At 33.9% G+C, this 72,089-nt stretch overlaps 2 protein-coding genes across 3 annotated transcripts; one reads left to right on the top strand and one right to left on the bottom strand.

Annotated features, from left to right (window-relative positions):
- Positions 1-32,025: 32,025 nt before the first annotated feature.
- On the top strand, positions 32,026-54,416 carry LOC114189158 (carnosine N-methyltransferase-like). Of its 2 annotated transcripts, XM_028077863.1 has the most exons (17): positions 32,026-32,191; positions 32,925-32,997; positions 34,036-34,079; positions 45,805-45,847; positions 45,925-46,143; positions 47,008-47,085; positions 51,577-51,621; positions 51,715-51,794; positions 51,887-51,951; positions 52,032-52,098; positions 52,238-52,351; positions 52,721-52,794; positions 53,270-53,367; positions 53,474-53,533; positions 53,628-53,696; positions 53,789-53,842; positions 54,152-54,416. In XM_028077863.1, exons 1-17 carry the CDS (start codon positions 32,100-32,102, stop codon positions 54,215-54,217), a joined length of 1,341 nt encoding a protein of 446 aa, XP_027933664.1. In that variant the 5' UTR covers positions 32,026-32,099; the 3' UTR covers positions 54,218-54,416. The 2 variants fall into 2 exon arrangements, with proteins under 2 accessions (XP_027933664.1, XP_027933665.1); XM_028077864.1 differs by lacking the exons at positions 53,628-53,696; positions 53,789-53,842; positions 54,152-54,416 and adding an exon at positions 46,269-46,388 and having other exon boundaries at positions 53,474-53,554.
- Positions 35,322-36,220, bottom strand: LOC114189159 (ADP,ATP carrier protein 3, mitochondrial-like). The gene has a single exon (XM_028077865.1). The coding sequence runs from the start codon at positions 35,987-35,989 to the stop codon at positions 35,537-35,539; it is 453 nt and encodes a 150-aa protein (XP_027933666.1). The 5' UTR covers positions 35,990-36,220; the 3' UTR covers positions 35,322-35,536.
- Positions 54,417-72,089: the final 17,673 nt, after the last annotated feature.

Raw genomic sequence — 72,089 nt, 5'->3', positions numbered from 1 at the left:
TGAGAACGCCAACAAATTAGTTGAGAATTTACATTGATTAATTTGTAAATCTACAACAATAATTAATTGAGCAATAATCTTTAGATAACTGATGATGAATCTATTTGAAAAAGTAGTGAAATCAATCTATTTTTCTTTATCATTGTTTTTTTTATCTTTTTATCTTTTCAAAATTTTATTTCTTTATTCCTTATTTTATTTGATTAACCATTGTATATAGTTTTCATAACTAATTTTTTAAAAATCAATTCCGTGTTCGTTGGGAGACGACTTAGGGTTACTTTATCCTTTCTATTTTCTTAACTACTATCTTAGCAATACTGAAGTTGTTATAGTTTAGTAGTATTAATTTGATCACTTCACGGCATCGTTATGACCGTGATCCACTTCTATTCCCTTGGATGAAATCTTGTGGTCTAAAACAATACTTTCACGAACCATAAAATGACATTTCTCCCAATTCAACACAAAGTTCATGTCAATGAATCTCTTTAAGACAATGTCCATGTTCGTCAAACACAAATCAAAGGATGTTCGCAAAACCGAAAAGTCGTCCATAAACACTTTAATACACTTATGTACCAAATCATAAAAAATTGATAACATGCCTCGTTGGAAGGTAGTAGGTGCATTACAAAGACCAAAGGGCATCCTTCGATATGCAAACATGCCGAAGGGGCAAGTAAAGGCGATATTCTCTTAATCCTCAAGATTAACTACTATTTGATTGTAACCTAAATAACCATCCAAGAAACAATAGTAGGGTTGCCCTGCTTACCGTTCCAACATCTGATCCATGAAGGAAAGCGGATAGTGATCCTTCCAAGTGGCTTTATTAGGCTTCCTATAATCAATACACATCTGTCATCCCGTGATTGTCCTAGTTGGTAGTAACTCATTCTTCTTAATCTGAACAATAGTCATTCCTCCCTTCTTAGGCACTACATGTATAGGACTTACCCAAGCACTATTAGATATAGGATATATTATCCCTGCTTCCAACAATTTTAGCACCTCTTTTCTCACCACTACTTTCATAGTTGGATTTTATCTCCTCTATGATTATGTTATGGGCTTAAATTATAAATTTGCCAACCTATAGCGCCTTGATTTGCTGTGAGAACCTCAACAAGCTTTTTCTCTTGAACTTTTGATAGAGAATTTCTCATAATGATTGGCTTCTTTGAATCATCCTCCAAAAACACATACGTGATATGACCAGGCAACAATTTCAATTCCATTTTGCCTTGATCATCTAACTTTCCTTTTTCCAACTTCTCCACTTGAACCTTAGTGGAGGAGGTTACTTCTTTCAACTTGTCTAAATGATGTGTAGCCTCTTCAACTTTAGATTCCTCATTTAAAGTCAAATCATCACAAGCATCTATCAATACTCTCGCAAAAGGAGACTTCACAAATATTTGGCTCTTTGTAGTGTCAATTATGTCATCTAAAACTTCCACATGAAAGATGTAACATCCCGTCAGGATATTACGGATTTTAATAAAATAAGGAAAGAATAAATAACACATCGCATTTAATAATACCTCATTTCCCCAAACGCGGGAAATTTAAATTTTATTAAATAAATAAAAAGTACTCAAATCCACAATTCTCAAAACTAGAATGTTATAAAACAAACACCCGTATGGGTTTACAACTCATTTCCAAACCACTAAAAATTAAAATAAAAGATTCCCGAGCTATCCCCTCTTCGTGGCTAAGCTCCACCAGAACCACCTGCATCAACATCATATGCTCACGTGTACCGCGTACACAATCATCGTCAATCACAAGCAGATAGGGTGAGCTTAACAAATAAAGCATATAAAATAGCATACACATATATAACACACACACACACACACACACACACACACACACACACATATATATATATATATATATATATATATATATAGACAACACATTCATCCGAAATGAATTCCAACCCATCTAATTCATTCCACCTGGCCACAACCAGGTTATTCGTGTCCTACCTCTTCTAGTGATTACTTCAAGGTGACTTGCTGTCATACCTATCGGCCACAACTAATAGAGCACATGCAAGAAACCATGTTACGGAGCATACACCGTAACGCGAGGTGGAGTTCCCAAATACGAATATAGTTCGTAACGTCCCAAGACTACCAAACTCGTCAGCTAATTATTGAGGAGGACAATCCATCTGGACCTATCCGTACTGGCTACAACCAGCACACTCACACCGACAACACTAGCCAACCCGAGCTACAACTCAAGGGTTCCTCGTGTTCATTCGCCATCCCGAGCCACAACTCAAGAAATGCTATTCCGAGCCACAACTCAAGGAATACCACGTGCTTTAACCCCTATCCCGAGCCACAACTCAAGGGATACGTTTCGAGCCACAACTAAAGGAACACCAGCAATCCCACCTTTGAAGCATCACCAAAAGCCTTGTAGATCATGCCTACAGAATCAACAACCTAGAGCTGTAGCAGCAAAATCGCCTGGCGGGGGACACGTGCCGTCAGGCGTTGCTAGCTTCCAGACTGCCTGGCAGGGGACGCGTACCGCCAAGCACCAAGCGCCCTATTGCTCGTTGTTTCACCGTCACCGCTTGGCGCATCATCCATTGTCGCCAGGTGCCACACCCTCTAATGCTCACTAGAACTACAACTATCGCTTAGCGGTCTAAACCCACTGTTAGGCGTTGTATCAGTACCTACATAGTTCTGGTATCTAAGTATTTCTGCACATATTTAATTCTTCACTCGAAGCATCAATCCTCAGTTTGCCTTTCATCAATCCAGTTGAATCGCTCTCCCAGTGGCTAACTTACTATCCAGTTTCCTACTTCTATCTAAGGCCAACTATCCAGGTGCATAAAATTGGTTTTCTTAAGAAAACCTCATTCATCACTCCATAACACAATGTGCCCACAATACTTATTACTTACTGTCACAATTGCCTCAATGCTAGATTCACTCTCGTAATTATTCAAAATCCTGATTCTCAATGCACCACATATTAGCCTGGCTAAGTCTTAAATCTCTAATATCAAACAGTTTACTTAGCAATCATTTTCATCCCATTTAAAAATACATTCTTTGTTCCCTCGAACTATTTTCCCACCTGGTTATACCCTTCATTACTTTAGTCATCTAATTTCCAATATATCATGGTTAGGCTTTCGTATTAGTTACACTAGATACTCTCACTTACACACATCTTCTCATCCATCCCTCATTCTCAAGACTATACACTACCAACCCCGATCAATTTCCCAATATCCACTACACATCAAAACATCCAAAATAGAACTACACCTCACAGCCACGCAGAGGTGCTATCCCTCCGTTGGCGCCTGGCGGCAAGCCTCGTGCCGCCAGGCGATGCATGCCTTTCTAGGCAGTTCCCAGGATTTCATCACCCTGCGCGAACTCTACAAAAATTTCAAAATTCCCAGTTCATCAATTTTCCCACTCAATTCCCCTCTATTATATATTTAAGATTAATAATTCTATGTTAAACCTAAAATACACAAAATTTCCTTGTTTTGACTTACATAATTCATACCAATATGAAAAACCCCAATTCTCGAACCCAAAAGTCATATTCTCAAATTGTTCGTTCAATTAATTCCCAAACGAAATGGCTCCAGGTTTATATGATACCCAAACATTCATGAATCCTTAGAACATGATTTCTCCCCGATCAGAATCCTTCCAGAACACGAAAAACATAAAAATCGAGTCAATTCAACTCGCGTCGTCGGGAAGGTGTTCATCACCGCCAGGCAGCTCATCCAAAAACTCAAAATTTTGGTATAGCGTCATGCGTCGCCTGGTGGTCGAGAATGTGCCGCCAGGTATGAATTTTGGTATAACGTCATGCGTCGCCTGGTAGAAATTTTCCAGAATTACGAAAAATGCAATCAGAGCAAGAACATGCATACAGTTCATACCATCATTCATACGATTCATACTCAAACATAAAAATAGCGTGTAAAACTCCCCTAACCTGGACCCTTTTACTTAAAAGTGGATTACTTGAGAGCTTCCAATGATCACCAATGACCACCCTTTTGGCTTTCTCTCAATTCAGTCCCAAAACCTTACTCAACCTCACCAATCTCTATAAGTCGTGCTCTCTTTTCTGAGTAAAATTCCAGCCTTGCCAAACCTTCTCTCTTACCTCAAAATGGCCTTTTAAATGGGTCTTAATGTGGGTTTAATTATCAAAAACGAAAATTAGTTTTAATGTTAATGATAATTGTCATTCAAGGCCGTTATAGAGTTGCTTTTCAGCCCGCCTTAACGTGGCTGCTAGGGTTTCTACCCCTTCTCTTCTTTGCCAAAATCAAGTTTAGGAAAAAGAAAGCTTAATTTAGGTTTCACCAAGGTTTGAACCCATAACCACCTAATCACAAAGCAAGTGCACAACCAATTCAACCAATCATGTTTCATGCAAACTAACATGATCACATATATAATCAAAACAAAATAAATAAATAAATAACACATAAATGACATATATAAGCTATAAAATTCATGTCTTACCGCACACCTATATTTGTAAATCCCTATGGTAAAAATGAAGCCTTATGTCTCTATAACATCTCGACCAAATTTAAGCTCAATCCAATGGTTAATAAAATTGAAATAAAATTTTTACTTAAATAACTCAAAATAGGACGTAAGTGACGCCAGTTCAAACTACAAAAATTATTTCTCAAACCACAAACCTCTAAATCGCAATCCAAACGCTCAAAGTTAAGTACTATGTCTTATGCACTTTGCATAAAAATTTCATCTCGATTCAACAGTTAACGAAGCGAGAATAAAATATTTACCTAGGCAACTCAGACTAGACACCATGTGGAGACCTAACTTTTACACTAAAGTGCGGGAATTACTGCTCCTTCCATACACTTCCAATTCAAAATCACACTGGTCACAGTGAAGAACTATGTCTTAAGAATGCACTATAAAATTTTCAGCCTAATCCAACAATTATAAGGGTTTGATCACAATGTTACTTAGACAACTCAAAATTAGGAAGTAGTTAGCACCCAAAAAAAATCATCATTTACAATGTACAAAGCCCTTTATCAATTTACTTATGAAATCATAAAATTATTTCATATTGTATATTTAAGCAAGAAAGGTAGATATATGTAAAATAGAGGGTGTTACAGGAATAACACAAGAATGATCCAGACATACTGTTCTGATCACTGATCAGTAGAGACTCATATTGATGATTAAAAAGACGCATGCAAGTGGAAGAAAGCTCACATGCAACAGAAAACAAAAATAGACCAAGAAAAAGGGCTAAAACTTAACTTATGTGAATAGAGAAATTGATCAGTTCAAATTCAAGAGCTCATCGGGAAGATCAATCCTACGGTCTTTATTCTTCAATTAGACAAGCAATGAGGAAGAACTCATAACCTCAATTCTAAAGCTTGAATTATCCTATACACTTGACAACAATTTTTATCTACTATAATGAACTCATCTTCCATATGCTCTCTACTACCTCTTGTAGGTTTTACCAAAATCTAAAGATAGCCTTAGGTCTCAATCTAAAACATGTTAGTTATCACTTCACACCACCTTATTCACTCCCTGAAGTATTACTCAATTGACTTGATCACACATGAATTTTGGCCTACTGTCAATAAGGGAACACTCTTGGTCACCCTATTCACAACCACCCTCATAACATCATGCTTCCTTTACTAGCTTTGGCTAGTGAGTAGTCCATAACAATGTTATCCCACTTCCAAACTATAACTTTCAACTATTGCAATGACAAAACTCATTTTGGCATTCCATCTTCATTTTCTAATCTACTAACCTTTAACCATCCCTCAATAACATCTTGGTTTAACTTGAAATCACTAGCTTTATCAGTACCTAACATCTCTATAATATTTCTCAACCTAATATTTTTCGATTTGCCCCTTTCCCAAACATTTTGAAACACTCACTAGCTATAATCAGTTGACTACACGAGTGAAGTCTCACTCCCCAAGCTTCAATCCCTGAACTTCTTCACCAACGCTAACACCTTCCTCATCAAAACAACGACTTGAACCACTTTTCTATTTAAGCATCTACTGGTACTTTCTCACTTCAAGGTTGACACCACAATTTGAAACCAAAGCTCAATTCATCTCATTTGTGTCCTGTCCAACTTCCCCTGTGAAACTCCACACTCTAGCTCTTGATGATCATTGAACACCGTTAACTAATCCTCATAAAGACAACAACTTTGTTATGCCACTCTAATCAACATACATTCCTACATCAGGTGTGTTGAGTCACAGTAGACCTCAAAGGCTTTCGTGTGCCAAAAATGATTAGCATTGAAGTATTGATCAATCTCTTTTTCAACATCCATAAAACTCCCTTCACACTTCTTTGCCTACTTCAAAACGATGATCCTTTCATCTCAGTTATTACAAGGAAACAACCACACTTGATAAACTTACCACAAAACCTCTATAACAACAATAAATCACTTGAAATTCCTCATTTCAAAGACACTCTTAGAACTTCCCTTCCTTTATCATGTTCCCACTAATCATAACTATCCATCCCAAGAGATCCAACTCCTTTAAACAAAACCTATGCTTGAATATCTTGACATATAACTACGTCTCCTTCCAGATTCGTTAAATTGTATTTGGTCACGGTGACACACTGAGACTAAACCATTGCTTTTCTAATAGCTCCTCCATTTTCTTCTTCTACTCCACACTCTCATTAAAAACCATCCACTAAGGAACTATTGACATTGGTTTTGCTTCAGACATTAATTCAATAGTGAACCTCACCGCTCCTAGGTGGTATTCCTAGTATATGCTTCAAAACACATCTAAAAACTCTTCCACAATTATGATCCCTCACACCTATTCTTCACTTGCCTTTGCCATACAACCCTTATCCACATAAGACTTTGCCCCCACATAAGACTTTGCCCCCCACTTTTCAACTTGATCCACCTCGATCCGCAACAATTGACTCACATTTTGAAAAAAAGGAAAAACACTTCTTTGGTACCACAATATTCCAGAATGAGATCGGAAGACAACCAATTCGCCCTTGAGATTGTGTCCTAACCTTGCAAAGGAAACAAATCAAATTGACTTTGAATTTGGATCCTTTTACCACCATCAAGCATAATGAAAGCTTGACCCCTTCTAAGGATAGTGGCCTAATACATATGCCTAGGAAAACCCACATGGGAGTTACCTAATCTCTTCCATTATTTTAGCTTTCATTATGTTTGAATTTTCCTAGGTTGACTTATTGACCTTTGACTAGGGTTGACTTGTTGACTAGAGTTTACTTAACCTAACTTGACATACTAAATCCTTGTTGATTTGTTTTGTAGGTTTGCTTATGGTAATTAGGAGAGGATGAACATCAATTGAAGTAGATTAAGGCATGTGTACATGGAAAGCATAAAGCATAAAACAAGTATGATGTGGAAGAGAGAGGAAAGCATAAAGCAAAAAGCAAAAAGCACATGTACCATGTGGTCCTCCATGGGCTTGGACGAAATTCACATATGGAGACCACCTTGTCTACCACATGTACCATATGGTTTCACCTAGTTTTTAGAAACTAGGGTTTTCTAATTATTTAGATACTCTTTTACACTTTTTTTCCTAGAGAGCCCTAGAACTCTCTATATAAAGGGTGCTCATAATCTTGTAGAAGGGTTGAACATTTCGAAGTAAAACACTTATATTGTCTCAAAAAAATCGTGAGCTGTCCTCCAAGGAGTAGAGTCTTTACCTTGCCTTATCTTGTATAGCAAGTGGTAGCCTACATCACTCATCTCCAGGGTTGGTTAGCCTTATGGCCCCCCTATGAGTGGCATGCTCCATCTTCAACCATAACCATCTTCATTGCTTCCATTTTCTATTTGTTTTCCCTTTGTTTCAAATTGACACTTTCAATTCCTTTGCTATCTTATATTGTTTTCTTGTATAATTGGTTTCTTTCCTTCTCTTTGATCCTTTTGAAATGCAACTTCACATCTAGATAGTTTGCCACCTTAATGTTCAGTGGGAATCTTTACTAGGTTTTCTTAAACAACTCATCGCCATATTCAAAAATCTAAAATAAACCAACTTAATCCTTCATCAAGGCATGCCACACACTAAAGTAGTCTTCCATCAATCAAAGTTGTCACAAAAACCACCATCTCAAGCTCCAACTGCCTTGTAGGCAATCCAACTTGTTTACCTATGCATGTGACACAAAGGAGTGTGTTGCCCCAGCTAAACCAAAATGCTTAACACAACTGCAATTTATGTAACATACATGTTGAATGTGACCATTTGTACTAACGACTTCAATATTAGATATTGCAAACACCCTTCCAATTACTCAAGACCTTTCCTTTCCTTTCTCCCTTGACTATATTATGGCATTACTTGATGCCCTTCCCTACAAGAATAATATTATTGATGTGCTTCTCCCTTTATCACTTGAAACCCTTCACCTCAACCCAGGTCAAACCTTCTTCCTGTGTGAACCACTTTATTTGGAACGTCCCTTCGAATTTCTACTTTGATGTTGTTATTGTTGAGAAGATCCAACTACCTCTTGCTGATGTTGAGTTGGGTATAAAACCCCTAATATACTTCACTCTCATCAAAAAATTATTTTCCGTTTTCTTAGAAAACACCCTTATGCTTGAATGATCCTTAAAGCTCTACCTCATAGCCTCCCATTAGAGATTTTCCTTCCTTATACACTTCATGGTCTCTACCTGTTTTATCTTTAACCTCAAATCTTCCACCTTCAGGACTCAAACATGATCGGGATGTAAAACCAAGTTGATTTCTCAAACCTTACTACACAAGTGTGCACTGATATCTCCCTTTATTCTAACCTCCTGACTCAACTCCTCTTGCAAAACTTGTGGCATCCAGTCCGAAGAAATTATTCTTGAAGCTCCGTTAGTCCAAAACATTGCTTCTAAACTCCAACATCATTTCTCAACCTACTAAACCCAAACTTAGTATTAGTCTTACACCGATATACAACCTATTACAACTTCACATCTTCAAGGCAAGAGATTGTCTCAGAGCCTTACCTAACTCTTATAAAGGTAAGCAAGTCAAGTTGACCTTAAATCTTCATTCTTCTACCACTATAGATACTGAACACAAACCACGGAGGTGTAAATGTAACAAGAATTGGTATAGAAGAAGAAACTCAAACTATAACTTTAACAAACCCAACTATTTCTTACCTATATTCTTAATATCTACTGGCTCAAAGCCTACTTTTTACCAACAACTTACTTTTTATGACTTTTCTTTCCCCAAACTTTCATAATTAAAAAAAGGAAATCTTTGATATAGTCATGAGTGTGCACCCTTATCACTCTATCAAGACATTTTTTATTCTTAATACTTTAAGTTTGATAACCAACTACAATCTAAACTTAAACTCTTAAACTTTGCTAGACATGGCAAACCCACAACCCTCAAGTCATCCTAAGGATGAACTGATCTGACACAAAAAATGTAACATCCCCTTGAGTAGCATAAAATTATTAAATAAGACAATATAAGATCGATAAAACAAAATCAGATAGCCAAAATATATAGAATTAATAAAATTATCCCAAAATAATAACCATAATAATATAATATATACAAAGAAACTTAAAAGAGCACGAGTCTTTCAAAATCTAACTCCTATACAAGGAAACCACTACAAGCTATGAGACTACTATGCAGTATAACCACCTCCCTCCCGAGACACATCACCACCAAACTCTTCTTGTTGCTCACACTATTAAGTGATCATTACAAAAGAGTGAACAAAACACAAGAAACACAAAACACATAACAAGGTAAGCTAGTGTACAAAAGAGTTATCCCTAAACAATTACAACATATCAAATATAAACTAAGCATGGATAAAATATAATGAATATTCATATGCACACAAGCAGTTGACACTAAATTTAATTATTCAGATACATGCCTTTTGTTGTTTGAATTCACTAGAGGCATCCACTTGTAGTAGTCTCTATGCTCTATAGAGCTATAGACAAAAGAGTTATCACCTTGTCACTCACAAGGTTAATCCTCTTCGCATTTAGGACCTAACAAGTCTAGTGACTAAGATCTCCTACAACTCTCCCCATATAATCCATTCTTCAAAATTCTCAATATATAAGCCCATCACCCCAAACATAATATTCCATTGTTCCTCAACCATTCATCATTCACAACACAAACAACGTACATCCTTAACATTTCACATCACACAAGTACTCTAGATATACATATACATATACATATACATATACATATATATATATATATATATATATATATATATATATATATATGTTTTAATGAATTACACATTAATCTGCACATCCTCCACAAGTATTGAAAGATAAAAGAAAGAAAACTTGAAAAAATAGGTACAAAATATTTGGGATTTTAGAAATAAAATCGCAGCATGTGCAAAACTCCAAAATTTTGGTATACATATATTTATTTCTAAAATCCCAAATAGTTTGTACCTATGTTTTCAAGTTCTCTTTCTTTTATCTTTAAATACTTGTGTAAGGATGTGCAGATTAATGTGTAATTCATTAAAAAGCATTTATATACATATATATATATATATATATGTATATATACACACACACACACATATATATATATATATATATATATGTATATAAATGCTTTTTAATGAATTACACATTAATTTGCACATCCTCACATAAGTATTTAAAGATAAAAGAAAGAAAACTTGAAAACATGGTACAAACTATTTTGGGATTTTAGAAATAAAATTGCAGCATGTGCAGAACTCCAAAATTTTGGTTTTTACATTCAAATGGAAGATAATTGAATCAAGAACCCAATACAAAAAGAATCAACCTAATTGGATAACTGTATAAAATTTTATACACAGAACAAGCAATAAAGGTCAAAGTTGTCAACAATCTAATCTATGGGAACCTTACAAGAAAAATTGTTTTCTCTAAAGCCTTCTAATTCAAGATTTGGCATGTTAGAGTGGCGCTAAGCACTAAAAATACTATTTAGCTCTTTGTGACGAGAATGCTCTCTGACTTTGGAATTTTTAATTGTTTCTCAACGGTACAAAGTCATTGCTTAACACTCTATCAGTGGTTTTAGTGAAATCGGATTTTCAATTCTTGCACAATTGCTCAATTTTGCACCCTCTAATTGTTTCCTTCTCAAATCAATTTTAAAACCTCTTCTTAATTGTACCAATTTGGCCAATTATCTAAGTAGAAACCTCTAATCTCATCAATACCCCTAAAACACAACCCAAACATCTACAACAAAAAATTTCCAATAGCAAATCATAACCCCAACATTACATGCAACAACATAATCAATAGTCCTCAAGTGTTGATTTAGTCCTCTAATTTGTTGCTTTGGTTCATTTTGGTCCACTTATTATTTTTTGGTTCAATTTAGACCTCAAATGTTTTTAAAATGTTCAATTTAGTCCCCTTATTATTTGTGAGTATTTAGGTGGGGTGTAAAAAATTAAATAATCTGAGTATTTAGGTAGAGTGACTTGATGTATAAATTATAAAAAAAAATTCTAACATGTATATATAAGTCGTAATTAAGTTTAATTACTAATTTGGTCTCAAATTGGAGAGGACAAATGATAACATTGTCGTTGATGCGATCAAATTGATACTACTAAACTATAGAAACGTTAGTATTGCTAATACAGTAACCAACAAAATAGAAAGAGTAAAGTCAACCCTAAGTCGTCTACCAACAAACATGGTTGATTCTTAACAAATTAGAATTTATAAAAACTATACAAAAGAGTTAGTCAAATAAAATAATAAAAATATAAGAGAATTAACATTAACAAAGAAAGAAATAGAATTGAAAAGATAAAAAGAGATAAAAATAATAATAAAGAAAACAGGTCGATTCCACTACTTTTTCAAAATAGAATTCATCATTGGTTTCTAAAAATTATTGTTATTGATTTCTTGTCTAAGATTTCAAAATAATCAATATAACTTCTCAATTAATTTGTTTGTGTCCTCACGTTTAACCACAGTAATTTCTCAATCAAAAGTAAGAACTTTATAGTTAAATCATAGTAAATTTAACTAAAAGAACTTCTCAATTAAATATTACTATGTCTAGTCATGTTTATTCTTTTACCTCTTGTATCTAGTAAACAACTAATTAATCAAAATAACTTCTTGATTAATTCTAATTAGAGTTTTCAACTTTAATCAAAGTAACCTCTCAATTATTAGCAAAAACTCATTCAATCAAATGAAAGTTTCTAAAGTTAACCAAATTAACTTCTCAATTAAAATTTAAAAACCCTTGGACTCATATGATTGTTATGGTATGCAGATTTAACATTGTGCTAACTTGCTATAATCTAAAAAATCATTACTTTTACTAGATTAAGAACCAAAAGACCTAGATGAAAATAAATCACAACAAGAATCAAAAGAACAAACAAATTTATTTATCTAACCTTAGAATCCAATTAAGAAATTACAGCGGAACTAACCTTTAAAGCTTAGCCCTCCCTAGAATGGAAAATAAAAAATAAAAAATAAAACAAAAGGTGGAGAGAGAGAGAGAATGAAATTAAGCCCCTCTAAGGGTTCTTAAACTCCGAAGTTCCGAGTTTTTCTTTTTTATTTCCCCTTGGTCTCTTTATATAGGACTTGGACTAGGTTTTTCTATCACTAAAATCTCTCAAATATCTTTAAAATAATCATAAATATCATTTTTTTTTAGTTTTATGAATATCTAAAAATATTTGGAGATATAGTCAATTTTAAAACTATTTGACAAATATAGTTGGTTGATAATATCAATATCTGATAAATTAATTATTTAAAGATATTTGATATTTTATGACATAATTAAATAAGATAATTATTTAAAAATATCAAATAAAATATCTAAAGATATATTTTTCCAAATTAACTTTTATCATAAAGATAGAGAAAACGACAAGGGCCAATTTTTGTTATCTGTTTCCTCTTCTTGGCTTAGCCAAACTTCTTCACTTTTTGAAGCTTTTCACGCCTTCTTCATGCAATGTTTGCTTGGAGGTGCCATGAAGCTTTAATCAATTTATTTCCACACTTTCAAGAGCTCAACTTAGCTGCAGTTGCACTAACACACTCAAAATATCCAAAGAACATTTATGCAACTAAAAAGCTATTTTAACATGTTTTTGTATCACATGCTCAATAAACTCAATTATAAGAAATCTCAATTAAATGAATATTTTAAGAACAAAAATTCAATTAAATCCCCAAAATTAAACATTAAATGAGGGCAAAAATATGAATTCATCAACAAAATTGGATCATTTAAAAAAAGGACTAAATTGAATGAAAAATAATAAGGGGACAAAATTGAACATTTTTAAAAAATTGAAGGACTAAATTGATCCAAAAAATAATAAGAGAACCAAAATGAACTAAAGTAACAAATTAGAGGACTAAATCACTAATTAAGCCTAACTTTAAAATCCACATCACAAATTTAACATAAGCAACCAATTGACAAAAACAAGAAGAAAACCAACATACAATTTTGTGTGAACTTTAGCTTCCCTTACTTGTTAAAACTGTTCAACAAGCTATAAGACACCGAAAACATATTTAGCTCCACCAAATGCTCTATTTATACCTAGGAACAACAAAGGAACGACCAGAAGATACTGTTATGATCATTGATTAGCAGAGACTCATACTGATGATTAAAAGATGCATGCCACTAAAAAAAGACAAAGACCAAGAAAAATGACTGAAACTAAACTCAAGCTAATAAAGAAACTGATAAGTTCAAATTGAAGAGCTCGTTGCGAGGATCCATCCTATAGTATTTTGTTCCTGCAGAGAACAAATAAGATGAGTCAAGCACAAGCGTCACCTTACCACGTAGTTCGTTATCTCCTCAGTTGGGTAGAGGGAATGGGTGTTTGTTGAGTGGTGGTGAAGGTGTGAGGAGTGAGGTTGTATTCTCTTTCCTCCTCCGTGGGCTGGAAGGCCGGAGACCTTGCAGCTTCAGAGGTTTCCTTGGCTTTCCCCTTCAGGTTGGGATCAGCTTTGATCTTTCGCCTCAGGCGAGAGTTCTCTTGTCGTAGCGCCTCCATCTCGTTGGCGTTGCGTTTCTTCAGATTTGCAAGTTCTTGCTGCACCTTCGCTTGGCCGTCTAGGATGGCGGCCAGATCAGGGGTGATGCCAGCAGGTCTTGAGGGACCAGCATCCGCCTGCTTGTTCACTCCAGCTTTGCTACGGGTGGAAACCATCTTCAAAGAAAAATGGGTACTAAAGGTGTTCGTCTCGTGCCCCACGGTGGGCGCCAATTGTTCCTGTAGAGAACAAATAAGATGAGTCAAGCACAAGCGTCACCTTACCATGTAGTTCGTTATCTACTCAGTTGGTTTCTTCCCAGTTGGTACATGTTAGCTTGAACCCAAGAGGGGTTACCTGCAGAAGAGTCTCTGAAGCTCAAGTAAGTCAAAGTTCTCAGAAGGTCAAATCAGTGATTAATGAATGTGTACCTTTAATTACTAGGATCCACGCGTATTTATAGAGCATTAATGATGTCTGATTACCTCATGGGCCGGGCCTTGACTTGGGCTCTAGCTTGGGCTGTAAGTGGGCCTGGGCCCTAACCCAGGCCCTTAATACCTATTGAACGCGGGGGCTTCTATTTTCACTAAGTTTATTGGAGTGCTCGGCCTGGGCCTTAATCTTACCAGGTCTGCTGGAGTAGTCGGCCTAGGCCGGCTACCTACCTTGACGACTTATGTTGCTTATATGAGGTGCAGGTTATTCCTCTAGATGTTTAGGTTAGAACTGGTACAAGTTAGGCTGACTCGTCCTAGGCTGAATACTTGGCTGCCTTGGTATATGCATTGTTTACTTATTTGGTCGAGTTTGGCTAGGTGTGGTACATATTTGTTCTTAGAGAGATGTCAAAGAACTCTAGAAAAGTGGTTTCTAGAGAGATAATGCGTTTTAAAAAAATGAAGTTCGTTTATAACAAAATTATTTACACTAAAAACTTTTAATGTTAAAATAATTGAATCTAACTATTTTTAAACCGGTGTCACTTCTAAAATACAATTTTCTAGGTCTTCATATAAACTAAACATGACAAATTTTAGAAACACAAAATCATTTTATCGTTATTATACTATTTAATGTTAATTTAATTTTAGAAACAATTTATTTTAAATGATTAAATATAAAATACACAAAATTTATATACATATAGATATAGTAAATAATAATAATAATACAAAATAATAATAAAATCATTTTTAAATAGTATTCAAAAGTGTTACACATATTATCCAACTATAAATGGTAAATTTATATGATGTATACTTTAATTAATGTAATATATTATTATAATATCGTGGTAAAGATTAAAAGTATGCACTAATTGGGTTTATATATATTTAAAATTTTCGGTACAATTATTTTTTTAGTTATTAAAAAATCTACATAAATTAGTCCTAATAAAATAAGTTCTTTTACAGGTATTTATTTGAAAATAAAATGAAAATTAGGTTTCTACATAATTTAAATATTGACTCATTAAAGAAATAAAATCCAAAACATGTTGGAAAATTTTCAAATATATGATATGTGGGATAATATGAAATATTCACCTAGTCAATTATTTCCATATATGTGGTCCATTTGTCAATCAATTTTATAACTTTTTCATAAATTTTGATATTGTAATCCATATCATTGGCAATAATTTATTATGTCAACTATTTTGCAATGGGTAGAGAACCCTATAAATTTCACAGGTACTTTGTGTTTTAGGGTCACCAAATCTGCTCTCTCTTCTACAGTATACTATACCATCAAAGTTGAGAGAGTGAAGGGTTTGAAATGAAAAATTCTCGTGACAATGACATTTATTAGAGCAATGTTAAATAGCTTTGTCTTGTTCTTTGAATCTGTTGTGATTATCCTTTTGGATTCTTTATTTGTGTTTTTCTAGTGTTTGATGTTGAACCTAACATTATCGGTGTTGAAGGTGTCACTATTGATGAGGTGGCGCTAGGGTGTTATTATTATGAGTACAGAAGATCTCAAAGCATTAGCCTTGGGGCTCTTTGAGGCTTTCCCGAAGTTGCTCTAAGGAATCTGAAATTTGTTTTTGTGTACTCATGTAGTATGGAACGCTATTACTTACTTATGGCAATTGACACAAGTTTTTTTTCTTTTGGACAGTGGATGTGCCAATTATTTTGAGGTTAAAGATGAATTAAAAATGTACCTTTTATTTTGTTAAAATAATGAGGAATATATAATTTTGTTTTATATCAATAGTTTAACGTGAAATATTTGATGGTGTAATGGTCAAGTAATTCTATTTATTTGAATTACTGTATGGGTTTATTATGGATTAACATATGAGTTTATTTGAATTGTTGTACTATTAAGTTTTTGTATGTAATAAATGTTGATATAAATTATATGTTGTATATTTTATTTATATAATAAATATTATTATTTATTTTGATTGCATTATAAATAATATTGATGCAAATATTTATTTCAAAAGTTTGAATGGCTTGGAAGGTTCATTAATAAATTAGAGAGTAGTCATAGTATCTCTAATCGATTGATATTTATAATCACATAATATTAATTATAATTAATTATATGTGATGTTGTGAGTTCTTACCTAGAGGAATTACATTAATTAGTATGATGAAATATTGGATTATATTTCTCAAATTGTCAGGAGTCGAGAAAAGGAATATAGTCTAATAGTTTTATCATGTAGTTAGGTTAGTCTAATTGAGTAAGACTTTAGTTCATAGACAAGTTTTATATCACTAGATTCATTCATTAAGACGTTGTTTTTTTATCGGTGAAACATAATAGTATAATAGTTTTATCATTTGGTGATATGAGTTTAATTGAGTAAGACTTTAGTTCACAAGCAAGTTTTATGTCACTAGATTCATTCATTCATATGTATGTTTGCATCAGTAAAACATACACTACAAAAAATGTGGTAATTACCGAAGAAAATAAATTTGTCGGTAACTATCATTTACCGACAAATTTAAATATTTTAATTACCGATGGATAGATCCGTCGACAAAACAAATTTTAATTACCGATTGATAAATCTTTCAAAAAATTCATCAATGATCACATACCCTAATATATGTCTGTAAATCCGTCGGTAATTGATCAATCAAATCAAAAATAATTAAAAAGTTAACAATAAGGAAAAAGATTTTCAAAAAGAATATAACATTCATAAAAATACTTTATTATTGAAAATTATTTATTCCAAATTTTAACCATAAAAATATATTTATTTATAATTTATATATAGAAAAACATTTATTTCAAAATTTATTTCTTTTATAATATTTTTGTTACTAGGAAAATATTATTTTTTAAACCTTTATGTTAATTCATCCATTATTACTATAAAAAATCATTTTAATCAGAAAAAAAATACATATTTCAAATTTTCTTTTAAGATTTTTGTAGTTATTAATTATTTAAAATTTATTATTTTTTTAAATTTTTTGCTAATTAATTCATTCATTCATTTAAATTTTAATGTGAAACATAACTTTAATTATATATGAATTGATTAAAACCTATATGTAATTGATGTGATCAAATTAAAAAATAACTAAAAAATTAAAAATAAAGAAAGATAGCTTCAATAAGAATATATCATTTTAAAAACTGCTATATATAAGAAAATTATTATTTCGAATTACTTTTATAAGGAAACGTTTATTTATAAAAAGTATAGTATTTAATTATAGAAAAATATTTATTTTATTTTTCTTTAAAAATATTAGTTTTTACACAATTAATTGATGAAATTTTATTATTATTTTAATTTTTGTGTTAATTAATGTATTAATTCATTTGAATTTTATTGTTAAACATAATTTTAATTATATAAAATTTTTATATTTAAATTAATATAAAAATTTAAATTTTAAATTAATATAAAATTTTAAATTTTAAATTAATATAAAATTTTAAATTTTAAATTAATATAAAATTTTAAATTTTAAATTAATATAAAATTTTTATCACTATTAATTATTAATATTTTATTATTTTTTAATTTTTATGTTAACTAATTAATATCTATCTATAATTGATCCAATCAAATTAAAAAAATCACTAAATGATAAATAAGAAAGAAAAAGGATCTTTAAAAAGAGGATATCATTTATAAAATCTTCCGTAATTGACTCAATCAAACTAAATAAATGAAATAAAAGATTTTATTATAATATTATATTTTTATAATTTTATTATTCTTTTATAATATTTGTATTTTATTACTATTAATTATTCATATTTTCTTATTCTTTTAATTCTTTTTTAATTAATTAATTCATTCATTTAATGTTATACATAATAATAATAATAATATATAACAATTATCCCAATTTTTTATAGTATAATAATTTTACCACTCTTAATTATTAATTCGTTTATTTTTTTATTTAATGTTTTGTTAATTAATTTTTCATTTAAATATTTTAAACAAATGTAATTTGTAAGGCCTGTTTATTTTCTACCTTATTCTTAAGTGTTGATCCTAAGCAGATGGGCTTAAGGGTTGGCCCATAGGGTGCCAAGGCCCCTAAAGTAGCTAGGGTTCACCATTCTGCACTCATTTGTAAACGCTCCAGTCTCTCAAACTCTTCTCTTCATTGTAGAGCTCTGCTAGGGTTTTGACTTCTCTCTTTTTCAAGCTAGTTAATCGATCATTTATGTTCTTCTACTCCACGTAAGTTGCTCCTGAACCGTGCTCTTCTCGTTCTAATTTGGTTCTCATGGTTCTGTTGGGCTTACTGTAGCAACCTCGTCATTTCTTATGTCTTTATTCTCAACTCTTGGGTCCGCTTTTGAAGTTGTTGGGTTCGTTGAGTCAGGGTCGAAGTCTTTTGATAAACCCTTTCCAAGTAAGGGAAGCTAGGGTTTAAGGTTATCTATGTTTTTTGTATGTTTTTTGAGTTTAAGTCGTATGCTTGAGGTATGCTAATGGTTTGACTACTTGGTATTGGTTAAAATGTGATTTGGTGATGTTCTTGCATTTCTGCACGAGTGAACAGTGGTGGGCACTGTTTTTCTCGCCCAAGCGAGCTTGTCTCGCCTAGGCGAAATTAACAGAGGCTCGCCCAGGATCTGCTGCTCGACGATCACTTAGGCGACGAGTTTTCTTTTTGAGCGAGGAGTGGCCTCGCCTGGACGAGAAGGGGCTCGCCTGAGCGAGAAATCGCAGAATCCATTGTTCCCCTATTTGAGCCCTCGCCTAGGCGAGAAGGGGCTCGCCTAAGCGAGACCTATTAGCTTGAGCGAGACTGGGGCGAGTTTTGGTACTATTGTTGAATGGTTCACTGATGTGTTGCTTGCTTGTCTGATCTAAATGCTTTACTAGAAGGGTTTGAGGGATGATGCCATGATTAATATATGAGGTTTAGATGGAAATGGTATGTTGCTTTATTGTGTATGAATTGGAAAGCATGAGTTGTATGATTGGTTGTTTATACATGACATTAGTATTATGGGAACTTTCTGATTGGTTAGTGAAACATGTACAAAGCGTGAGTAGGGCGTAATTCCATGACTCTTGTAGTGAGAGCTCATGGTGGTGCCTCATCTGTAGGACGTAATCCCATGGACCTTCCTAGTGAGAGTCATTGGTGGTGCTTCATCTATTGGACTTAATTCCATGAACCTTGTGGTGAGAGTTCATGGTGGTGCCTCAACATAAAGACGTAATTCCACGCGAGTATCATGGTGGTGCCTCAAGGCCAGGACGTAATTCCACGAAGGTCACGTAGTAGTGCTTCATGTAAGGGTGTAATTACGCCAAGGCCTCGTGGTGATGCCTCACTGCTAGGACATAATTCCACTGTCTCGTGGTGGTGCCTCATTTTACGTATCCGGATAATCAAGTCTTGGGGTCTTAAATGATTTGGTAATCTATGTGTGAATGTTTGTTAGTTATGTCTGACTTTGAAACTGCATGTTGACTATTATGATATAAGATTCCTTTACACTAGCTTACCCTTTTTGCTTGCGTGTATGTTGTGTGTGGCTTTCTCTATTGCGATGATCATCAATTTTATTGATGTGAGCATATGTGAGAATCCCTAGCAGTGGTAATGATAGTAGAGACACCGCAGCTTGATGGTTGGACGGGTTTTGGGCTCACTATGGAGCCTACAAATGAAGGAGACCTGATAGGTTATGATTCTCTTGTCTTGGACAGGACCTTGTACTACCTTTAGAACTTTTAAACTTTGTTTTAGGCAGTGTGGTGCCCTTTTCTTTTGTTATGGACATGTTTGGTGCACTGTGTACCTTCATATCCCAAACTCCGTACTCTTTGAATATTCATGTATGCGACGTTTTGTTAAATTGGTTTTATGTATTTAATTGGGACGTTACATAATTTTAGTTATAAAAAATATTTATTTAAGTTCTTTTTTCTTTTATAATATAAGATTTTATTACTATTAATTATTGATATTTTATAATTGTTTTAACTTTTAGTTAATTAATCAATTCATTCATTTAAATTAATTATTACCGACAATGCTTTTACCGACGGATTTTTATTCTTCGGTAATCTGTCGAAAAAATGTTGTTATTGACGAATTTCTTTAATTATCGATTAATATTGGCTGTTGGAAAATCCAATTTTTTTGTAGTGATAATAGTATAATATTTTTATCATTTGATATTGTGAGTCTAATTGAGTAAGACTTTAGCCCACATGCAAGATTTATGTCACTAGATTCATTCATTGAGACATATGTTTACATTAGTAACATAATAGTATAATAGTTTTATCATTTGGTTATGTGAGTCTAATTGATTAAGATTTTAGCACACAAGCAACTTTTATATCACTAGTTTCATTCATTAAGACATGTTTGCATTGGTAAAACAAAATAATTTTATCATTTGCTTATGTGAGTCTAATTGAGTGTGACTTTGGCCCATAAACAAGTTTTATGTCACTTGATTCATTGATTAAAACATGTTTCTATTGACAAAACATTCTTTATTATAGTCTCAAATTATGATAATGAGCATATATTTTAAAAATTTTGCAATTTCTCAATCTGTAAATTTTTCTTATATCCATTATGGTATTCCCAAACTAGAAAATGGGATAATTATAAGTTCTGGAAGGAGAAAGTTATTCTTTATTTGGGTTGGATGGATATTGATTATGCTACTACAAAACTAGAATCATTGTTATTATTGAGACTAACACTCCAAATGTTGTTTATTTCTATGAAAAGTGGGAGAGGTTAATGTCTCTTTGTGACATTAATAAAGACCAACTTTTCTACTAGTATTTAGGGTTTTCTAAACCAACATGACAATGTGAGATATTTGCTAAAGGGTATTGATGAATAGTTGATCACCTTTGATAAATCTCTTATCAACACTATTATCATGTATTTTTCATCCTTAAAGCTTACCATGACTAAAGAAGTGCATGATCATCATGTGCATAAGAGACATTGTGGCTCAACTAAAGGCCTTAGAGGTTATCATGTCTAATTCCCTTCTAGTACATTATATTTTGTATATTTTACCTCATCAATATGCTCATTTTAAAATTGCTTACAACACACATAAGAATAAGTGGTCTATTAATGAATTAGTGACCATGTGTGTTCAAGAAGAGGAAAGGTTGCTAATGGAAGAAGGTCAAATGGTAAACTTGACTACTTCTCTCAAGAATAAGAAGAATTAAGTTAATCAGAAGGGAAAGATATTTGTTAAGCTAGTTACAAAGGAGACCAAGTGTTCCTTTTGTAAAAGGAAGAGACACATGAAGAAGGATTGCACAAAGTTTAAGAATTGGCTAAAGAAGAAAGGTAATTATTTTGCTTTTGTTTGTTATGAATCTAATATGAATAATATTAATCATAACACAAGGTGGATTGATTATGGAACTACAATCCATTTTTATAATACCATATAGGGTATGCAAAACCTAAGGAGATCAATTGAAAGTGAACATTGCATCCATTCATAAATAAATATGAGTTCACATGTGAAGGTCATTGGGACATGCAATTTGATTTTAAGTAGTGGTTTTATTTTGTATTTAGAAAATATCTTTTTGTGTTCCTATTTTTGATAAAAAAGAATTAATTTCCATTTTTCAATTAGCATCTTTGGGTATTTCCATTACGTTGTTGGTTTTGTGAACTGTCTGATGGTTTTTACTCCATTAAATTACAAATTACACTGCTTAAAGTTCAATGCATCTTTCTACTGGGTTAAAACAATGTGTTGTGAATGAGAATTCCTCTATGTTATGGCGCTGGAGATTGGAACATATCTCTATTAAGAGAATCAAGCAATTAAGAAATGATCAAGTACTTAGTAAGTTATATTTTGCTAATTTTGGGACTTCTATGGTTTGCATTAAGGGTAAGCAAACTAACAAGTCCGAAAAAAATAAATAAAAGGGGTACTAAAAGGAGTTCAAACCTACTAGAAATAATTCATACATATATTTATAGATTCTGAGATATTTCATCACCTTTATAAATGATTACTCACAATATGTGTATCTTTACTTGCTTTGTTCTAAGGATGAAGCTTTAAATGCCTTTAAAGTTTTTAAGGTTAAAGTAGAGTTACAATGCGGAAAACAACTTAAGATTGTGAGATTGGATAGAAGTGGAAAATATTATGGTAGATACACTATGAGTGGACAAGCACCTTACCCATTTAGCAAATTTTCTTCAAGAACATGGGATTATTGCAAAATACACTATGCCTAGTTCTTTGGATCATAATTATATGGTAGAGGGAAGAAATCGAACATTGATGGATATGGTGAAAAGCATGAAGAGTCTTGCAAAACTTCCAAAATTCTTGTGAATTGAAGCACTTAATACAATTGTATAGTGAATCGAAGTAGAGTTACAAAACGAAAAGTAACTTAAGATTGTGAGATTGGATAGAGGTGAAAAGTATTATGGTAGATACACTATGAGTGGACAAGCACATAGTCCATTTGCGAAATTTCTTCAAGAACATGGGATTGTTGCCCAATACACTATGTTTGGTTCTTTGGATCATAATTATGTGGCAAAAAGAAGAAATCAAACTTTAATGGATATGGTGAGAAGCATGAAGAGTCATACAAAACTTCCTAAATTCTTGTGGATTGAAGCCCTTAAGACGGTTGTATAATGAATCGAATTCTAACCAAGGTTGTTTTAAGAACACTTTTTAAGTTATTCAAAGGTTGGAAACCCAATTTACGACACATACGCCTTTGGAAATGCTCATCTAAAAGTGACATTTTATAATCCACAAGAGAATAAATTAGAACCTAAGACTATTAGTCAATATTTCATTAGATATGCTGAAAAAGCTCAAAGGTTATAATGTTTTATTGTCCATCTCATAACACTAGAATTTGTGGAATCAATGAATGTAAAGTTTCTTGTAAATGACTTGATTAGTGGGAGTGATTTAATTCAAAATAATCATAATCAATTTCAACCCTCTAAATCAAATGATAGATTGGTAGTCATTCAAGCTCCTTTGGATAAATAGCGTATTAGACAACTAGTTATTCGAGTTCCAAAAATTGTTAGAGATAGATCAAGTTGCTGAGGAACCAATTGAACAACAAGTTTCTCATCAAGGTAGTAAATAACATTAGAGCCAAAATATAGAATATGAAGTGTATTTTTATTTATTATGAAGTGTATTTACAATAATTAGAATATAGCATTGGAGCCGAAAATGATCTTGAATAGGAACAGATGAAGAATGTTTCATATGCTTCAGCCGTTGGAAGTCTAATGTATGTTCAGGTTTGGACTAGATATGACATTTTACAATTGGAGTTTGTGTAAGACTCGGAAAAAAATTAGACTAAAGGGAAACACATTGAAAAAATTAATGGCTTGATTAATATTATTGATTTATTTAACTTAATTAGGTTATCAAATTATGAAATATTGAATATATATATATATATATATATATATGTGATTATTTTATTTATTTTAATGATTATTTTTAATTAAATGAGTGATTAAAGTTATTATTTATTTAATTTAAGGAAATTATGGTTTGTGAAGTATAAGTGTTTTAATACTTATAATGCATGTCATATGGTATGATGGCATGTAGCCTAATAGTGAAAGTTGCGTGCAGAGGTGAGGAAGTGCAGGGCTTTGAACCTGGTTGGTGGAATTGTGTTGGTTTTAAATTTAATTTTTCTTTTTTAAGAAGCGAGACCCATGAAACATAATTTATTTTCTCTTTTCTTAGTCACGAGAGTGCATTGTTTAGTGAAATAACTATATACGTATAAAGCTTGTTGGAGTGCAGCAACAAACTCACGTATATTATTCACATTGCATCAAATTATATATATATATATATATATATATCTATCTATAACAATAAAGGGGATTCCTCTTTTTGTGTCCACATTTCATAATACCCGTTTTACCCTTAATTATTTTAAAAATTAATTATTTTATAAATAATTAACTTTTTAATCATTTTTTTATAAATATCTTTTGTCTTAAATCATTATTTAAATTTTCTTTTTATATATTTTATTTTTTTAAATTTTATATTTAACAACTATTTTAAAAATTATATATTTGTTATTTGTTATTGATTTTTAATTTCTTAAAAATTAAAAAATACGAATACACAGGCACGATAGTGTCTGTGTGTTCGCTAGTATATATATATATATATATATATTGCACGTTGTACCAGATTTTATTTTTTTATTGTTTTCCATCTTTTGAATTGTGATTTAAAATATTACAACAACCAAGAAAAATATATTTAAATGGGAGAATATTAACAGAAAGATTGTGAATGAGAGGGTGTTTATAGGTTGAAAGTTAGGGTTTTAGAAAAAAAGCGTGGAGAGAAACAAGAAGAGAGAACAAGGGTGCAAGATTTCAGCGGCTGTGGTAGAGAAGAGAAACATTCCAGAGACCCATTAGGTAGGGAAAACTACATTTTATTTTGTTTTCCTTGTTTTCTAGTTGTTGGATGCATGCAGCTTGATTTTTCTTTTTTTCTCTATACTTTGGTCTCGTGAATGGTTTCTTGGCTCACGTTCATGTATAAGTTTTTGTAGTTAACCTTTGTTTTTCATAGCATGGGGTGCGAAAGGAGTGCAGCTTTTGAGTTTCCAATGGGGTAGTTTTATATAGGGTTTTATTTGTCTTTCTTTTTTAAAAAGCTTTGAGTGCAGGACACAATTTTATACATTACTATATGTCATCTCCTAGCCTAGTTATGGGGCAGCTTTCAAAACTGGTTCACGCAGTCACATGCTTTTCGTAGGCACATTCCCTTTTCTTTTCTTTTGGAGTTTACCTTAAGCGTTATTTTGGTGCAGCCACCTTTCCTTCTCTTTTTTCTGTTTTGGGCCAAGAGTTTTTCGAAGTACATGGAACCGTGTTCACTATTTTCACTGATCTATATGCTATTTATTTTGTAGTTATAGGATTCGTGCATTGAGGTTCAAGATAGGGGTGCATGGGTTCCTTAATTCTTTCTCTTTCTTCTTCTTTTTGTCTTTTTCACGTAAATGCATGTGTATGTGTGGAGAAGTACATGGCTTGCATTATTTTGTTTCTCTTTCATCACATGTGCTTAAGACCCACCAATATATATATATATATATATATATATATATATATATATATATATATATATATATATATATATATATATATATATATATTTTTTTTTTTTTTGTTTACATTCATGGTGTGGTATTATGGTATAGCTTTACGTAAAGTAAGGTGCATATGTTAGTAATTGGAGTTTTGGAACTTGAGATTACAACCATGGCCCACATTTATTTAATAAGGTTCTTTAATTTCTTGGATATTTGGGACCCATTTGTGTCTTTTATGAATTAATATTGCATGTTCAAAATCATGTATGACAACTTTTTAATTCTCTTTAAATTCTCATACTTTTGGTTTGGTGTTTTTTATTTTGGTTTTATTAATTGTGTTATATTTCAATGTGTTGGTGACCATTGATGAGATGAGTGTGTGGGTTGGCTTTACTTTTGGACTGATATAGTATGATGGTTAGTTTATTGTACGTGAGTTATATAGCCATAGTTGCAATGTCAATGTTATGTCTTTTGCTTGGTTATATTTTAGTTGCATGGTTATGGAATTAAAATGGTGGCTTGATACTATAGCTGCTGTTGTTTATATTGGTTTGGAAATTATTAATAGAGTTCATTGTACGAATGTATTATTTGATAAGTTAATGGGTTTATGTTATGGAACTTTATTTTCCATGCATGATGTGATGGTATGTATTTGTTAGCAATATATAAATTCTCATGTGTTGCATGTTGAGAGTGTTTTGCTTTGTTGAGAACTCTTGGTGGAATTAAGTGTTGTGTGAGGTTTTCCGTACCTAGGAACCCAATGAAGAGTCTTTCGCCTGTGTGAAGCAGTGGTAGAGGATTGGTTTGAGTGTTGTACCCTCTCACCTATGTGAAGTAGTGGGGAGGGGAAAGATGTTTCACCTTATTTCGGCTCGTTGTGAGTATAGTGCCCGATGTGCGATGCATCGACGTTTTTACTCATAATTCCTTGAGGAATAAGGGAGACAGTCTGGTTGCGATAGTGGGACACATTGAACCATCTGTTCTAGGAAACTAGATGTTGTTGTGGGGTGAGCGACCGCGGAAAACCAAAGCTTGATTACGATCACTATGTTGGAAGATTTTAGATGAATGTGATGCTATGTTGGGTTTAGTATGATTGTTTGGATTTTGGGGTTTGTGTGTCCAAACCAAAGATTGATTGTGATCATCATGCTTAAGTGTTACTTGAATGCAACATTGAGTGTTATTTGTCGTGTTTTATTTATGAAATTCTTTTATATATCATTGTTTATGATTAGCTTACCCCTATTTGTTTGTATGTTTGTTGCTTGTGCGATGATCGTATAACGTGTGTGTTATAAAGGAGCAGATGGTAATGCAGATGTTTCTGACTCAAAGTAGATTGCGGAGAGGATGGAATGAACTCGGGGGTTTATTATTTATTTAGTTGATTTCAATCAAACAGTGAAGACTATGAAATTTTCTTCTGATTTCTAGTATTTAGTTGGAACTTTGTTTTTTTATTACTATTTTCAATGGATGTTTTGGATTACCTATTTATATTTAAATTTTAAGTTTCTTTTAAGTGCCTTTTTGTGATATAATCGTTTTACTTTTAAACAAAATGAGCAATGATAGTTTCCAGTGATATCCTAAATTTGGGGTGTTACAGTTTGGTAGGATATCAAAGTAATCCAGGTGTTGACCACTAAAAAATTGCAAAGAAAATACTCATATTTCTTCAAGGATTAAAGGATTTCATGCTCATATATAGACAAATTGATAGTTTGGAAGTGATAGGCTACTTCTATTTAGATTTTGTTGGTTGCATTAATACCAGAAAATCAACATCTGGTTATATTTTTATGCTAACTAGTGTAACTATATTTTGAAGCAGCAAAAATCAAACCTTAATTGCTACTTCCAGTATCCAGTATGGAGGTTGAGTTTGTTTCTTATTTTGAGGATACCTCACATGGTGTATAGTTGGAGTTTAATATTTAGGTTTAGAGTTGTGGATTCAATTGTTAGGCCATTGAAGTTATATTGTGATAACTTTGTTGCATTATTTATGGCTAAGAATAGTAGAAGTGGAAGTCAAATTAAGCACATTGACATTAAATATATAGTTATAAGAAAACGTGTTAAGTGGTCATTAAGCATGTTAGCATTGAGTTGATGATTGTCGATCCTTTGACTAAAGGCATGCTATTAAAGAATTTTAAGGATCATTTAGCACAAATAAGAATTGGTTCCATGTTGTGACAATCATTATTTTTTTACTTTGATAAAAGTGTTATTCATTTTTTTCTCATTTTTTGTGCACATATTTGATTATTTTGAGAAATTTCATTTGACCTAGAATAAACATATGGTTTATTCATTATAGTTACGAGTCTTTGATGAGAGACTTGATATATTGTTATACATACGAGATAATACTCACTTTTGGAGGACTTGTCACCATGATCCTTGTATTTAGTTTCTTGTATTGATTGATAATGGGATAAATAGACCGAGTGGAAGAATGTTGGAGATATTTCAAATATGTGATATATGGGATAATATGAGATATTCACATAGTCAATTATTTCCATAAATGTGGTCCATTTGTCAAACAATTTTATAATTGTTGCATTAATTTTGATACTTAAATCCCAAGTCATTGACAACAATTTATGGTTAAATATGTTTTTGATCCCTTAACTTTCAGTAAATTTTGGAATTAGTCCATTTTGAAACTTTGGACCAATTTAGTCCTTGATCTTTCGAAATACATGGATTTAGTCCTTTTAATCAAATTTTGGTAGATTTATTTGATGTTTCGTATGCATTTCAGAATTGTATTTGAGTTGTTTATATTGTTTGATACATTTTTGCTTTAATGTTAAGTCAAATACTATTATGAAATGCGCTTGAAATGTCAAATAAACTTAACAAAATTTGATTAAAAGGACTAAATTCACGCATCTCAAAATATGAATGACTAAATTGATCCAAAGTTTCGAAATGGACTAATTCCAAAGTTCACTGAAAGTTAAGTGACCAAAAACATATTTAACCCCAACAATTTATTATGGCAACTACTGTGATGGGTATAGAACTCTAAAAATTTCATAGGTACTTGGTGTTTTGAGTCATCAAATATGTTTTCTTCTATCGTATATTATACCATTAAAGTTGAGAGAGTGAGAATTTGAAATAAAAAAACACATTAAAAATTCTTGTAACAATGACGATGATAGAAGATTAATACTTATTTCATTATTCGCATTAGTTTTACATAACCTTCTGCGTAAACACAACCTACTCAATGAAAAACATAATTTTCGTGTTCTTATACGTAAACTTTGTAACCTTTTTTCATTCGTATTAAAGATTTAATAAAAATTTATAAAAATTAATAAAAACTAATATAACTAAAGCAACTTGTTTTATTTTACAATATTTATTAATCAAATATAGTAATTGGTGATAATGTATTTTCCGTTTGTCGGGAAGGGTACACAGTTTTTTAAGAATAATTTTTGGAGATTATATTTAAAAATGTATACGATGCTATTGTACTTTTTTTGGAGGAATAAATTCAATATATTTTAAAAAATTAAAACATAATTGTGTCAAATTTAGGGACCGAAAGCATGTCTAAAAAATAATTGCATACGACATTGTTAGGTAATACAATGGTAAATTTAAATTGGTAACTTATTTGGTCAACGTTCTAAAATAAATCTCATAGGTGTTTTTGTAGGCTACTTCCTTTTATATATATATATATATATATATATATATATATATATATATATATATATATATATATATATATATATATATATATATATATATAAATTTTTACTAAATGCACTTTCTTTTATTTAAAATGATATATTTATGATTTTTTTTTCTTGTTTCATGCTGAAAACATTTTGGAATATTAAAAGAACAAACTGTGTTGTAGAAAGTATTTTCTAAAGAAAATAAAAAAGTTCTTAAGAGTATATTTTATAATGAAAAAGGAAAAAAAAGGTTTTAGAGAGTACTTTTTTAAACTCTCTTTACAATTTTGGAAAGTAATTAAAAAAATACTTGTTACCTCTCAAAAAATATTTTTCAAAACGCTAACATTTTCATGTTTCGAATGTTACTTTTTAAAATATTAAGAAAATAAATGTATTTCAACTTATTTGGAGACATTTAATTTCAACATCAGTCTAGTGTTTAGTATGTTCAGGAGTAACTAACTCCCTCATTCACGGGGTTTGGGTGTAATGTAATTTTAATTCTCTGTGAATTCTTCATTCAATATAATCCTGTTCCACAATCTCTTATGTTTTATTTTTATTTTAACTACATAGTCTATGAATTTTGTTCATGAGGGAGTCCATACTAATATGAAAGATAGTTTGGAAACCTAGATTATGAGTTTTAATTGCATGTTCTAGATATGGTGCTTGTGTGGGAGTATTAGTTGATCTGAAAGATAGTTTGGGAAACCTGAGTAGGGTAAAACAACTATTGATTCCACATGCTAGGCATAAATATGTGGTTAGTAGTCACAAAATCAACATATTAACCATTAATGCAAACATATTAGTAAAATTACTAGACATAGAGTTTTTATTATTTTAGTTTAGGCTTGTCTACAACGAAATTGAGGCATGTTACAACCGATGTGAGTGAGAGAGACAGAAATAGGAATATATTATTTGATGTTTTAACTTTGAATGGAATCATGAAACCTAATCCCGGTGAAGTTTTTATCTTATATTTTTCTCAATCAAGTTATTTGTTTTCATTATGTCAGTTTCTGTTTATATTTTACATCTTAATTCTACATTTATTTTTCCTTTAAACAACAAATGTTTTGGTACTTTCACCCTTTATCAATAACAAATCAATTAATTTAAACCACATTAGTCCTTATGGGATACGATATGTGGACTTGCCCACTGTATTACTTGTACGATTTGGTACACTTGCCAACACGTAACAAGAGGCATATATATATATATATATATATATATATATATATATATATATATATATATATATATATATATTGAAAGCATTTGCAAAATACAAGAGAGTTTAGTTGTTACATTTACCCCCAACAAAATAGTTTTAGCTTTCCATTGTCATGGAGAGCCCAAGCTTACAAAATGGAAGATGGAAGAAGAAGAAGATATAAAGAGGAAGAAGGGATGGTTCCCATAAACCCTAGTAGACCTCCAAGCTCTCCCAAAGGGTGTTTTTTCGTCTCTAACCACCAAAGATGCCTTTCCTTTGAGCAACCAAGTAGAAATAGGGCAAAATTGCCATGTTAGCATAAGTGTCGTCCGACCTTGTATAACTGGCGCTAGTGTTGGCCAGCCTTGGAAGTGGTCTAGGCTCTCTAACTTGTTGGCGTCCGACCTTGTGTAGTTGGCGCCTGATGTTGGCCACCTCTAGAACAAAATTGGTTTCTAACTTTATGGTGTTGAGCCTAGTTTATGTGGGCTCGATGCACTGCACTTCTTTTAATTCAGGTTCTTGATTGTTTCTTCATGCTTCTTAGGATTGTGGGTTGAGACAAAAGCTTCCTATCACATAATTTACACAAAAAGAATGAAGATTAGTGGTAAAATTATATTAGTGTAACCCAAAATTTAATTATTTACAAAAGCAAGCTAAAATTGAAGATAACAAGGTTTAAACGCTAAAGAAGAGTTGATTTTGTTAATAAAAGATGACTAAGATAATGGTAAAAAACATTATCACTTAGTTGATCAATTAAATCCAATTGATTTCTAAAAAATGGCCAAAATGCAAATCCTAAAAAAAAAAGTATGCTTGCCCAAATATAAGGCCTAAAGAAAAGACTTACACAAAAGGACTAATCTTATATAAAATTCAGTACTCCTAATCACATATTTACAAACAAGGAAAAAAGCATTGGATCTTGCTATTGACCCATGTTGTAGCTCCTTGATGGTTTCCATACTTAGGGATAACTTATAAGTACATCAATTTAGTATTATTGGCTTCTACTTTTTTTTGCTCTTTCTTAATCCTTTTTATCGTCTAATTCTAAGATTAATTCTAAAAAATATACTTTTTCTTTGAAAACAATATAAAAGGGGTAAATATGCCATTTGAAAATTAAAGAATAAAAAATGGGAGTGTATATAAAAGTTGAAGGTGAGCATAGCTAGAGCCTTTTTTAACGATACAATACAAAGCATGTTGGGCCTTAAGTGATTGGGTCAACTACAAACAGTCGTACCCGTTATGATGGCGTATTTTGATATTGTTTATTTATTGTTATTTTTATAGTAGAGGTGTTGTTCCTCTTCGCAGTGCTTCAGAGAGTGAGAAGCAAGAGAAAGAAACAGTGATGGAGGCAGAGGAGGAGCAACAACGCCGTTTAAAGATTGAAGAGGCCCTTGAAATCCAATCCCTCAGACGCATCATTAGCGCTTACCTCAAGTAATTCTTCATTTCTTCTAATTGTTTTTCTTCAATTGTTTTTACTTTTCAAATCACCGTTCAACAATCTAAGCCAAAATGAAGTGTGTTTTTACTTTTCTTCTTGTCATTTCATGATGCTCAGATTCCCGAGCTAGTTCAAGTGTTCCAAGAAAAAATGAATGCTTTTAACTTTTATTTATAGTTCACTGTTTTTTTTTTTTACTTTCCTTTTTATCTTATTTTGGTTTCAAGAGAAAAAGTGTAACAATTTCGCTAATACAAGAAACTGTTTGTTTTGATTTATGTGGCAAAGGTACTTTTTTATTTATTTGATTTTATGAATAATAGAACTGAGAGCGTGATGCAGGTATCTGGTTTTGGGTTTCTAGATGGAAATGACGTTTTTTATGTTTCACTAATTATTTCGAATATGAAAAATTTAAATTTTATCGTTGTATTATTTAATTTGTTATTTTTTTTCTTCTGTCTGTTACTGCTAATGTTATTTCATCAAATTAAAGTAGCGGTTCATGGTCGAAATTCAAAAGCTCTCAGCCACGTGTGTGTAAAACCACAAGAATATTGTTGAATTCTTTAGCTGTATGTGTAAATATTGTTGTATTTTGTTTTTGTATGAAATTTTACAGTGATTTTACATGTCATATTTTGTTTTTATCATTCGATTATTTACAAAAAAACATGTCCCTAGTAACACTGTAGTCTAATCTTTTGCTTGTTTGTTCCGATGCAGCTATCCTGATGCTGCAGAGGAGGACATTAGAAGATATGAAAGGTCTTACAGAAAGCTTCCACCGGCCCATAAGGTATTTTTGTCCTCTACTTTTGCTTGATATTCTGGTAGTGCTACGTCGTTAACTTGATGTTTGACTGTTCAGTTTCTGGTTCTTTGTTTCCTTTTTCTGGCACTATCAGTCTTGTTCGGAATTGCTATGATGTGGCATAAATAGAATAGGACTAAGCTTTTAAATTCTGGTCGCAGTTAAGTTGTGGTTTCCTGGAGGTCCTTGACAAAGTGGGAAATTGCAGACAAATAAATGCACCTACAATTTTGAACATAGAGAGTCCAAAGAACTTAAACGTAATGGCCAAAATTGGGGTTTTAGACCTTGTTTTTAAACCTTTAGTAAGATAAGACTTAGGCGGGTTCTTTATGTGATTTTAGAAGTTTCGACTCACTAATCTATGCCAATCTTTATGAAAAAACCTTGTTACTCAGATCATTGAGAGATGTCAAACTCCAATTTTTATTGGAGAATAGTAATAAAACTAGAGCTTCTAAGGAATTACATATTTTATTGTCCTAGAGAATAGCGATATTTCCTTGGGATTACACTGTTATTTCTGGCTTATATCTTCCTAAGCTTGAGCAAGATGGGTACACTTTGGTCAATTCAGACTGTATGGATTGATATTTTGTCTGATAGTCATTATTGAAAATAATGCAGAAGAAAAACATGACAAACACTTAATGGATCGCTTGGATCGGCTGCCACTTGGTTTTGATTCTGTCCAAATTTCAATGTTGATTGTTATTGAATCCTGCTGTAAAGAGATGGGTTGAAGCCTGATTTCCTGTCATGAAAATAGAGATAATACAGAAAGAATTGTGTGAATGATCCTATCTAAAACTGCATAATTTTATTCTTTATCCAGGATTTATTATAGAAGTTATTAACTCCTAATCTAGCTTCTAAATTAGAGCACTGATGGACTGTACGGTGTCTAACAATCTGATGCACACAGTTTCCACAGTTCTTTAGTTGTTTTCTTGTAATTTCTTCATGAAATTTCCGTTCATTTTTATATTCCCTTCTGTACTGAACCCTATTTTGTGTTTATAGGCTTTGTTACCCCACTATCCTGAAAAGTTTCAAAGATTACGCAGGTATATTTAACTTCTTTTCACTGCTTTATAATTTTTCTCTCTTTTGTTTGTCTTGTAAAGAAAAAGTTGTCAAGAATTCTGAAGTTGATCCTGATGATGCTTTATTTCTGGAGCAAGAAAAGGAATTTCTGGAATTATTTTAGTTGAGATCAAATAAGGAAAGAATGATGTTTTAATCTATGTATTCATTGTTATAACTCAACAGTAATGCTTTTCTCTATTTCCACGGGGCAAAACTCAGATGCAATTCTTTAGGTACTTTTAGCTCTATACATCACACACAGTTATTAAATATCAACTTTTATAAAAACTAAACATCTTTCTTAGAATGGTACTTTTGTTCATCTCGTATAGTTGTTCAAATTTGTAATTTAACATGTTTTTGAAAGAGTTTGGAGAAGTTTATAAGAAACATAATTGAACCCTCCTTCTGTGTTTTGTTGTGTTTTTACCCAATCTGATAACTTAGATGTAATCAAGGAAATATCAATATGATATATAAATAATTAATTAGAAGAGGTGCTGTAGTTTGTGTTTAACCAAAACTCAGCCCAAGGCAGCCAACTTGGCCACTGTTTGGGGTGAGCATCTGTCATGAATCTTAAATAGGTCTCTAGGCAACAATTCACAGCTTTAGTTTGGCCATCCAATTGTGGGTGATAGGTTGTGCTGTAGTTCAATTTAGTACCTGCATGTTTGAAAATTTGTCTCCAAAAGTGGTTGAGAAAAAGCTGGTCTCTGTTTGAAACAATGGATGAAGGAAATCCGTGTAATCTAACAACTTCATTTACAAAAATCTGAGCCACTTGTACAATAGAATAAGGGTGAGATATTGCTTGTTGTGGCAAGTGTGATTAGGGTTATACTTCTCATCACTTCTAAAGCATAAGCCCTTTTTGATTTTGTCCTGCATTTCGTCATTTGTCAAACATCGAAAGGAAGATCCTCTATTTTGTTGTGGCCCTTGGCTTTTGCCCATCACCTTGTGACCCCCTCCTGCTTCTTCTTTTCCTTTCTCTGTAACCGCCAGTTGCGGGATTCCCTCCCTTGAAAATCGAAGTCATCCAATTGAATTTAGATGTTGTCACGTTCTTATGTTCCCATGGGCCTTTGCCTTTAGATAGGACTAGAATTTTATCCTCAACCATTTTGGATGTCATCATCAAATCAACTAAATTGGAAGGTTTAAACAATCTGACTTCAACCTTGATCTCATCTTTCAACCCATTCAAAAATATCTCTATTAGAGTATTAGAATAAAATACTATATTTTGTACAACTGTATGTTTTATACTGTAATATGTTTAGATCTGTTTACAGCTGTAATGGTGTGGTTACAAAACCACTTACTTATAAATACTCTAAGTTTACATGATACAAGTTAGTTTTCATTCTCAATAAAATCATTTTGTTTAGTTCTCTTCTTCTCTCTTCTGTTCTCGTTATCTAAGATGGTATCAAGCCTGAGTGGGGAAGTATCTGATAACATTGGCAGTATTGCCTCTCCAAAGAGCAATCACACCCTCATCCTTCATGGTTGGAGCAAAACAATCACCAATTCCCTTGTATGGTTCAGATAACCGACCACTTTTGATCATCTCATCCTGATTTTGAATGAGCAATTTTACTCTCTCAATTGGAGCAGCAGTTGTCTTTGATACAGTAGCAGATACTCCGCCTATTAGAAAATCCACCATAAAAGCACCTGGTCCTTTCTCTGCTGGAGCATGTGAAGTAATTGGAGATACAAATGACAAGGCAGCTAACCCAGAAGTGTGCAGTCCTCCATTGAGGTTAATACCAGTTGCAGAATAATTCCCGGAGTGGAAGTTGGGGCTAAGCCTGGAGACAAGGTAAGATTGTCCAGCTAGCTTCTGAACAACTGATGGATGCTCCAGTCCATCAGCCATGATTGCAATCTAGGTAGCAGCTTGAAGAGAGGGTACGTGAGAGAATGGAAGAGACGAAGATTGAGTTGAGACTATAAATGGAGCACATAACCAACTGCATTAGGGTTTTACATAATGAAGGATATGCCCTTCACTATTTTCCTTTTGTCTTGGACCATTTTCTTTCGGCCGAAAAAACTGAGAATTGTAAAATTAAACAAGTTCAATCTGACTGGTGTAGTGAGTTTCATCCTTTCACCAATTATTTAGCTTATCATGGTATTGTTCATAGACTCATATGTCCTCATACTCATCATCAAAATGGTGTCATTGAACGCAAACATAGACACATTGTTGAGTTAGGTCTTACCTTATTACATCAAGCATCTCTTCCTTTGCATTTTTGGGATTATGCCTTTACTACCCACTATATCTTATTACATCAATCATCAAGCATATCTTATCAATAGATTACCCACTATATCTTTTCAGTTTGCTGTTCCTTTTTCTGTCTTTTTTCATAAAAATCCAGATTATCATTTTCTTAAAACTTTTGGCTGCTCATGTTTTCCTCTGTTACGACTTTATAAAAGTCACAAACTTGACTTCAAATCTGAAGAGTGTCTGTTTCTTGGTTATTCACATCTTCACAAGGGATACAAGTGTCTGGCTTCTAGTGGGCACATCTTTATCTCTAAAGATGTTTTATTTGATGAATTTATTCTGAGTTGTTTCCTCAGTCTCCTAATTCTATTAAAGATATCAATCAGTATTTTATACTACAGCCTAACTTGTCACCACCCGAATCTTCTGTTTCTCCTGTTGTGGCTTCTTCGATTCAGGTTTCTGCTGACAGAACCTCCCCATTCAGCTCAAGTATCTCTTTGGAGGCTGAATCTGTTTCTTCTCCTGAGACAATCCTGGTTCTGATTTTGTTCCTGCACTCTGTAAAAACATTCATCCTATGCAAACCCGATCTAAAACAGCTGCCCATCAACACCAAATTCATCCTTCTCTGTTGCTGATGCAGACCACCACAAACAAATAATATAAAGATAGAAAAAAACTAGGTAAAGGTGGAATGGATACGGTAATAGTATTATTTATCGCTGAAATCGGCAAAAAAGAAGATGTACTAGAAAGGATACGCCTTTCTAATACCCCAGAGCACTGCTCCTTACAGAGTAGCGTAACAACTACTCGGTCCAACCATAACACGTTCCTCCTCCTCCCCTCTACTCTCGTACCTCCTTAATAAAAGGGATTCTATTCTCTCTCTATAACTAATTCCTTTTGCCAGCTCATTTTTTTCCTTTTCTTTTGTAAACAATCCACTCTTTGGGCTTTGTGGCTGCTTCTTGGACAATCCTTTCTTCCGGCCCAATGCTTACTACTCGATCCCCATCATTGCCCCCTCCATTAATAGTAATCTTGTCCTCAAGATTCAAATGAGGAAATTGGCTACGTATGACCACAACATCTTCCCAAGTGGCTTCTTCAATTGGTTTTGCAGCCCACTGTATCAACCACTGTTTTACTTGTTCACCCTTTTTAACCACTACTCGCGAAGCCAACACTGTGATTGGAACCCATGTGTCAACACAATCCCCTCCCAAGCCTGTAGGTAATTCAGACTGCACTTGGCAGTTTCCTATCGCCTTTTTTAGCAAAGACACATGAAACACAGGGTGAATTCTAGCTGTCTCCAGTAACTTCAAGCGGTAAGCTACAATTCCCACACGACCAATGATTTCAAAAGGCCCATAATACCTTGCAGACAATTTGGCATTAATTCTGGATAGGACAAATTTTTGTCTGAGGTCTCAATTTCAAAAACACCCAATCTCCTATGTCGAAATTGCGTTCTTTCCTTTTAAGGTCAGCCTGATTTTTCATACGCTCCTGGGCCCTCTGTAAATGGTGTTTGAGCTGTTTCAAAGCCTCATCTCTGTCTAAAATCTCCCGTTGAACAACTTCCACTCGTATTTCCCCTTGAGATCCCCGTATTAACGATGGGGGCTTCCTGCCATACACCACTTCAAAAGGAGTGGTTTGTGTGGACTCATGGAATGTAGTATTGTACCAATACTCCGCCCAAGGTAGCCAATGACACCATTCTTTAGGTTGATCAGTCACAAAACAACGCAGGTATGTCTCGAGGCAGCGATTGATGACTTCCGTTTGACCATCCGATTGTGGGTGATAAGCTGTTCCCATGTTTAGAGTCGTGCCCTGCAACCTGAAAAACTCTTTCCAGAATTGACTCATAAAAATGGGATCTCTGTCGCTCACAATTGAGATAGGAACACCGTGTAACCTCACTATTTCTTTCACAAACACCTCAGCCAAAGTTTTTGCAGTATAAGGGTGTTTTAACGGAAGAAAATGAGCATATTTAGATAGTCTGTCCACTATGACAAATATAGCTTCATACCCTTTAAATTTTGGCAGCCCCGTGATGAAATTCATCGAAATATCATCCCAGCCCCATGATGAAATATCATCGAAATTTCATGCCTCTCCAGTACAAATTAGCTGCCATCCTTCGGTATGTTCTATAATACCCCGAATGTCCGCCTTGAGGGGTTGAATGGTATTCTTCCAACAACTTTGGGATCCAAGCAGAATTTTCGGAAAGCACCAATCTGCCCTTGTAGAAAAGAGCCCCTTGTCTATACTCAAATCCCGCCGCCTCTCTTTCTCCCCTATTGATCTGGTCGATAACTTCCTTAAGCTTAATATCATTATGGACTTCCGAAAGGACAATATGGCAATCCAACCACATTGGAAAATGTGTTAATACTCGCAATTCTCCCTCGTCTATCTTCCGAGATAAAGCATCCGCCCCTTTGTTTTCACTTCCCGGTTTATAAACAATGTCAAATTGTATCCTAACAACTTCGCCATCCAATTTTGTTGACTACCTGTGATGACCTTTTGCTGCAATAATTGTTTTAAACTTTTATGATCTGTAGTGACCAAAAATTTTCTGCCCAACAAGTAAGGACGCCAATGATTTATAGCCAAAGCAATTGCCATCAACTCTTTCTCATAAGCTGATTTGCTCAAATTTCTTGTTCCCAAAGCCTTGCTGAAAAAAGCTATTGGGTGTTTATTTTGCATGAGTATGGCTCTGATCCCCAACCCCGATGCATCACACTCCACCACGAATTCTTCTTCAAAGTTAGGCAAGGCCAATAGCGGAGCTGAGGTTACCCTCTTCTTGAGTTCTTCAAAAGCTATTTGGGCCTCCGCGGTCCACTTAAAAGCATCCTTTTTTGTAAGGTCTGTTAAAGGTTTCGCCACCTTCCCATAATCTTGAATAAATTTCCTATAATATCCAGTCAGCCCAAGGAACCCCCTAACTCCTTTAACACTCTTAGGAACCGGCCAATCAACAACTCCCTGCACCTTTCTTGGATCGACTGCCACTCATTCTCCAGAGACAATATGGCCAAGGTATTCCACACATCTTTGAGCAAACCAACATTTTTTCTGATTTGCAAAAAACGTATGTTGCTCCAACACCGACAACACCTCTTGTAAGTGTTTCAAGTGATCAATCCAGTTTGGACTATAGACTAAAATATCGTCAAAAAAGACCAACACATATCGTCTAAGCTTCCCCCGGAACACCTCATTCATCAAAGCCTGAAATGTCGATGGGGCATTCATTAGGCCAAAAGGCATTACAAGATACTCATAATGTCCTTCATGGGTCCCAAAACCGGTCTTGTGGATATCCTCTTCTCGCATCTGCACTTGATAGTACCCCGATTTCAAGTCTAATTTCGTAAAAAATTTGGCCCCATGGAGCTCATCCAATAATTCTTCTATCACTGGAATTGGGAATTTATCAGGTATAGTTGCTTTATTCAATGCCCTATAATCAACACACATGCGCCAAGATTGATCCTTCTTGCGAACAAGAATGACCGGGCTGGAAAAAGCACTATTGCTATGCCTTATAACTCCATTATCCAATAAATCCTTGACCTGCCTTTCTATCTCATCCTTCTGGTAGTGTGCATAACGATAAGGACGAACATTCACTGGACCCTGTCCTTGAAACAAGTTTATACAATGTGACTTGGCGCGTATGGGTGGAAGCCCCTTTTTCTCTTGGAACACTTGCGCAAATATATCCAAGATGGCATCGATTTCTTCTCGCTGTTGATCATTAAGATGGCTTAATCGATCTTCTTCTTCCTTTGGGCGACGAATATCAAGGCGCATCATAAGCCCATCCACCTGCCTTGAATTGCTACCAACCAAGCCATGCAGTGCTGTTTGAGATGTCCAATGTTCCCCAATTCCGCGTAGAAGTACTACAGTACCTTGAACATTTATTTTCATGGTCTGTAGCTTCCAATCCACCACCATTTCTCCTAGAGAAGTCAACCACGCAATCCCCAACACCATATCAACGTCTTGTAGATCAAATGAAAAAGCATCCAAGACACACTGCAACCTACCCAACTCCATTGGGAGATTACGACATATGCCGCTTGTGTCAGCACGATGGCCGTCGCCCATCAAAATGCGCATGCTAGGCGTGGGCTCCTTCTTCCACCCCATTGACTCCACTAATTTTCTTGAGATAAAGTTGTGTGTTGCGCCGCTATCCACCAAAACGCAGACTCGAATCCCGTGAATCCTTCCCTCGAGTTTCATGGTTTGTGGTTGTTCCCCCTACCGCTGCGAAAGGCATTGTAAACTGAGGGTACTGCATTCACCATCGTACGGGTCTGCGGCAGCATCTTTGCCCTTCTGCAACTCTGGGTCATCCTCACTATCGTCCAACTCATCTGCTAACATAATCTTTAGATGTTTGTCAGGGCAAATATGTTGTGGACTGTACACACCGCTGCACTTAAAACACAAGCCTTTTTGTCTTCGTTCTAACAAGTCCCCATAGGATAAATGCTTGACCCCTCTATCGCGTGGGCCATTCTTGGGTCGGTCAAACGTTTCGTTTTTTGAGTTGGGCCCATGTCCACTTATATCTCCAACGGACCCATAATGCTTGACACCTCTATCACTGGTGTGTGAAGGTTTGTTAGGAAATGTGAAATTAGACCTCATAGTGGCGTGGGACCCACCACGTGAGGCAATTCTCCCATGTGTAGGGTTTACATTGTCCTTTCCCTGCAATTCTGCTTCCACCGCCCTCGTTACATTCATGAGACGAGCCCTCGACAACGTGCCCAAAGCATGTAAACTGCGTACCTTCCTCCTTATGTCTTCCTTTAATCCATGCAGAAAATAGGCAAAATATTGTTGTTCAGGAATTTTGGGTATTTGAGCTGTCAAGAATTCAAAATCCTGAATATATTGTTCAACGTCATTTGTTTGTCGTAATGCCGTGAGCTGGTCATAAGCATTCCCTTCACCTAATCCGCCATATCTATCCAACAAGGCTTGTTTGAATTGATCCCACGATAAATCTTCTTCCTCATTTATCAATGAATTAAAGAAGTGGATGGTTCCTCCCTCCAGACATAGTTGCGCCAAATGGATGCGAACTTCATCGGTAGTCTCTTGCACTTGAAAGTAAACTTCCGCTCTAGTTATCCACCCCGCAGGATCCTCTCCCATGAACATGGGAAGTTCCACTTTCTTGACAGATTGTCGAAATTCATCCAGTGAAGCACCCTGTAACTTCTTTGGGCCTCGACCCCCGCTAACCATTGTGTGCGTCAATGATTTGGTTCCACCGTCTGGGGTTTTGTCCATCTTCGGGATAAGGTTCCCCGAATTCTCGCTGTCAGTTCGCCATGACCCACCCACATTTTTGGAAAGGATTTCCAACAACCTTGACTGATTGTCAGCGTTCTCTGCCCGTAAAGTCTCCATTGCCTTGTGATTCTCGAGCGCCTGAAGACGCATAGCATCCATGGAATATTTCAGGTTGGTCATTTCTTTTTCCAACATATCTAAACGTGAATCCATGGCTATTCCCGTTTCCGGTGGCTCCGACGTTGAATCGCTGTCGTCTACGGTCTGTTTCTTGCCGGTCTTCTTCCTCGGGGGCATCCACAGGGCAGGTCGGACCACTGATGCAGACCGCCACAAACAAATAATATAAAGATAGAAAAAAACTAGGTAAAGGTGGAATGGATACGGTAATAGTATTATTTATCGCTGAAATCGGCAAAAAAGAAGATGTACTAGAAAGGATACGTCTTTCTAATACCCCAGAGCACTGCTCCTTACAGAGTAGTGTAACAACTACTCGGTCCAACCATAACACGTTCCTCCTTCTCCCCTCTACTCTCGTACCTCCTTAATAAAAGGGATTCTATTCTCTCTCTATAACTAATTCCTTTTGCCAGCTCATTTTTTTCCTTTTATTTTGTAAACAATCCACTCTTTGGGCTTTGTGGCTGCTTCTTGGACAATTCTTTCTTCCGGCCCAATGCTTACTACTCGATCCCCATCAGTTGCTTTCTCATTCTGAGCCCAAGACAGTTAAACAAGCTCTTAGTGATGCTAATTGGACAGCAACAATGTAGTGTGAGTATGAAGCTTTACTCAAACAGAAAACATGGGATCTGGTTTCTCTCCCTCCTGGCAGAAAAATTATTGGCTGTAAATGGGTGTTTAGAGTAAAGGAAAATGCTGATGGCTCCATCAATAAATATAAAGCCCGTCTTGTTGCTAAAGGGTTTCATCAAATTCATGGGTTTGATTTTCATGAAACCTTTTTTCCAATCAGTAAACTGGTTACTATACGTGTTATTCTCACAGTTGCTCGTAGGTGGAAATTGTTCCATCTTGATGTTAATAATGCCTTTCTCAATGGGATCTTAGATGAAACCGTTTACATGCAACAACCACCAGGATTTGAGGCGTCTGATAAATCCTTAGTTTTCAAACTGAATAAGGCTGTTTATGGCCTAAAGCAAGCTCCAAGACAATGGTTTACACGGCTGCAACATACTCTCCAACAATTGGGTTTTGTCTCTAGCTCTTGTGACACATCTCTGTTCATTTATTAGAATAAATCTAATGTTATCTATCTTCTGGTGTATGTTGATGGCATTCTTGTCACTGGCAGCTCTCTAAGTCTGATTCAAACTATCATTGCTAAACTTCATGCAAACTTTTCTCTGAAACAGCTTGGTCAGTTAGATTACTTTCTTGGTCTTGAGGTCAAACATTTAATGGATGACTCTATTCTCATGACTCAAACCAAATATATTTGTGATTTACTTCATAAAATAAACATGGCAGAAGCTCATCCCATCTCTTCTCCTATGGTATCCAAATGTAAATTGTCTAAACAAGGTGCAGATTTATTCTCCGACCCAACTCTGTATAGGTCTATTGTTGGAGCTCTCCAATATGCTACTCTCACTAGACTAGAAATTGCCTTTGATGTCAATAAAGTGTGTCAATTCATGGCTATCCCTTTAGATTCTCATTGGGTTGTAGTAAAGCGTATCCTGAGGTATCTTAAAGGCACTCTGATTGATGGTCTTCATTTTCAACCTGTTGTGCTGTCTCATCCAGTTCCCTTAACAACATTCTGTGATGCTGATTGGGCTTCGGATGTGGATGACAGAAGGTCTACATCTGGAATAGCTATATTTTTGGGTCCAAATTTGATTTCATGGTGGTCTCGCAAGCAACAAGTTATTGCTCGATCCATTATTGAAGCTGAGTTCAGAAGCTTGGCTCAAACATCTGCTGAACTCACATGGATAACTCGATTACTTACTGAACTCAAAGTTTCTTTTCAGACACCTCAACTATTATGTGACAATCAGAGTGCAGTGGCTATAGCACACAATCCTGTTTTTCACAATCGTACTAAACACTTGGCTATTGATGTTTTCTTTGTCCGAGAGAAGATTTTGGCTCAACAATTGACTGTCTCATATGTTCCAGCTCTTGATCAGTGGGTTGATGTGTTCACCAAGGCCCTATCATCTACCCGCTTTGCTGTTCTTCGCACCAAACTTAATGTGAAGCATTTTTCTGCTGAAAAATCTTCAACTTAAGTTTGAAGGGGCTATTAGAGTATTAGAATAAAATACTATATTTTGTACAGCTGTATGTTTTATACTGTAATATGTTTATATCTGTTGACAGCTGTAATGGTGTGGTTACAAAACCGCTTACTTATAAATACTCTAAGTGTACATGATACAAGTTCGTTTTCATTCCCAATAAAATCATTTTGTTCAGTTCTCTTCTTCTCTCTTCTGTTCTGGTTATCTAAGAATCCCAATGAGATAACTTGATCCATGCCTTTTAGTAAACCTGCATATTGTTCAAAATGGACCACATAATCTTCAACATTCCCAGTCTGTTTTAATGCCGACAAAACTTCAAAAGAATTCCTTAACATATCTGGTTGAAAACGTTGGACCACACCATCTTGAAAGACTCCCAAGTGGGAAATGGGTTGCAAGATCCCCACCATTCATAACAATTTAACTCATTTCCTTGCAAAGCCACCAATACTGCTTGCATCCTTTCATTTCCAGAAACTTCTTGCAGGCGGAAATACCTATCCAGCGTATTAGTCTAACAAAAACTGTCCTCTCCAGCAAATATTGGGATATCCAACTTGCACCACTTTGAGGGGCCATAAACCCTGCTATCTTGATCTTCCCCTGATTTTTGTGCTGAAAAATTATGATTAGAAGACCTCGAGGTGGGGTTGCAGGTGATCTTTTCCACCATGCCTGATAAACTGCTTATCAAATTCTCCATTCTTTGAAGAGAGTTATTCATTCTCTGCTTTTAACCGCTCACTTCTATCTTCTTGAAACATGCAATCCAAGCTTTCGAATTAGGACTCCATTCTGGTGTTAACCATGCACATTTACACAGATACCCCAGGGCAAGAAAGGCTCTTGATACCAATTGTGAGGGTTATCCAGAACACGGAAGATACAAGACCAATTTTTGTATAGCTTTATTTGAACACAACAATTCTTACCAATGTGGTAGGAACTACAAAATTACACAGTACAATATTCCAGGTCTTTCGAGAGGACCGGACCCCAACTCTCCTAACTCCCCTTTTCCTCTAACAAAACTCCTAACCTATTACACACTCCCCCTGACCATATATATATATATATATATATATGTATGTATGTATATATATATGTATATATATATATGTATGTATATATATATATATATATGTATATATATATATATATATATATATATATATATATATATATATATATATATAATAGCCCTTTCTAACCCGTTACAACCCTGGAGGTTATAACTACCTCCTTTTCTGTTTCTCCTAGAATACCCTTTACCACTGAACCTATCAGTAAATTAACTAGTTGTGTTTCTCTTATTTCTTCTCTCATAAACTTTCTTAAGGGGGGCCGTATCTTAACGATATTTTTCTATTTCTTCTTAGAACTGCTTATCTTTTCCAATATACATTGCTAAAGATTAGGATTCTTTTACCATGTTAAGCTTTGATATCCGTGGTACGTTTTTTTGTTAAATGTGTAAGTTTTCTTAAAAACTATTACCATTTAAATATCCTCTTAATAAAGAGCTCAATTGGAATAAAATTATGTTCTTGTTCAGAGGAAAATTGGAATTTTAGCTAGCACAATCCAAACTTCGGTGATAGTTGGAAATATATTCTTTGTTCTCAATTCATCCTTTCGTTGAGCTATAAAATGATTACCTGAATATGAAATGAATGCATATGGATGTCATAGCATGTTCCAGTAGTTAATAATGGATAATTAGATTTTATTCAGTAATGGAAACAGATATGACTGGATATTGAATGTGAAGTTTGTAGTCTAAGAAGATTTTGGTTGTGTTTCCCATTGGTGCAGGTGTATCTCTATGAATTCCCATTTCATATTTGGCATGCTTCAGGTCAGAATTTACTCTGTTGGTGGCTAATTCATTTTGTGTTATGGACAAATTTCATATTGTTAAAATGAACATTGTAGGTATTTGAACCTCCACTTGACATGAGCCAGGACATAGAATTTAGTGAAGATCCACATCCCGAATCTGCCATAAAAGATCATTTAGTTTCTGATGGGATTAATGCTTGCTCATGTGAGTCAGCCCCTTTGAGAATAACATGTTCTGTATCTGATCAACATTGTTGTGAGGAAGATAGCAATCATACATGCAGACCACAAGGATTGACGCCTCCAAATGAGGTTTCTGTAGCATTTGTGACTCCCTTATCCTTTTTGATTCAGTAGATAAGAATTATGACGTTTCATTGGTTCAATCATTATTTTCTTTTTTTCATTTAGAAATTTGACTCTGTAGATAACAACAGGAGGTGGACATTGAGAGTCGTCACCAGTCAAATACTGGGAGCCTCTCTCCGGGCTTGATAAATACTAAAGAAACTACTGAATATTGCTGTGGAAGTTCTATTACTGATTCCAATGGCAATGTAATTCCTTGTCTGTTGTAATATTCTAAACTTTTTAATATTTAGAGTCACCAAGCTGGTCATAAGTTATGCAAATTCATTGTGATTAATTTATGTAAATGTTATAATTCTTGAAAACAATGAGAAGTATCGACACGTTTTAAGAGTAATTGAATAAACCCAAAAGTTCACTTTACTGCTTGTGACATCTTCCTGCACTTTAGCACCTATAATATATCAATTATTTATTTTAGTTGACACATCTCTTTTGTCCTGCTTCCTTCCCTTTTTCTCTCTCAGACATCCTCACAAAAAATCAAAGTGTATTCATAACAATTTAGTTGATGGCATTGTGATGTGTTACCTAGAGAAAGTAATAAATGTCCTTCAAATCTCATTGGATACTGTTCTGGATGGGCATTTGAGTTGTAAAGAAAGACATCTTTCTAAGTATCCTTTTAGTATATTGATTCTATGTCAAGTTCAAACCTTATGGCAATCTTTTGATTTTTACATCTTTTCTTTTTCTAATAGAATTAGCCTTCAATATATGCTAATGATTGTGTTTTGCAGTATTAGTGTTACTCTAGTACGCATCCATACTGATCTATAGCCATTTTTAACATTATCATTATTTCAGGTGCCAGTCACCTCCTCTCAGCAACAATGGTTGGAGCCACCTTTACGATTGAATGTTCCTTTAGTTGATGTAGATAAGGTATATTTATATTCTAACCATTATTCTTTTCTGTTGTCAATTTAGGACAATGGAAAGGTTTGGGTTTTAATAGGGTAGAGTTTTTGACCTACACAAGAAAATTAGAAATAATTTTATTGATAACTGTTGAGAATAAAGAAAATAGGGATTGAGATTAATCTTCCTTGTGTATAAACCACACATAGGGTAACCGAAAATAAAAGAGTAACCGAAAATAAAAAGATTAAATAGAAGATATTGTTTGATATTGTGGTTATCAATATCTAACAATATCTTAATAATATCAAACAATATCTAACACTCCCCCTCTAGCTGGAGCATACAAATCGTATGTGCCAAGCTTGTTACAAATATAATCAATTCTAGGCCCCGTAAAGACTTAGTAAAAATATCTGCTAACTGATCACTTTAGTTAACAAACTCGGTCTTGATGTCTCCAGACATAACCTTTTCCCGAACGAAATGACAATCAATCTCAATGTGTTTGGTCCTCTCATGAAAGACAGGATTAGAGCTAATATGAAGAGCAACCTGATTGTCACACACAAGTGTCATTTGAGTAACATCTCCAAATTGTAACTCTTGAAGCAATTGCTTGAGCCAAACAAGTTCACAGGCAGCTGAGGCCATAGCTCTATATTCTGCTTCAGCACTGGATCTTGCTACAACACTCTGTTTCTTACTTTTCCACGAGATCAAGTTACCACCAATGGAGACACAATACCCAAATGTAGATCTTCTATAAGGAGATCCTGCCCAATCAGCATCTGAATAGCAAACAACTCTTGTATGGTTATTAGAACCATATAACAATCCTTTTCCAGGAGATTTTTTAATATACTTCAAGATGCGAATGACTGCATTCCAATGATCTTCACATGGAGAATTAAGAAATTGGCTTACCACACTGACTGCTGCAAAGGAAATGTCAGGACGAATAACGGTAAGATAATTCAATTTCCCAACCAATCGTCTATACTGCTCAGGATCAGATATAGGCTTCCCCTGATTTGGTAGAAGTTTAGTATTGAGATCCATGGGTGTATCAACAGACTTTGAACTCATCACCCCAGTTTCCTCCAGAATATCCATGGCATACTTTCTCTGAGATATAACAATACCATCATTAGATTGTGCCATCTCAATACCCAAGAAATATCTGAGTTTTCCACGATCTTTGGTTTGAAAATGGTGACAGATATGTTGTTTCAACTGAGAGATGCCACGGTTGTTACTCCCTGTAAGAACGATGTCATCAACATATACTATCAAGTAAACACATCCAGCACTCGAGTGTTGATAAAAGACAAAATGATCTGCTTCACACCGAGTCATACCAAATTGCTGAACAACATTGCTAAACTTTCCAAACCAAGCCCTAGGAGATTGTTTTAGACCATATAGGGATTTGCGAAGACGACATACTATCCCAGAAGACTCCCCCTGAGTAACAATTCCAGGAGGTTGCTCCATATAGATTTCTTCTTGCAAATCACCATTGAGGAAAACATTTTTAACATGTAGTTGATAAAGAGGCCATTGTTGAAGAGCAGCCATGACGATAAATAAACGAACAGAAGCCATCTTTGCCATGGGGGAAAAAGTATCTCCATAATCCAACCCAAAAATTTGAGTATAACCTTTGGCCACAAGACAAACTTTGAGGCGATCAATAGTACCATCAGGTCCAACTTTGATAGCAAACACCCACCTGCAACCAACAACAGATTTCCCAGACGGCAACAGGACCAGTTCCCAAGTTCCACTGTTTTGAAGAGCACTTAATTCATCTGTCATGGCCTGACGCCAACCAGGATGGGCTAAAGCGTCACAGACATTTTTTGGAATGGTCACAGAAGAAAGAGAGGAAAGACATGTATAAAAAGTTAATGACAATCGATGATAACTCAAAGCAATATAATGGGGAGAGGGATTACGGGTAGAACGCATACCTTTTCGGAGGGCAATGGGAAGGTCAGACTCAGGTGTCAGAGCCGGAGGAGACAGAGTAGTTGGCACTGGAGTTGAGTCACATGGTGGTGGTTGTGATCGATGACGGCGACTATAAACCTGAAGAGGTGGTGGAGGAGCAGGTGACTGTGGAGCAGGAAACGAGGGTGAAGAAGACACAGTAAGAGGGTCACAAACAATAGGAACATTAAAGGTATTAGAAGAGCTGTCAGGATTGGATGGAGTCAAGAGGTGAAGATTGACTCTTAAAATAAAGGGAGAACTCATCAAAGGTGACATCTGCAGACACAAAATAACGGTTAAGAAAAGGAGAAAAACATTTATATCCTCTTTGTGTTCTTGTAAATCCTAAGAAAACACACTTATGTGATCTAGGAGAAAGCTTGTCAAGACTAGGACTAAAATTATGAACAAAACATGTAGACCCGAAAACTCTTAAAGGTAAGGGATGAAGAGGTTCATGAGAGAATAAAATGGAATGAGGTATGTTATTCTTTAAAACTGAAGAAGGCAAACGATTAATGAGATAACAGGTAGTAAGAATGGCATCACCCCAGAAATGTTCAGGAACCTCGCCATGAATTAAAAGAGTGCGAGTGGTTTCCATAAGATGTCTATTTTTACGTTCAGCTACACCATTTTGTTGCGGGGTATAAGCATAAGAAGTTTGATGCAGAATGCTGTGAGAAACCATAAATTGTTTGAAAGAATGAGAAAGATATTCACGGCCATTATCACTACGCAAAACTCTAATAGAAACACTGAACTGAGTTTTAATTTCATTAAAAAAAGATTGAAAGATATGAAATAATTTCGAACGATGTTTCATTAAAAATAACCAAGTGCATCTGGAATAATCATCAATGAAAGTAACAATGTATTGAAAACCTAAAGTAGACTTAACGCGGCTAGGACCCCAAATGTCAGAGTGAACCAAGGCAAAAGGGACGAAGCATCACGTGTGACACTACGAGGAAAAGAAGTACGAGTATGCTTGCCTAATTGACACGACTCACAATTCAAACGAGACAACTTGGACAAGGCAGGGACAAGTTGTTGTAACTTGGCAAGGCTTGGATGACCTAACTGAGCATGAATAAGAGAGGGAGACTCCATAACTGCACCAACGTGTGTGGAGGGACGGAGATGATAAAGACCATGAGATTCATATCATGTGCCAATCACCTGTTTCGAACTCCGGTCCTGTAAATAGACAAAATTGTTGGTAAAAGAAACAACACAATCAAGAGAACGAGTTAGGTGACTGATAGAAAACAGGTTAAAAGGAGACCCAGGGACATAAAGAACATTATCAATGGTTAAAAGAAGGAAAAAGTTTAACAGTGCCAACACCATGAGATGAGACTCTAGAACCATCAGCCAATGTAACAGAAGGTAAAGGAGTAGTAGAGGATAAAGAAGAGAACAAAGATTTGTTACCAGTAATATGATCAGTGGCTCCTGAATCAAAAACCCAAGGACCAGGAGAAGAAGATTGAGTCAGACCAACAAAAGATGTACCTGTGTGAGCAACAGATGCAGTGGAACTAGAAAACTGTTGATCCTGATACCATTTGAGAAATTTGTTGAACATAACAAGTATATCGGATGAAATAGAAGAGATTTCAGAACTGAAAGAGGCAGCGCAAGACGCCATGGAGGAACTGGAAGAGACGCGGCGTCAAATGGCGCGTGAGGGACGATCAAAACTGTATGGTCGCCGGTCGGAAATAACACTGGCGACGACGACTCGGCGGCGACGGTGGTGGCGGTTCCGACGGCAGCGACTCCGGTAGCGTCTTCGGCGACGACTCCGGCGGGCGGCGCCGACAGTGGCGCCGGCGGCTCCGGTGGCAGCAGCAGCAGTGGTGACAGAGGTGGAGGCAGCGATAGTGAAAAAAGAAAAACCTTAAGCTCTAGATACCATGCTGAGAATAAAGAAAATAGGGATTGAGATTAATCTCCCTTGTTATAAACCACACATAGGGTAATTTATTTATAATAGAGAGAGGTACAAGTAAAAGGAGTAATTGAAAATAAAAGGATTAAATAGAAGATATTGTTTGATATTGTGGTTATCAATATCTAACAATATCTTAATAATATCAAACAATATCTAACACTAACACCAACCAACTAATAAAATACTATTTATAACATTTTTTTTTTGGATGATTCAATGGAACATAATAGATGGTGGCTGGACAACACCAGGGAATTTATGGTATTGGAGTTAGATGAAATTTAGGTCATTTTGTGGAATGAATCTGTAGCGTTGCCTGAAATGAATCCAGATCTGGGAAGTTAGCAAAGCCTAAGAAACAGACAGGTTGAGAAAGAAAATGAACTTGTGTCACTTGCTGTAATAATTCATAAATCATTAATGCTGTTTAACTTAATCTTATGTAGTTTATTCTATGTATTTTTCAATTTTCCTTCATTGAGGGAATTCTGTGAAAGTTAGGCTTTTTTATGGTTTTGTTGCTTATATTTATTTATTTTTTTACTGTTTTACCTCAGGTACGATGTATTATAAGGAATATAGTTAGGGACTGGGCAGCAGAGGTACTGCATGTTGATTTATTGCTTTTTTTTTTTAATTTATTTTTTATTTTGGTTATCATGAAAAACTTGATTCATTATCCATTATATTAAAAGGGTAAAAAGGAACGTGATCAGTGCTACAACCCTATTCTTGAAGAGCTTAATATGCTATTTCCTAATCGCAGTAAGGAGAGGTAAAACATAACATTTTGATACTGGTAGAAATTTCTTGAGGTGCAGTTTTTTGGCACAATTTGTTTTTCACTAATAAGAATTTCTTAAACAGTCCACCTGCATGTTTAGTTCCTGGTGCTGGGCTTGGTCGGCTGGCCCTTGAGATTTCATGTTTAGGTGCGTATGTATTACCAGGTTTACATGGGAATTATGATTAGTATACTTATACTATAACTAATCATCATATTTTAATGCAGGATTTATCAGTCAGGGAAATGAATTTTCATACTACATGATGATATGCTCGAGTTTTATTCTTAACCAGTATGAACCAGAATTATCTATTTCATGTTGATCTTGTTAATGTCGGAGTATTTGCTTATTTGTGATGATTGCTGTTCTCTAATGTTCGGATCTTTTCTCTTTTTGTCCTCAAATCAATTTTTCTGCATGAAACATTAAGATCCCAAACTGCTGGTGAGTGGACAATTTGTCCTTGGATTCACAGCAATTGCAATTCATTATCAGACAGTGATCAACTTCGTCCTGTTTCAATACCAGATATTCATCCAGCCAGGTAACAGTAATATAAAATGATTCATGTGTCTTCGTCGAATAACTTAAAGGGATAGTTTTTTCATGATGTGGTATCATAACTTATTAGTATTGCATGTGATTTATACACAAGGGAGATTAATCTCAAACCCTATTTTCTCTATATTCAACAGATTCATTTGTTCTATTTCACCTAGCATCTCAATCTTTTGGGATAATTAGAATATAACATTGCAATTTTCTGTTGGTTAAAAGTGATAATCTTCTTTTAGACTCAAAAAGTAATATATGGTATAATATGCGAATGTATTGTAGAAATATTAAAACATCAATATATCTTCTGGTATGGTATATCACATCTTATAATCATAATATTCTTGAATCGTAGCAGTGCAGGAATTACTGAAGGCTTTTCCATGTGTGGAGGTGACTTTGTTGAAGTCTACAGTGATTCAAGCCAAGTTGGTAGGAGAAATTACCAACAGTCTTTTATATTTATAGTTTTTAATTATCAATAGTTTGTCAGCAGCTCTAAGAGAGCAAACATGAAAATATTATGGGTGTTCTGGTTAAATTCATATGTGTCTACCTATGCTTTGGATTATGGAACAAATGAACAATACAGACTTTGAATAATGGAGTGAATCTGAGATGATGAGATCTAATATATATTTTGAGCTTTTAGTAAAAATAAATGTAATTTGATATGGTCACTTATTAGTAGTCTATATACTTTAAACTTGGTGCTGTTTCAGTTAGGATTTGAGCAGAGGATAACTTGTTGCTGTCTGTAGATAGTATTAAAAAAGTTAATTGATCTTGCACAAACTGAGCTCAACATTATAGTTCTTACTTAACCATATATATTTAAATAATGTGGTGTATAACATGTTATGCCCAGTATAATAATTTCTAACTGAACTTAACATGACCAATGCAGGTGCATGGGATGCAGTTGTGACGTGTTTCTTTATTGATACAGCTCATAACATTATTGAGTACATTGAAATAATTTCAAAACTTTTGAAAGATGGGGGAGTGAGTTCCTGAATCAAAATCACCAAATAGATAATGATTTATCTATTGTCATTTATTTCACCTTTGTTCTTCATATTCAGATGATATTGATATCATATCATAACAGGTTTGGATAAACTTGGGACCTCTACTATATCACTTTGCTGATGTGTATGGACAGGAGGATGTATAATTCCTTTTCTTTTGACTTATTATATTAGTAGTAGTAATATAGCATTTTATGCTTGTTGCGTAATTTCTATTCTGAAACTTGTCTGTAGGAGATGTCCATTGAATTGAGTTTGGAAGATGTTAAGAGAGTCGCAGTAAGTTATGGACTTGAATTTGAGGTAAGTGTTTTTCGTTGGATAATACCCTCTAGTTATGCAAGGTTTGGATTATCTAAGTCATATTTGCATTTACCTGTTGTGTTGGTTTGTAGAAAGAAAGCACAATTGAGACAACTTACACCACAAATCCTAGATCAATGATGCAAGTAAGCTTCTAACTCTGCACAAATTCTCATCTTCTTTCGCATCTATGTTCTTAAATTCCTAACATGTCATAACTTTAGTTCCAAAAATTTCAAACTGCCTAAATCTGAGTTGGGAATAACTTTTAACATGTGAGTTCGATGTTTATGTGTGCAGAGACAGTTTCTGATGTGAATGATCTTGAGAAATCAAATTATATATATATATATATATATATATATATATATATATATATATATATATTAAGTTTGATTCTATAAAAATATGTTAATCATTAATTTGATCTTAATTAGTTATAATTTTCTTTGCAGAATCGCTATTTTGCTGCATTTTGGACAATGAGAAAAAAATCTGGAATAGGGCAGTCTGGTATATAGGGCAATTGCGTGTACTCTGAAAATGGAGGATGTAACTATAATTATCCTTTCTTTTATTTGATTGAGGTTTTATAATTTTCTTGAATGCATCAAACTCTGATAATTTATGTTTTGTTTTGATTAAAAATATGATGAATGTTTTTCATAACTATGAATATCAATTTTTGAATACTGAATATAATTTATATTTGGTTTGACATGAAATATACATCACATAATAATATACATAATAATATACAGTATTGGGTTAAATATGTTTTTGCTCTTTTAACTTTTAGAGAAAATTGAAATTAGTCCCTCTTGAAAATTTTGAACCAATTCTGTTTCTCAACTTTGTAAATACGTGAATTTAGTCCTTTTAACTAAATTTTATTAAATTTATTTGACGTTTCAAATACATTTTATTATAGTATTTTAGTTTGTTTTCACTTATTAACACGTTTGTTTCAATGTTAGTTGAAAAATACAATTGAAACATTAAATAAACTTATAAAAAGTTGGTTTAAAAGATTAAATTTATAGATTTATAAAGATAAGGAATTAAATTAGTTCAAAAATTTTAAAAGATACTAATTTTAATTTTTACTAAATGTTGAATGATAAAAAATATATTTAATCCTATTGGACTTTATTGTTTCAGCATATAAATATAGTTTGGGATGCGCGGGGCAGGTTATGATCACTAATTGGTGTCATTTAAGATTTGTAGTAATTTCCATTTATTCTTTTATTTTAAAACTAAATCTGCAAAATTATTATTTTAAGTGTGCTAATAAGTATGTGTTTACGTATTTTTTAATTATTTATAAATTTTAAAAATAGTAAATAAAAAGTAAAATTAAAAAAAAAGTTCATATATTATAGATACATTCATAAATAAAGCAAATTTTAGTAGCAAGATCCAATCCGAATAGATTATGCAGCGAAATCATCATTTTTCTGTTGACCACGGGGAGTTCTCACATCAATAAATTGATGATCATCGCAAAAGGAGAAGATGATGAAGGATTGGCCCTAACCAAGGATGGAGGCACATGCTTAAGAAGACTAAGCATGTTTAGAAAGGAAGTTCACTAATCCTTGATCCCTTTTATTTGTGTTTATTATTTTTGATTCCCTAAGTTGACTTAGTTGAATCAACTTTAGTTGACTTGTTGACCTTTGATTAGGTTTGACTTGTTGACTATAGTTGACTTGACTTAAGCCAACATGCTAATCTATGTTTATTTGTTTTGTAGGTTAATTAGGAGTAAGAAAACAATGCTAGGTGGCGCATGGTGATTGGAGAGCATAAATGATGTGGAAGAGAGAGTAAAGCAAATGCATAAAGTAAAAAGAAAAAGGCATAAAGCAAGTGTACCTATGTACCTTTCGTCTCCTTTATTTTTAGCACACTATGACCACTTTTTAGAGACATATGAGACACATTCTTGGTCTCCTTTTGTGCTAGAACGAAATTAGCCTTGCACACACCATAGTTAGCTCTTTTGTCTCTCATTTTTGTAACCTTATTTGACCTAGTTTCTAGAAGCTAGGGTTAGGTTTTTGTAGAGACATCTTTAGGTATCTTTTATTTGCATAGAGGACCCTAAACTCTTCTATATAAGGGGTGCTCCTAGACATGTAAAAGGGTTGAAGATTTTGAAGTAAGAACACTCTTGTGTCTCAACCATTTGTGAGAGTTTCCTCCCTAGGGAGTGAATACTTTTAAGCCTTATCTTGCATAGCAAGTGGCAGCACATATCCACTCATCTTCAAGGTTGTCATGGCTTCTAGCCTAGCCTTGTAGTGGCATGCTTCTCACATTTTTTACCATTTCTTTCCTTTCCATTTTATGTTTTCTTCTTCCTTTAATTGTTCTTGGTTTTCTATGGTTTATGTGCTTCCCATTTCCTTTTCGTTTTGAATCAATCCATCATCTTCTTCTCTTGAGCTTTGTGAAAGGAACTTTCACATCTAGATAGCTTGCTATCTTAATGTCCAATGGGGATTTCACTTAGCTTTCTTAATCAACTCACACCATATTTAATAATCTTAAAAAGAAACAACATAATCCTTCATCAGAAGAACCACATACAAGACAACCAAACAAACAGGGTAAGTTAGAGTAGAAATAGTCTATCAAGCAGTCACATGCTATTACACAATCCAAAAAAGTATTCATCAACCAATCATGTTATGACTTCTCAAGCAATACACTAGACTCAGACTAGACTCATCTGGATTACATATAATCAGGTCGGATTCAGCGGATGCTAGCACTTGTGGTAGATTACCCTGCTCACCCCCGAGTTGCTCACCCCCGAGCTAAGTGTTAGAAGTGTTACAATGTTTCAATCCCCCCACACAAGGTTAGCCCTTAATGAGTTTCAGGCCTCCTACTACTCTCACCACGAGAGTCAGTCAACTCTAAGTGAGACTAACTGACTCCTTAGAATGTTAGGATGCAACCTTACCTTGAATCCTTACCAAATTATATAGATGGGGCACCACCGTGGACTCCAATAACAGGGGCCATGGAATTACGTCCCGACCACTGAAGCACCACCAGGAAGTCTCACCTAGAGACTCGTGGATTTACGTACTAACAACATACCAATTACATTCCAAACAAACAAATAATATTGATCATGCATTTAACACCTCACGCCATCCTTTGTAACCCATCCTCATTCATATTCCATGTTGATTTCATACCATCCCATTCTTCCCAATTCGAGAATATAGAACTTCACCTCATACCAATACCATGCAATCAATGTAACATTATTGTTCATACCGAATTCATGACAACATATATAACCACCCATTTCATTGAAATTGCATGCCAAGATTTATCCAAGTTCATCATTCATAATCCATGAATCGCATCACTCATGCAAGTTCATTCATCTCATACTTTATAAATGCATATTAAGACATACATATATCACAAAATAGTATTCATCCCAAATAAATTAGTTCCAACATTTAAGTACCTGCAATTCCATACAATCAAGCACAACCCACAACAATAATTCTTACACCAAAATTCCTAAGCAAATTTATTATCGCAAAACCAAAATCATTGCAGTAATGCGTGACACATTTCTCAAGCTACAGACATCTAATCGACGATCCAACCGGTCAAACCATAAAATAGCATGTTATGAACAAAAGTCAAAATTTGAGCTCAATCCAATGGTTAATGAGTTAGGAAAGTCAATTTTACTAAAACTGCACATATTAGAAAAACACACAGTCGCCCAGCGACCAAAGGCACTCGCCCAGCGACTGTGCGACACATCCAGAATACAAGAAATAACGTCAAATATCACAGTTTCATGAATATTTGAACCCCTAACTCAGAAATATACCAAAAACTAACGTTTTCCCCAATCTCTTCTCATATTTCACAAAACATTATTCATATCAAATAGAAATAACTTGAAACCCTAGCTTCCCTTACCTGGAAAGGGTTTAGCAGAGGATTTTGACACCACAGTAGTGAGTACAACAACTCCAAGAAAAATTTAGGGAGCTGGGAAACAGTGGAACCATTCAAAATGTCCAAACCCTAGCAGAGCTTCTGTTAGAAGGGAAAGAGGGTAAGAGCACTGTCTTTGCAAAGTGTGGCAGAATGAGAAGGGTTAGGCTGCCTTAGGGGCTTTGGACACCCTATGGACCAGCCCTAGGTCCAACTAATTTGAGACAACCTTTTTAAATTAGGGCAGAAATAAAAAGAGGGTTTTACACTGTATATTTGTTGTTTATACAGTTATAAATGCACTGCATGGCACTGCATGGCAGTAACAAATATCGTGTGGAGGTAAGATTCAACCTTTAGATAAAAATAAGAGATAATCAATTTATATTTTTTAAGATGATGTGAGAGCGTAAATGAAATGCATTTTCATGTTGCAAATAGTTATTTAAATATAAATTATAATTTAAAAAATAGAAAATATTTTAAATTTATAATATAAAGTACTTTTAATAATACTTTTAACATTCAGGTGCATATTTACTTAAATTGATGGCAGTATAATTTTACATGATAACTAAAATAACAAATGTTGTTGTAAATAGTTAAGTAATTTATGTGGATATATATTATTATTATTATTATCATATTATATTATATATATAATAATAATAATACAAAATATATAATAATAATAATAATAATAATAATAATAATAATGATATTAATAATAATAATATAATAAATATTTAATATTTAAGACAATATAAATGATTTAATGTTGGTATGGAATTCTGAATAAGTTTAAATAGTAAAATAATAATAATAATAATAATAATATAATAATAATAATAATAATAATAATAATAATAAATATTTAAGACAATACAAATTATTTATCTGGAATTTTGAGTATGTTTTAATAATAAAATAGTATATAATCATGATAATATTGTGATGGGTTTTATAATATGATATGAGCAACATGGAAAGAGAACATAATCAATCATTTCACATTAGTTATAGGTGATTTAACTTGAAAAAGAAAATAAATTAGAATTTTGATTTAATAACTTCAATTTTTTTTTTCAAGACTAAAAATCTTGGCATAGTCTAAAATTAAAATAATATAAAATTTTATATGATATTTGTAGATAATTAGATTTAATCATATAAAATAGTTAGATTAGATTAAGTGAATAGTTAACAGTATAATGAAATTGAGGATATGTCATGTTCTAAAAATATAATTTATTTTTATAAAAAATCTAAAATACTTTAAGATAAAAATGTGTTTAACTATATAATTTTTAGAAGAAATTAAATTTTAAAAATCTCATGAGTATTTTAATTATTTAAAACAGTATAATTTTATGTTTTAAAAAATAAAATTGGAATTTTTAATTATAATAGTTAAATATATACTCGGTTATGAGATAAAAAAATGTAAAGACGTAAACAATTTTTTTTTTTCATTCTTCAACTTCATCGATGTTCTGACAAAAATTCAAAATTTTTTCTATTTACTATCTTATTTATCTTTTAGGATTAATTTTTTAAATTAAATTTGTTCAAACTTTAGAGACTAATTCCAATTTTGACTAAAAGTTGAAGACCAAAAATATATTTAACCTTACAAATAAATATGAGAGAGGTGATGTTGATTGGGATGTTGGGATTGAACTTCATTTCTTAACTTCACTGCACTGCCTTTAATTATCTATATATTGCATTCTTTGTTTTAATGTTCCTAGAAGTACGCTTACGTGTAAATCTAACCACATTCCTGTGAATTAGAATCTAAGGGGTCAAACGTAGGATGCTCCCATCCAAGTGGAGGAATCCTTGAGAACAAGACTATTTAAACCAAATAAACATGCATATGCATGTCTGGTATATGCTAATGATTAAGAGACTTGATTGGATCTAAACACTAGACCAGATTCCTCTACATTTAGTGTTGATGAGGTGTGATGATTGACCAAATCACCATGGAGTGAAATACAAATTAAGTAACCAACACGTAAACCAAGAATCATAATACATATATAATCAAGTGAAATACAGAGAGAGTTTAGAAGTTTCATTCAATCCAACCTATAGAGGAATTAACTGCTCATGATGATATATACAAGATGAAAATGGAGTAGCTTCCTTCCATAACTTTATACTACTATACTATAAGAACTAAGCTAATCTAAGAGTTTCTCTCTAGAATAGTATACAAAATCAACATAATAATCCTATGGTCATGCCCTATATTTATAGATTTTCAAGTGCTGCTCTAGCTTCCAAGATTGAAGTTTAGCCAAGGAGGTTTCCTGCCTAAGTGGGTTCCTTCCCAAGCTTGGGCATCCATCTTTTGGAGATCAACAATGGAGGTTTCCCTGCCATGGAGGTTTCCAATTGATGCCCAACTTCAAATTTGGAGCTTCATGTTCCTTGCAGTGAAGGTTTCTTAAAATGTGGCTCAACACCAAATTTTGCTACTCAACCGCATGCTTAAAATTTACTTATATCAGTTCATCATTCTGGCTTGAGCTGCAACTTTTGGGACTTAACACCAACTTCATGATTTCCTTCATTTTACTTGTAAAACAACACAAAATGTATCAAATTCCACTTTTTTTATTTTCTCATAACCACATTTTGTATTTATGTGCAATTAGGGCATTTCTAGTTAAGCGTTATTTTTCATGTTAGGCACGATTGTAATTGAGTTTTCTTGTGTGACAAATGGAGTTACTAAGCGACATAGGAGTTTTACAGGCTTGATTAACAAGATTTGGTTTGTTGCGTGAATGTGTGAAAAGAACATGTTATTAGTTTAGATATATTTTCTTGCTATGTTTGAATGATGGATGATGTACTATTCTATCCAGATAATTTGAAAATGACAATGATGAGTTTATATATATATATATATATATATATATATATATATATATATATATATATATATATATATATATATATATATATATATATGCGGAATACATGCATGTGTTGTGATGTTATGTGAGAAATGTGTGTTTCAAAAAGAGGTGAGAGGGTTCTGGGAGTTGACCTGAGGATAAGAGGTGAGGGGGCTCTAGGAGCTGACCCTAAGATAAGAGATGAGGGGGCTCTAGGAGTTGACCTTGAGGGGGCTTTAGCAGCTGACCTTGAGGGGGCTCTATAGAGTCTGGGAGAGTAGCAGGGAGTGATGGACTCGACATAACTATACCGATGTTTAACTTCGCCCGTAAGACTCGAGGAGGAGTAGGGCAGGTAGGAAAAGTATGTTTAGCTTTAGAGATGAGCTCGGTTGGATGGTAATCTATGTGTAAGGGTTGTGTGGATGATTAAATCTCTTGAGGTGAGACTACATGTTGGTTGTTATGGCTAGATGAGACAACAATTGTTGAGATTGAATGTGTGATATTGGATGAATTGATGAAAAGGCTTAGGTGAGGGTGATGTGAAAATTTCTATTGTTGTTATAACCTATGTTAATTATTTGTTAAGTTAACTTACCTTTGCATGTTTTTTATTGTGGTTTTCATCTATGATGATCGTATGACTTGTGTTATACGAAAGCATATGAGGTTGCATATGATATTCTGGATGCACAACAGAGGAACTTGAGGTTGCATTGGGAAGAATTTTTTTATATTGAATGTATTTGGAATAATTTTTATTACCTAATATTATTATACATTTTAAATATTAAATAAATTTTGAAGTGTGGAACATTTATTTGTTGAGATAAATGAATTTTTTTATCTTCAACTGAATTTTTTTAAATTAAGAAAATTTTTTAGCAACATCTTGAAGGGGTGTTACAGTTTTGTAGAGACAATTCAAGTTCTGGAAATAATGTTTTGATTCTTTGGAGTTGGGTTGTTGTTGAAGTCAGCCATAAGTCCTTGAAATTGTTGTATAAGCTAATGTAAACTTAAACAAAGTAGACTTTCTAAGGCGTGCAAATTTACTACCTTTAAGAACTTATCTGTGATGTATTGCGCAAGCCTCCAAGTTACAACAAAAAACTTTCCGAATTTCCCGAGGATTTTAGAACTAGCAAGAAATAGTATCAAAGAGTAAAATTAACCCAGGATAGATAAAATAATAAGACAAGAGAGTAGAGGTGGAGAGAAGATGTAGTGAAGTTGTGTTTTTTTTTTCAAATGCAGAATGAGCCCTTATTTATAAATGTAGGAGGCTTATATGATGGGCCAAAAATCCCATGGATTATGGAGGATAATTTGTAACGTTCGACTGCGACCTCCACGCGACCCTTGCTATTCAAGCCTAACCCCCACATCAAACAAATAAATCTACAACTAAAGCATTGTAAGTGATTCATAACTTCAGGTTTCTACCGCAAGGCTCACTCTATTCCAATACAAAAGGGGTATCTTTTTTAATACCTTATTTCAATAACAAAAATTATATGCTATTGTGGCTTCTATGCAAAGTACAATGAGCAAATATTTTAAGAATTTGGGAAGAAAACTTTATGGGTGTGGAAATTACAATGTTAATGATAATCATTTGTAAATATCTTGTTTTTTGATTGTTTGAATGAATAAGGTAAGAATAATTCCATCATTGCATTGTTGTCGAGTTAATCATCCTGTATTTCAAATGCATTAGACTAAGTTGAGGACATTACTAACGACTTAAAATTACTAGTACAACAATTTGATTTGTTGAAAGAAATGGTAGGTATAAATCTTAATGTTGAGACATGAGTTGAAAGTCAAATAGACTTAAAGGTATGTTTTAGTTGGTAGTCATGAGTTGAAAGTGAAACAGACTTAATGTTGAGACATATGTTGAATGTCAAACAAACCTATGCGTTCAAATTAAAAAATTCAAAAGAGCATAAATTTTTTAAAATGGGTGCATTAGTGAGCTTTTCCTTGAGTTGCTTGAAAGTTAACTCTTGTCTCTCTTCTGACTCAAATTTCACATGATTTTTCCCTAACTCATTGAGAGGTGAAGCTATACTTGAGAAGTTAGGGATTAAGAGGTGAAACTATACTTGAGAAGTTGGAGACAAATCTCCTATAGAAGGATGCTAGACCATGAAAACTCTTAACTTCTCCTACAGGGAGTTGGCCACTCTTGAATGACTTGGAATTTGGTGGGATCAACATGTACACCATGCTTATTGACTATGAAGCCTATAAAGACCACACTATCTTCACAAAATATGCACTTCTCTTTGTTTGCATAAAGATGGTTGTCTCTTAGAGTAGAGTAGAGAGAACAACTTTCAACTGTCGTAGATGCTCATGAAGGCTTTTTCTATACACTAGGATGTCATCAAAGTACAATACCACAAATTTTCCATTGCAATCTCAAAGGACATGATTCATTAATCTCATGAAGGTGGTAGGTGAATTAGTTAACCCAAAATGCATCACTAACCACTCATATAATCCAAACTTAGTCTTAAATGCAATTTTCCACTCACCACCTTCTTTTATTCTGGTTTGGTGATATCCATTTTTAAGATCTATTTTGGAGAACATGGTGGATCCATGCAAGTCATCTAACATGTCATCAACCCTATAATCACAACACATTCTTCATTGGACTTCTTTCTTGAGTACCAACAACACGTGCACGACACACAAACTTAGACTCTTTTGCACCTAACCTTTGTCTAGCAAATCTTGAACATGAATCTCAGTCTCTTTGGTTTCTTTGGGGTTTGTTCTATTTGTGGGCCGATTTAGTAAGCTTGCCCCAAGAACAAAATCAATTTGATGTTCTATTCCCCTAATTGGAGGAAGTCCCTAATGGCCTTCTTGGGGAAATACATCATCATCTTCTTTCAAAATTTCATTCAAAGAAAGAGAAACTTGGGTTCTAGATTAGAAGTCGTGTATGTAAGTGCTCCTTTTCAAAGGAGAAGGTACGAAGGTTGCTCACAAAGGAGATTTTTCTTGAAAGTTTTCTTAGACAATTTTTATCCTTATGAGTGACCTTGGAAGGAGTATTACTCTCCCCTTCCCTCTTCTGATATTGTATGCATGAGTTGGGAGCTTGCTCCCTTGGATCTTTGTGCTTTCTCTTTACTTTTCTCTCTTCATCCCTCATTTTCCTCATTTGTATTTGATCCTGTAACATTTTAGAAGGTTCTAAGGAATGAAGCACACACTTTGTATCCTTGTGGTGAATGGTGATTTCATTAGTAAGACCATTGTGTATAATTTTCTTGTCAAATTGTCATGGTCTTCCTAACAAAATATAACAAGCTTTCATAGGGACTATGTTGCAAAGAGCTTTATCTTCATAATTCCCTATGGATAACTTTACCTTCACTTATGGGTTCACATTCAAATCCCCTCATTCATTTAGCCATTGAAGTTTGTAAGGTTTCAGATGAGGTATGATTGTAAATCACTAGAATCACTTTAAATTTGGAAGGAAGGAGCTTGAGACATGCTTAGGTTTTCAAAAATATGCAATGCACAAACAAACTTGTATTTCAAAAATAAATTTATTAAGAGACTTAAAGAGGCAAAAGAAGCTCAAGTTTACTTCCAGGAAAGGGAGGTGAATCACAAAGGATCACTTAATAACCAAGTCTTTCCTAGCCAAAGTTTACCTTAAGCCCTCTTGCACCATATTTCTCAAATGGAATTAGGTTTGATACACAAGTGTACACACAATAAACTATAAGGAATAAGAAAACAAATAAACTAGAAGGCACTGAGAACTTTTAAAACTTTACTAACTAAAAATGTTTCAATTTGGTATAGGATTCAAGTTAAGAGGTAGGGTTGAGCACCAAAGACTCTCCCAAGACACCTAACAAGTCTGTGAGTTATAATGGTAAAACAAAACAATTTTACAACTAAAAAAAAGGAAGCAATACAATCAAATGAAGCTTGCTTATCTCCAAGATATTTCACTCCTCCTCTTCATGTCTCCTTGTCAAGGCTTCAAGGTTAAAATATGTCTACACCCCCTTAGGGTGTTACTCAAGGGTTAGTTCACCTCAAAAGGAACTCCTACACCAAAAACAAGCCAAAATCGAGAAGAAATACAAAGAAAAAGCAAGAAAAGGTCTTAAATGAAACAAAACTTCACAAAAGGAGTTTTATTTTGGAAAAAACTATAAGCAACAAGGAAAGACAAGCTAGAAAATAAAGCTAATGATGAAACCACCCCAAGGCTTATAGTTGGGCCATTGACTAAAGCCCATTTTCTTCATTTGTCTTAATTAAATAAATAACTATTTTTGGGCCTTATACCTTTATGGGCCATTATTTTTTTGCTATCTTTAATGGTTGTTTGCCTACGTGGGCAAGGAATATTTTCAAACCCAAAAACCTTGATATGGAAGTGCATGAGTTGACCAGGCCTACATCAATTGTCAACGTGTTGGACCGAGAATCCCCATTCCTTCACCCTACCATTTGCAATGCATCACGTATAATGAAGTGCAGAATGAAGCAAGGCACACTACTGGGCCAAATGTTGGAGCATGGAGTGGCTATTGGGCTTCATCTCAAATCAACCCACTACCACCAATATACAGCTACGCCTACACCAGTTTCCATTTCTCCTTAAATGCACTATCAGCTAGGGTTCCTTATTTCTTGATTCCTTTTCTCTGTTTGTGTTTCCCTCACGTGTTTCAAACGGATCTGTTAGGGTTCACCCTCCTTGCCAAGAACTTCTTGCCGTTAGGTTCTATTTGCATTCCTAACCCCAGGATTTCACCTTGTCGTTAGGATCCTTTGTTAGATGACTTTCTCTTCCTCTGTTTCCACGGCTACCTTCTTCCTTATAAAAGGCAGTTCGATCTTTATAATGAACTAGCTTTGATGAATGAGAGTGGTTATTTCCCCCTTTCGTCTTAGCTCACCTTCTAGAGAGGTATTAACCTCCTTAGGGTTCCAATTGAGTGAGTTTTGTGAGATTCCAAATTTTGAACAAGAGCGAACCGAGAGAGTCACAAGTCTTTCACCGTTGTTTTTCTTCGATTCACATCGAAGGATTGAAGCTTGAAGGTTGAACGAGAGTTTTCCACCGAACAATTCGACGATTGGAAGGTTTCCACTAAAGATTTTTGTCTTCGCATTCATCATCTAAGAACAAAGGTTAAGCACTTGAAAGAAATACCTAAAGAAAGGCACTAGAATGGATGCACAAAACCAAAAATAATTGGAGTAGAAAAAGGGTGCTTGTTGTCTACACAAGCAATGTGTTAATGGTACACTTGAGAAATTCTTTTATCATCATAGTCAAAACGTATATTTGTTGGACAGTGCAATATTTATCACAAAACAGTGAGCAAAATGCAGCAAAAATTTCACATCAAACAAGCTAGTGGTAGTGGTCATAAACACATGATTTTCAACGTTTTTCTTGGCTCTTTTGGTACTTCTTTTGTACCCTTTTTCTTTGAATCTTTTGACAACTCTTTTCCACTTTTTAAAAACAAAAAGAGACCACTACTCACAAAAAACAGTTTATATATTTCTTTCAAAGTTCAAAAATATCAAGAAGCACAAAAAATGGAAAGAATCCTACTAGAATAAAAGATAGAGCATGAAACTCAACAAAACATAAGAGAACATTATCTTTAAGAACTTACCAATTAACTAATGACAAGTATGTACTCAAATATGCAAAGTAAAAACAGTCAAATGGATGTATATTGTGCAGTATTGAAAACCAAGTTGAGCATATATTTTTGTAATTTTTCCAAAATTTAAACTATGAAGACATGACATATAATGGACTAAACATGACTCTTAACATCAAAATGACCCAACAAACATATATGACCTTTCGATAAATGAAGAAAGAATAAAAAATATAAAAACACAAACAACACATATATGGAAACTTAAGGTAAAAATTGATTAGTTCAAAGAAAATAAAAAATTAGAACTCTCGGTTTAGTGGTGTTGTGGGATGAATGTAAGACCCGGAAAAAATTAGATTAAAGGAAAATACATAGAAAGAAAATTAATGGCTAGATTAATATTGTTGATTTATTTAATTTAATTAGGTTATTAAATTATGAAATAGAAAATAATTATTATTTGAGTGATTTAAGTTATTGTGGTGTTTATAATAATTATTTAAGTGATTTAAGGAATTAAGGTTAGTTGAGTTTAAGGGCTTTAAATCTTATAATGTATATAATATTATGTGGTGGCATATAGCCTAGTGGTGATAGTTCCGTGAATAGAAGAGCAGGTGCAGGGTTCGAATATCTGGCTGGCTGGCGTAAAGTTGCGTTTGTGTTTGGCGTACCTCTTTATAGTAAACTGCAGAGTGCATGTTCATGGGGTGCAGAATATTTCACGGAAATAGGGTTTCCTTTCGGGTAGTATATTTTTGCTTCGTCGTTGGAATTGCATGGTTTGATTTTGTGTTTCTTCACTTTGCAGAGGGTGCAGGGCTCACATAATTATTTTTCTCTCCCTTCTCTTAAAATTCTTTCTTTTGTCTTTCTTCCTTGTACTTTTCACGTAAGTGTGGTCTGCAGGTGAAATGTTGAATGAGGGGCATTATTCTAGTTCTTTTAAAAATCTTTCTCTTGTTTTTTTCTCTTTCTATCAAGGCCACCCGTGAATACACAAGGTGGTGAAGGCCACGGGGATTGTTTTATCTCATTTTCTCTAAACCAATCATACTTCTTTTGATGAAATTGTGTTCATTTTTGGTGCAGACCGTGGCATAGGGTTCTCTTTTTGCGTTGCTTAGACTTCACATGAATAAAGAGTGAAAAATCATTAGTTTTCTCTTGGTTTTCTTTTAGTTATTATTTATGCGTAAAGGAATTTGGGAAGGGCAACGGGTTGAAACTTGGATACATGATAAGTTATATCCTTGTTTGTCTCTTTAAAAGGTTTGGGTGTTGGTTGAGTTGTAATTTATTTATTTTCTTTCCTATGCATTTTATTAAATATTTGGTGTGTATTACATACACGAGAGATATATGAATTTGGTTTGGTTATGAGACTTTAATTTTTAAGCATGATGTGATGGTGTATATTTTGTTGACAATATGAAATTCTCATGGGTTGAATATTGAGAGTATTTGGATTTTCTTAAAAATTTTTGGTAGAATTTAATAAAGATTTTAGATGAATGTGATGCTATGTTTGGTTTAGTATGATTGTTTGGATTTGGGGTTTGTGTTCAGACCAAGGATGAAATGTGACTATAATATTTTCATGAAATTTTCTTTTAATTTCTAGTATTTAGTTGGAACTTTGTTTATTTAATATTATTATTATTTCAAATTAACATTTGGATTACCTATTTACTTTTAAATTAAAAGTTTTTAATTAGTACATTTTCAATGTTTATTTCTTTTTTCGCAAAACGCAAAAATTTTCTAACGTTCCGTGACGTCCCAAAATTGGGGTGTTACAATGAAGATGTGATGAGTGCAAATTTATGCCCTCATTTAGTCTCTAATTGTGAATTATTAAATGATTTTTGTGTTTAAAAAAATTATTTAATTAGAATTTGTGATAAATAAGTTTATTGAGCTTGTGAGATAAAAGAGTTTCAAAAAGTGTTTTTGAAATGCATAAATTACTTTTAGATATTCTAATATTTGTTCCAATAGTTGAAGTTAAGATTAAACTCATTTAAGTTGTAAAAATAAATTGATTAAAATTATAAATCACCTTCAAATTAGACTAAAATCAGCAAGTTTCATAAAATAATGTTCCACACCCTCTAAATTACATAAAAAATCCACCATTTCCAAACAAAGCACCAAAACCTATTTATAAACCTCATAATCTGCTAACTTTCACTCCTCCCACCACTCAAAAAATAGCCTCAATCATAAGATGCTATGTGGTAATATTCAACTTTCAAATCTATCCAATCATATATTACTATGTGGCCATGATCCTAACACTAAAAGTGTGGCCAATCAAAACATGCCACGTTACCATCTTCCCCACAAGGTAAACGTGACCACCATTGTTCACATGCAAAACCAACCACCAAAATTTCACTTGCACTACCCCGGTAGCCTCATCAGAACTTCACTCGTCGTCATGGGGCTGTCATACACCAATAGTTACAGCACCATGCTCCTCACTGAACCTCCATGCTCACGCTACCAACAACCGTAGATAGCCACGATGTTCAACGGAGTTCCACCACTCCTAGACCTTCATCGTCGTCCACGTTAGAACTACCACCGCAGAACATCGTCAAACTAGTTTGCAACAAACCTCCATTACGCTACCATTTAGCCACACAACAGTAAAATGTGCAAGCTCCACTACAACTCTTCGAAAAAGGAAACCCAAACAAATGAACAGAGCAACAAAACGTGCAACTTCCACTGTAGCCTCGTCGAAACAGCTTCATCAGATCTGCATTGCAAAACCTAGCAACCATGGAGGAAGAAGAGGGCATATTTGAGAGAAGGAGGGAGTTGTGACATGGCAGCCCCTCATTAGACAATCAACAAGTTAAATCTTCCTCTTCTTTTTTTGTGTTAGGATGTTCAACAAATATATTTAGTGTTAGGATCAGCAAAATATGGTTGGATAGATTTAAAAGTTGAATATTGTCATGTGGCCGCTTATGATGGGGAACGTTTTTTGAGTGATAGGGGAGGTGAAATTTAGTAGATTATGAGGTGTAGAAATAGGTTTCGGTCGTGTATATGTAATTTAAGGGGTGTAGAACATAATTTTTTGGAACTTGTTGATTTTAGCCTTATTTGATGATTTTTTATAATTTTATTAAATTTATTTTCACACCTTAAATGAGCTTAATCTTAAATTAAACTTCATGAAAATGACATGTGGCCACTAACTTGTAGGAATCCTCTCCACTTCTAGAGTGACACTTGGCCACTACTTTGGAAAAAGCTTATCCATTAGGAATATGACACATGGCCACTACCTATAGAAAATCCTCTCCATTAGGAGCATGCCACATGACCATTACTTTTAATATGGGACATCCCTTACCTTGTCCACCAAGCTAGGTAAAAACTTGACCACCCAATGGTCCAAACATTCTTGGCGCAAATCTTGGGTCAACTATAAGTGTTGACTTTTGTTGACCAAAAGCCCTCTACTACTTGGTCCATGATACAAAGCACAAAAAAGAAATCCTACACTACTTGGCCCAAATTATTCTTACCTACTGCAGATGCTCCATGATGGCCCAATAAAATAAGAACTTTGCTTGACCTTGCATAAATGACTCTTGCTCTTATTGAATATGCTTGGCCATGCTTCTTATGATTGGTTCCGTGGTTAGGTTTTTGCGTCAAAAAGACACTAGAAAATTATAAGAAAAATAAATAAATGAGGTTAAATAGATTTTTTAAGTAAAAAGTAAAAAAGTTTATTGGTTATCTAATTAAAAAGATATTATATATTGTTAGGTATTATGAGTGATAAGCGTCTAGGCTACTTAACTTTTATTATGATTTTGACACTTTTTATACATGAATTGTTCATTTTATCCATTGATTCAACCTTCTCTAGCTTAATATTACAGAATGAAGTATGAAGAAGAAAGGAAATGAGTATTAATGTTATTTTGATGTATTTCAATGTATTATGGAGAAATTAATGGTGTTGCTGAGCCAAAGAAATTGGTGTTGAATACTCAAGGCAATAGAGAAAGAATTTAAATTTTAACTGATTTAGTGGAATTTTCTGTTAAACTCAAGTGTGGGGGGAAAGTGAGCCAAAAATAGTGTGATCAGAAGAAAAAATGAAAATCAAGTTTTAAAAAAAAGTTGAGAACCTTAAAAAAAATAAAAGAGATAAAAATAGAAAAAGCTAAAAAATAATATTTGTGACAATGAACGAAAAATAGTTGGAAGGAAAGAAAATAGTATAAGAAGTAAGAATAGATAAAGAAAAGTGAAGGCGTCTTGTGATATATAGGTTGAACTCACACTTGAGTTTAAGATTCCCATGGTTGTTTCACATGTCCATGTTAACCCTGCATCCTTTTTATCTCCTACCCTTACCCCAACCTCATTACAAGCCTAAATAAAAGCCTTGGTGATCATGTTTGTTGTGATTGATAGGTAGTGGAGACTAGAATCTTCCTAAATTCATTGTAATACTAATTTTCTAGATGTGTTGAGAGATTATTTGTCACCTTAAACACTTGAGAGTAATGAGTAATACACTATCCTAGAAGGCTTTTTTATTTTTATTTTTAGAGTATGGTTTGACTAATTCTGATGTGTCTGACCTAATTGAACATGTTTTAGCTTGTTTGCAATATTAGAAATTGTTCTTTGGAAGATTTGAATGCTTTCTAGACATAGCACTACAGTAATAGAAGCTTTGTTTAATGTAGTTTTATAAATGACTTTCTCCTTTCAATTTTTGAGTCTTTTGTTTGTCCCTGCCTAAGAAGGCAACGTTCTGAGTATGAGGTGTGTGTTATCGGTTGGGTAGGTCTCCATGACTACTACAAGTTGGGTAGGTCCCCATGACTACCACGAGTTGGGCAAGTCTCCATGACTACTACTGAATGATGTGTTGTGATCTATTTGTTATTAGTACTATTTTTTATTGTAATCATTGTTATATTAGCTTACCCTTCTGTTTGTGATTGTGGTTTCCACCTGCGATGATCATGTATGTTACATGGGAGCAAATGATGAAGCAGGTATGAATGCATAACATTGATGAGGAGTTGAGTGTGTGCTTGAAGCGAGCTAGATGTTCATGTTTTTATACGCTTTTTAATTGTTTTTCTTTCATTTGTTTAAGAATAAGTATGTACGCATTCTAGATGTTGAATATTTTTTTTAAACATATTTAAATGTTAATTAATTTTCTCAAAGGATATTTAACTCTCATTTTTTTGTTAAATAATATATAATCAAATATCGACAGTTTAATTAATCATAAATATACTTATATACCATATATCAACGTAATATATGGTTAATCCAATTAAATAATATATTACTATTATATGATGTTGATTTATCATAAATATACTAAGTTTCTATCATCTTTTGTTTATAATAGATTTCATAGGGCCCAAAAACCCTATAAATGTGAGTGGTATTTTCCCAAGGAGTACAATTACATTCTTATACTCACTACTATAATCGTATAGATTCTAAAGCTCTCTTATTAACTCAAGCATTGAGGTATTTTTTTGGCAAGTGGATCTCCCCCTCTATACAACGAGGGACTCGATTCCAATAGTCAAGAGCAGTCAAGTATCCGTTGGATCTTGTCACTTGTCCAAAAGTCCACATTTTAGATCCTGATAAGAATATTTGATGCCCATCATGGAGCTTGGTGAAACTATTCCCACGCCTTCTGAGGTTTTTATACTATATTATTATTTCCATACAAAATGATATATTGCGTATAAAATTGTATAGTACATATATTTTCTTCATCTATAAATCCCTATCAA

Source organism: Vigna unguiculata, chromosome 6 (genome assembly GCF_004118075.2).
Source record: "Vigna unguiculata cultivar IT97K-499-35 chromosome 6, ASM411807v1, whole genome shotgun sequence".
NCBI classification, from domain to species: Eukaryota; Viridiplantae; Streptophyta; class Magnoliopsida; order Fabales; family Fabaceae; genus Vigna; species Vigna unguiculata.
Note: the sequence above shows the minus strand (reverse complement) of the source record. Positions and strands in the feature narration are given on the sequence as shown.

Excerpts from the sequence above, each read along its gene's own strand:
- LOC114189159 (XM_028077865.1), bottom strand. The coding sequence starts at position 35,989 with ATGGCTGATGGACTGGAGCATCCATCAGTTGTTCAGAAGCTAGCTGGA.
- LOC114189158 (XM_028077863.1), top strand. The coding sequence starts at position 32,100 with ATGGAGGCAGAGGAGGAGCAACAACGCCGTTTAAAGATTGAAGAGGCC. Across the intron at positions 46,144-47,007 it reads GATTGACGCCTCCAAATGAG|GTGCCAGTCACCTCCTCTCA; the intron begins GTTTCTGTAGCA and ends TCATTATTTCAG. Across the intron at positions 53,697-53,788 it reads GTTATGGACTTGAATTTGAG|AAAGAAAGCACAATTGAGAC; the intron begins GTAAGTGTTTTT and ends GTTGGTTTGTAG.